This window comes from Scyliorhinus torazame, chromosome 3 (assembly GCF_047496885.1).
Source record: "Scyliorhinus torazame isolate Kashiwa2021f chromosome 3, sScyTor2.1, whole genome shotgun sequence".
Classification (NCBI taxonomy): Eukaryota; Metazoa; Chordata; class Chondrichthyes; order Carcharhiniformes; family Scyliorhinidae; genus Scyliorhinus; species Scyliorhinus torazame.
Window position 1 is genome coordinate 37127844 of NC_092709.1, and position 72089 is coordinate 37199932.

The 72089-nt window shown below is 47.7% G+C and overlaps 1 long non-coding RNA gene across 2 annotated transcripts; it reads left to right on the forward strand.

Moving 5' to 3' along the window:
• The first annotated feature begins 15538 nt into the window (after positions 1-15538).
• LOC140408410 (uncharacterized) lies at positions 15539-42812 on the forward strand. Of its 2 annotated transcripts, none has more exons than XR_011940103.1 (3): positions 15539-15640; positions 22030-22083; positions 40566-42812. It is a non-coding gene; the product is annotated as an uncharacterized lncRNA (long non-coding RNA). The 2 variants fall into 2 exon arrangements; XR_011940102.1 differs by lacking the exon at positions 40566-42812 and adding an exon at positions 24933-25247.
• The last annotated feature ends 29277 nt before the right edge of the window (positions 42813-72089 follow it).

Here is a 72089-nt window from a genome sequence, read left to right on the forward strand (position 1 = left end):
CACGCCAGCCTGGTCGCCGACGCATTACGGCCAAAAGTCGATGCCGTAAGTACGCTCAAGCATTTAGGGATCATCTGCCCCCTACAGTTTGGCGATTGGGCCGCCACGGTCATGCCAGTACTCAAATCAGACCAGTCCATGCATCCCTGTGGGGACTATAAGATGACGGTGAACTGTATTACCCATTTGGACCGATACCCTGTACCCCGCATTGAGGACCTCTATGCAAGCTGAGCGGAGGACGAACATTCACAAAACTGGACATAAGTCATGCATATCTACAGTTAGTATTGGACCCCTCGGGCAGCACGACGGCACAGTGGGTAGCACTGCCGCCGAGGTCCCAGGTTCGATCCCGGCTCTGGGTCACTGTCCGTGCGGAGTTTTCACATTCTCCCGTGTTTGCGTGGGTTTCACCCCCACAACCGAAAGATGTGCATGGTAGGTGAATTGGCCACGCTAAATTGCCCCTTAATTGGAAAAAATGAATTTGGCACTCTAAATTAAAAAAAAAAAATATTGGACCCGGACTCCCGCCAGTTCGTCACCGTGAACACCCACAGGGGTTTATACGAATATACCCAGTTGCCGTTTAGGGTATCGTCCGCATGCGCTACTTTCCAGCGGTGATGGAGAACATCCTGTGGGGCTACCCAGGGTGGCCGTCTATTTGGACAATGTCCTCATCACTGGGGAGTCCGACCAGGAACACCTGACGAACCTGGCCGAGGTCATCTGGCATTTTGAGCAGGCAGGCATCTGTATCCAGCGAGAGAAAATGCATTTTCATGCCCCCAAGGTCACTTATTTGGGGGACTGAGTGGGCCAGAATGGGTGGTACCCTGTCGAGGACAAGGTGGGGAAGATAAAACAGACCCCCATCCCAGCGGCCAGACAGAACTACGCTCTTTCCTTGAATGCGTAAATTATTACTGAACATTCAGCCCGAACCTGGCAACTCTCCTCAGTCCCCCCCCACCTCCAGTTCCACGGGTCACCATCTCAACAGTGGGCATTCAACGCAATAACTGGCAGCTGTTTTCCTCAAAACTACTAGCACACTTTGACCCCGGCAAGCGACTGCTATTGACATGTGACGCGTCCTCTTATGGGGTGTGCGCTGTCCTCGTCCACCACATGGCCGATGGATCAGAACGATGATCGCATTCGCATCCCGTTCGTTCACTGAAGTTGAGTGCAATTATGCACAGATCGAAAAGGAAGGGTAAGTTCCATCAATACATTTGCGGGCACACTTTCACGGTCTACACTGACCATAAACCGTTATTGGGCCTATTTAAAGAAGACCGCGCAATTCCCCAATGGCTTCCGCCAGGATCCAATGTTGGGCCCTTCACTGGGTGCCTGTGAGTACAGTTTGGAACACCGCCCCAGCGCTAAGGTCCCGCACGTGGATGCTTTAAGCCATCTCCCCCTCTCTACACAACTGCCGTACCCCCCCGATGGAGCAGGTGGTGGCTGTGCTCCACTTTATGGACTTATCGCCGATGACGGCAGTCTGAATAACGGTTGGACCCAGACGGACCCACAGTTGTTCCGGGTCCGCCATATGGTGCTGTATGGGGCCTACCACTGGGCGTTATCTGATGATTTGAAGGTCGACACCGCCACAATTCCAGAGCTCAGCATGGAGGACAGCATTCTCCTTCTGGAGACAAGGGCAGTCGTCCTGGAATGCGGGCGAACAATACTACTACAGGACCTCCAGAACGGACACCCGGGGGTGTCAAAGATGAAGATGCTCGCCCGCAGTTAGTCTGGTGACCGGGCATCGACATGGATATTGAGAAACTGGGCCGATGATGCGGGCCATGCCAGGAGCTCCAGAAAGCTCCACCAGGGGTGCCATCACACCAATCGGAATGGCCGGGACAACCATGATCCCACCTTCACAGAGCCTTTGCCGGTCCTTTTCAGGTATCGATGTTCCTGCTCATTGTGGAATCACACTCAAAGTGGCTCGACGTCCACAGGATGCAGGCAATGACTGCAAGAGCGACTGTGGACTGCCTGCGCTACACCTTCAGCAGACAGGGTATTGTGGAGGTACTGGTCTCCGCCAACAGAGCCGCTTTCACTCGTGCAGAGTTCGAGACATTTGTGGCCACGAATGGGATCCGCCGCATGCAGACCGCCCCATATCACCCGGCCTCAAACAGACTGGCTGAACGGGCCGTCCAAATATTTAAGAGCGGGATTAAGAAACTGACCAACTGAGTCAACTAGGAAACCCGACTGGTCTGTTTTATGTTAAGTTACGGGACCACATCGCATGCAACCACGGGGGTGGCACCAGCTGAGCTATTCACGTGTCGGCCTCTCTGGACACAGTTTAGCTTGGTTATTCCAGATATCGGGAAGAAGGTCCAGCAGTCTCAAGGGTGGTCCAAAGCCATCATTGGACATTGGAGGCCGCTCTGTGGTTTCACTCCTGGGACGCCATCTACGACTGTACTTCGGCGACTGAGCCACGTTGGTACTGGGGATCGTGCTACGGCAAACAGGGCCGGTATCTTACTCTGTACAGGCAGTGGGCCGGGAATCTAGCCCTCATGTGGATCACATCCACAGCTGCCTGAGATGACAGAAATGTCATGGTTCTTAAGATGATGTGTTGAAGGGCCACAGTTTTGAGTGAAACATAAATATTATGAGTTTACAGGCATGCGTCCTGAGCTTGCAATCTACTAGATGCACAACCATATAGTATATTCGTAATTGAATTCATTAGGAACCAAAGACATCGCATTGACACGACTTTTCATTAGGTTTCATGAATGTCAAAAAGTTTCATGTGACTTGGAGGCTATTGGATGGATAGTTTAAGATGTGAGAAAATATGCAGATAAATATATGTTGGCAATTAAGGAATGGGGAGTTTGATGCATTTAATTACATAATGGGAACCGTAAGATGACTGCAGAGCTACAGTTCAATCGAAGGGCTCAGTGAATGATGAAAGAATCTCAAAATAGCACACAGGATGGAAATCAGCTAAGAACTTCCTCCTTGTTCTCTACAAAGGTCAATTAAGCCTTTTCACTGTTGCTTATGTCCAACTAACAGGACAACTGGAGCACATGCCGTTTAATTGGATGATTTTGTCATTATTGTTGTTATTTACAGCACTGAAGGAGGCCGTTCGGCCCATCGTGTCTGCACCAGCTCCCTAAAGAGCAAACTAGCTAGTCCCATTCCCCAGCCCTAGCTCCCATTCCCCAGCCCTCTAAATTAATCACTTTCAAATATATATGCAGCTCTCTTTTGAAACCTCCCATGGAACCCACCTCCACCACACTCTCAGGCAGCACATTGCAAACGCCAACAACTCTCTGAGTAAAGAAGTTTCTCCTCATCCCACTCCAAGCTCTCTTGTGACCATTTCGAAATTGTGACCCCAAGTCACTTACATACCAACTAGTGGAAACAGACTAGCCTTCTTTACCCTGTGAAAGTTGTACAGAATTTTAAACACCTCAATAAGGTGGCCTATTAATCTTCCCTGCTCCAAGGAGAACAAGCCCAATTTTTCCAGTCTTTCTTTGTATCTATAATTCGTCATTCCTGGTATCATTCTAGTAAATCTCCTCTGCACTCTCTCCAGGGTTGTAACATCTTTCCTTAAATAAGGTGCCCAGAATTGAACACAATACTCCAAATGTGGTCAGGCCAATGATTTGTTGAGGTGTAGTTTAACTTCCTTGTTTTTATACTCTATGCCTATTAAATCCAAGGATTGAATGAGCCTTCTGAACAACTATTTCAACTGATTTGCTGGAATATGGGGTTGGATTCTCCATTTTGGAGACTATGTCCCCATGCCTGTGTGAAAACGGTTGTCTTTTACGCCAGGAAAACTGGCGTTAAAAGGCCACCAATTCCCCGTTTTGCTGGGGACTAGCAGGGGGGCACCGAAGAGCTCACAGTTCTAGCTGCCGATACGGCCCCCAGCTCTTCTGATTCAGAGGCCGCACATACGCATAGCGGCTGTTGTGTTATGTACTCTGGGATAACACAGGCTGCAACTGGATGCAGCTTTAACCAAAAGATACTCCAGACCTTGAACAAAGAACAAAGAACAAAGAAATGTACAGCACAGGAACAGGCCCTTCGGCCCTCCAAGCCCGTGCCGACCATGATGCCCGACTAAACTACAATCTTCTACACTTCCTGGGTCCGTATCCCTCTATTCCCATCCTATTCATGTAAACTTGCCTCGTACATCTACTCTGAACCTTGCCCCTCTCACCTTAAACCTATGCCCCCTAGTAATTGACCCCTCTACCCCGGGGAAAAGCTTCTGACTATCCACTCTGTCTATGCCCATCATAATTTTGTAGATCTCTTTCAGGTCGCCCCTCAACCTCCTTCGTTCCAGTGAGAACAAACCGAGTTTATTCAACCGCTCCTCATAGCTAATGCCCTTCATACCAGGCAACATTCTGGTAAATCTCTTCTGCACCCTCTCTAAAGCCTCCACATCCTTCTGGTAGTGTGGCGACCAGAATTGAACACTATACTCCAAGTGTGGCCTAACTAAGGTTCTATACAGCTGCAACATGACTTGCCAATTCTTATACTCAATGCCCCGGCCAATGAAGGCAAGCATGCCGTATGCCTTCTTGACTACCTTCTCCACCTGTGTTGCCCCTTTCAATGACCTGTGGACCTGTACTCCTAGATCTCTTTGACTTTCAATACTCTTGAGGGTTCTACCATTCACTGCATATTCCCTACCTGCATTAGACCTTCCAAAATGCATTACCTCACAATTGTCCGGATTAATCTCCATCTGCCATCTCTCCGCCCAAGTCTCCAAACAATCTAAATCCTGCTGTATCCTCTGACAGTCCTCATCGCTATCCGCAATTCCATCAACCTTTGTGTTGTCTGCAAACTTACTAATCAGACCAGTTACATTTTCCTCCAAATCATTTATATATACTACAAAGAGCAAAGGTCCCAGCACTGATCCCTGTGGAACACCACTGGTCACAGCCCTCCAATTAGAAAAGCATCCTTCCATTGCTACTCTCTGCCTTCTATGACCTAGCCAGTTCTGTATCCACCTTGCCAGCTCACCCCTGATCCCGTGTGACTTCACCTTTTGTACTAGTCTACCATGAGGGACCTTGTCAAAGGCCTTACTGAAGTCCATATAGACAACATCCACTGCCCTGCCTGCATCAATCATCTTAGTGACCTCCTCGAAAAACTCTTATCAAATTAGTGAGACACGACCTCCCCTTCACAAAACCATGCTGCCTCTCACTAATACGTCCATTTGCTTCCAAATGGGAGTAGATCCTGTCTCGAAGAATTCTCTCCAGTAATTTCCCCACCACTGAAGTAAGGCTCACCGGCCTGTAGTTCCCTGGATTATCCTTGCTACCCTTCTTAAACAGAGGAACAACATTGGCTATTCTCCAGTCGTCCGGGACATCACCTGAAGACAGTGAGGATCCAAAGATTTCTGTCAAGGCCTCAGCAATTTCCTCTCCAGCCTCCTTCAGTATTCTGAGGTAGATCCCATCAGGCCCTGGGGACTTATCTACCTTAATATTTTTTAAGACACCCAACACCTCGTCTTTTTGGATCTCAATGTGACCCAGGCTATCTACACACCCTTCTCCAGACTCAACATCTACCAATTTCTTCTCTTTGGTGAATACTGATGCAAAGTATTCATTTAGTACCTCGCCCATTTCCTCTGGCTCCACACATAGATTCCCTTGCCTATCCTTCAGTGGGCCAACCCTTTCCCTGGCTACCCTCTTGCTTTTTATGTACGTGTAAAAACCCTTGGGATTTTTCTTAACCCTATTTGCCAATGACTTTTCGTGACCCCTTCTAGCCCTCCTGACTCCTTGCTTAAGTTCCTTCCTACTTTCCTTATATTCCACACAGGCTTTGTCTGTTCCCAGCCTTTTAGCCCTGACAAATGCCTCCTTTTTCTTTTTGACGAGGCCTACAATATCCCTCGTTATCCAAGGTTCCCGAAAATTGCCGTATTTATCCTTCTTCCTCACAGGAACATGCCGGTCCTGAATTCCTTTCAACTGACACTTGAAAGCCTCCCACATGTCAGATGTTGATTTGCCCTCAAACATCCACCCCCAATCTATGTTCTTCAGTTCCCGCCTAATATTGTTATAATTAGCCTTCCCCCAATTTAGCACATTCATCCTAGGACCACTCTTATCCTTATCTACCAGCACTTTAAAACTTACTGAATTGTGGTCACTGTACCCGAAATGTTCCCCTACTGAAACATCTACCACCTGGCCGGGCTCATTCCCCAATACCAGGTCCAGTACCGCCCCTTCCCTAGTTGGACTGTCCACATATTGTTTTAAGAAGCCCTCCTGGATGTTCCTTACAAACTCCGCCCCGTCTAAGCCCCTGGTACTAAGTGAGTCCCAGTCAATATTGGGGAAGTTGAAGTCTCCCATCACCACAACCCTGTTGTTTTTACTCTTTTCCAAAATCTGTCTACCTATCTGCTCCTCTGTCTCCCGCTGGCTGTTGGGAGGCCTGTAGTAAACCCCCAACATTGTGACTGCACCCTTCTTATTCCTGATCTCTACCCCTATAGCCTCACTGCCCTCTGAGGTGTCCTCCCATTGTACAGCTGTGATATCCTCCCTAACCAGTCGCGCAACTCCGCCACCCCTTTTACATCCCCCTCTATCCCGCCTGAAACATCTAAATCCTGGAACGTTTAGCTGCCAATCCTGCCCTTCCCTCAACCAGGTCTCTGTAATGGCAACAACATCATAGTTCCAAGTACTAATCCAAGCTCTAAATTCATCTGCCCAACCCGTAATACTTCTTGCATTAAAACATATGCACTTCAGGCCACCAGACCCGCTGTGTTCAGCAACTTCTCCCTGTCTGCTCTGCCTCAGAGCCCCACTGTACCTATTCCCTAGTTCTCCCTCAATGCTCTCACCTTCTGACCTATTGCTCCCATGCCCACCACCCTGCCATACTAGTTTGAACCCTCCCGTGTGACACTAGCAAACCTCGCGGCCAGGATATTTATGCCTCTCCAGTTTAGATGCAACCCGTCCTTATATAGGTCATACCTGCCCCGGACAAGTTCCCAGTGGTCCAGATAACGGAAACCCTCCCTCCTACACCAGCTGTTTAGCCACGTGTTTAGCTGCTCTATCTTCCTATTTCTAGCCTCACTGGCACGTGGCACAGGGAGCAATCCCGAGATTACAACCCTAGAGGTCCTGTCTTTTAACTTTCTGCCTAGCTCCCTGAACTCCTGCTGCAGGACCTCATGCCCCTTCCTGCCTATGTCGTTAGTACCAATATGTACAACGACCTCTGCCTGTTTGCCCTCCCCCTTCAGGATGCCCTCTACCCGTTCGGAGACATCCTGGACCCTGGCACTAGGGAGGCAACATACCATCCTGGAGTCTCTTTCATGTCCACAGAAGCGCCTATCTGTGCCCCTGACTATAGAGTCCCCTAGTTAGTTCAATCTGAGTTATTGAACCAGTTGCACAGTTAGCACAGCTTTCTATGAGTTCGACTCTCTGCTAACCTAAGTGTAGTTACTCCGTCTGACTGAACCAGACTAGCGCTTAGCCACGTGCTGGTGGTGTGACACTGTAAATACACCCTGACTCACTCTGTAGATGTTCATCAGTGGAAAGAGGCAGAGTGTGAGTGCCTTGTGCCTTTTATGGTGAGATACCACCCCTGAGTGTCCTGCTTGCTCACTGGTCATGTTCTGTTCTCTGTGTTCATTAGTTGCCTGTCTGTGCCTGTCTGCATATAATTATCTGCATGTCTGCATATCATGACAGTGGTGCTCCATGGTGGACACAGCCTGCGGACCTGGATCGGAAAGGTAGTGCCCCCCATCGGCCGCTCGTGCACCCCGGACCGCCCGCCCACATTGCCCCCAGCCCCGAATTAAGCCCCCACTGCCCGCATATTGGCCCTCCCCCGACTATGGCAGCCCCGGACTGAGTCCGCAGCCACCACGCGACCTTCCCGGACGGTGTGAGCACACGTAACCCACGCCATCGGAATTCGGCCAGTCGGGGACGGAGCATCGCGGGGTGGGCCTCAGGCAATAGCCTGAGCCAGTGGATAATTGGTGCAGCGTACTCCTAGAGTACGCCGCTTTTCAGGCGGTGGAGAATTCAGAAACCGGCACCACTCCCGATTTCGCCGCCAAAATGGATTCTCCGCCCCATCGCCGAACGTGATTTTGGCGTCAGGCAGCGGAGAATCCAACCCATAATTCCTTTTACAGGAATGGGATTCCGTATTCAGCAGATACTGTGACATCCAAAGTGAACAGGGTTTTTGGATTTCTGAGGAGGAATCTATGGTATATTGCAATAAAAATATCAAAACAAGTATTTGTTTGTTCAATCTTAATGTACACAAGTTGTGTGTGAGATCCTTATATGGTAAGAGATATAGTCTGAAGCACTCCAAAGACATGCCGCATGATTCTACAACAAATCTGCATGAGAAATACATTGGTGTCACATCCTCAATCAAAGGTTATCAATGGAAATCACAACAGCAAAGCAAGGAACAAAATAGGCAGACCATGTTCTCTAAGGTATGGAATGGACTGGTGCAAACTGACAAGACCAAGTGCCTGGTGTCTTCTGGCAATGACAAAACATAAGGTAGTCAGCCAAACAAACCACCAAAATGATTTGTTTCCAAGGCAGTTCATCAACAATCTTTCTTCCCAAGGTGTGCTGATTGTCCTTTCGGCAACATAGCAAAGTAAGGGTCAAATGGCCTGAGTGACCAAAGTGTGGAATCACCACATGGTGACAGAGGCTCCCAAGCAAAGAGACATTTTGAGAGCTGGCTACAGCCATGAGGTTGTTGTATACAATTCTTATTAATAAATACCATTTGTGTTCATTTATTAAGTCTGTAAAAGTGCATCTTTACACCTGGTGAGAAGGGCAAATTATCCTGACACTGCCTCTGGGCTGGCACCTGTGAGTATCCTGTTTTAATGTTTTTTTCCAATTAAGGGGCAATTTAGCGTGGCCAATCCACCTACCCTGCACATCTTTGGGTTGTGGGGGTGAGACCTACACAGACACGGGGAGAATTTGCGAACTCCACTCAGACAGTGACCCGGGGCCGGGATCGAACCCGGATCCTCAGTGCCATGGGTCAGCAGTGCTAACCACTCTGTCACCGTGCCACCCAAATATCTTGTTTTCATTAAAGTCTGAGAGAAAAAAAAGGTTCTGACCAGAATGCCTCTCTTTGGCGAATTGATCCATTTGACTCCTCCACTGAGGACTGGACACAATACATCGAGCACCTTGGGTATTATTTCCAAGCCAGCAAAATAGGGAAGGAGATGAAGTGCAAAGCAATTCTCCTAAGTGTTTGTGGAAGTCAGACCTATAACCTTATTTGCAGTCTTACAGCCCCAGGTGTGCCCAACTCCAATCATTTAGTGGGCTCATGGATTTAGTGAAGCCTCAATTGCAATATCAGCCCTCAGTCAAACTCCAAAAATACAAATTTAATTTGAGAATGAGAGACTCAGGCAGATTGACCACTATGTACTTTGTTAAACTGAAGCAATTGTTAGACTATTGTCATCATGAAGCCACCCTGTACAACATGTTATGGGATAGGTTTGTCTGTGGTGTGAATAACGATGCTATTCTACACAGATTACTTTCAGAAATTGACATTAATTTTAAACGTGCAATGGAGATAGTGCTGTCTATGGAAAGTGCTGAAAATAGTGCAAAAGAGCTTCAGAGCACATAAAATGGTGCCACTCACCAGTTAGGGCAGGAACCTGCAGCCAGCTGTTAAGCCAAAACCACTAAAGCAGTCACAAAGCAGGAAACAATTTCAACCATCAACAAAACAGAAAGGGAACCAGTCAGTAATGCTCAAAGTGGAATGTTACCGATGGGGAGGGATCCACACTCCTGAATCATGTTGGCTTCAGGATGCTGCGCGTTTTTATTGTCACAAGAGAGCAGCAGTGCAGAGCTTCATAAGGTCATAAGAAATGGGAGAAGAGGTCAACCATCCGGCCCAATGAGCTTGCTCCAATATATTTTTTAAATTAATTTTTACAGGATGTCGGCTTTGCTGGCTAGGCCAGCATTTGTTGCCTATCTCTAATTACCCTTGATAAGGTCATGGTGGCCTGTCTTCTGAAACCGCTGCAATCTATGTGCTGCAGGTAAACCCACTGTGCTAATAGAGAGGGAATTCCAGGCTTTTGGCCCAGCGACAGTGAAGGAGAGGCGATATATTTACAAGTCAGTGTGGTGAGTGACTTGAAGGGAAAATTCCAGGTGGTAATGATCCCATGTACCTGTTGCCCTTGTCTCACTCGAATGTATCTGCCGTATGCCGGCATGGGTGGGCATTCAAATTGTACCGGAAAGGCCATTGGCGTATCATTAATGGGCCCGACCCGGCATCTTCCAGGCCTCCTGCCAGGAGGAATTACTGACGGCGAGGTTCACTTGTGGTATTTCAAATTGGGAAACAGGTGGCGTGGCTGCTGAGGGGGTGCGGGAGGCGGTACAAACAATGTCCAACATCGCTATAGTGCGCTGCAGTTGTGCCGCTGACCGAGAGTGTTTTCCAGGGCTGGGGGGGGGAGTAGCGCCGGTGGGGGGGGGGGGGGGGGGGGGGGGGGGCGGCCAGAAGTTGGGCAGTGCAGTCAGGGTGGCGGTGCGGTCAGCAAGGCAGCTATACGGCATGACCCAGAATTCACTCCATATCATGCAAATTTTAGACAGCAGTCACAAAGTGAACAAGGGCCTGAATTTTCCGCCAGTCTGGCCCGCGCACTTGGCGGGCCCGGAAGCGGGTGCAAAGTGTGCTTCCGGCTGTGATTGGTCCTAGAATGCGATTTCATGCTCACTGGCCAATTCATGGGTAGCCAAAGCGAAGCACACCGTGGGGTGGCGGGAAGAGGACAGGCACCGAGAAAAGGGAGGATATGGGCGGGTGCTTCCATTGTGGCACCTCAGGGGGGGAAACAACTGCTGGGGAGCTGTATCAGGTAGCTGTCGACCTGAGAAAAATAGCAAAGGAAAAACAGTGTCCAGGCAGCACATTCAAACACAAACCTCAGTCTTCAGACAACTTCCTGAAATTTTATTTCAACCCGGACATTTCATTCCGCCCTGGATCGAGGTTGAAGCTAAAATGTAAAGGCCGCCTGGCCAATCTGCCTGCCCGCCAACAGTAAGGAGCAGACGGGACACGTACAATTGCGTTCAATTGACCCCTCGATGGGCTAGATTGCCTGTTTGACTGTTGGTGTACACGTTTCCACTCTCACATGTGCCCGCTATCCGAAATATTGCTCGAGTGCGTGATGCTGTGGGGATGCATTTCTTGAACCACAAAATACACAGGCGTTATCACAAAGAATGGAACGTATCCTGAAAGTGTTCAGAACAAAGCTTGTTCAACATTAATGAACCAGGTTCAGGAGGCAAAACCTAATATTAAGGAAGCAGTTGTGAGAGCTCCTTATTCTTTATTCATTTGCATTAAAAACAAATCACCTTCCAGGATGTTGCTCTTGATCCAATCAGGGTGGCATTGAAAAAAAATTGTAAAATGCAATGTGTTGCAACCAGGGAGAGAGGATGCACTGGTTCCCCTCTATTCAACCTCCTCAGTGAGTCTCAACAAATGTTGAGTTTCTGTTTGACGAGAGTAGGCCTTTTCCAAATCAGAATGTGTTTGGCTATTTAAGCAGTGAGATATTAGGCGCCAATCCAGCAAAATTTTCCTGCATCAAAGAAAGAGAAAATTTTTCAACCACTAAATCCGAACTTATTCCTATTTTCTCTAAGACTTTCTTGGCACCGTCCATGTCACTTGTAGGGCGAGGGCAAGCACGGCGACACAGTGGTTAGCACTGCTGCCTCACGGCGCCAAGGTACCAGGTCCGATCCTGGCTCTGGGTCACCGTCCGTGTTGAGTTTACACATTCACCCCGTGTTTGCGTGGGTTTCGTCCCCACAACCCACAAACCCAAAGATGTGCAGGGCAGGTAGATTGGCTATGCTAAATTGCCCCTTAATTAGAAAAAATTAATTGGGTACTCTAAATTTATAAAAAAGAAAAACAAATGTCACTTGTTGACTGAAGTTGAAGTCCGTTGAACGGTGCATTTATAGGGTGTTTCTCATCGACTGCAGTGCCGAGGAAACATCCCTCTATCCAATGGCACTTTGCCCTTTTTTTGTCACTGGGAGTTTCCACGTTTAGAGCGAGGGCGAGATCCAGATCGTGCGGAGCAAGTTGGGTGCAAAAATGCACTTCATTCATAAAATATCTCAAAGAACATCACAAAACATTTCAAAATGGCCATCACAGGAAGTACAAAGGTATTTAAGTTGTCTCCATGGATCATGTTGCACTCTGAGATGCTTCAATACAGTTGTGATACATGTAATATTCACTGTATACATTGAATGTCAGCCATACAGCCCGAGGTGGTGCTCTACAATTCCCCATCCCTCGGTTCACTATGGATGGAACAACTGAAACAGTAAACTTCCTACATTGCACCTCAGTGGTGGCTGCCCCAAGCTTTAATGTCTCCCTCAGTATATAGCCTGGGTTATGGATTTTGCCAGTCTGCGGCACTCAGTTTGGCTCAATTCTTCGCACCTGAAGACCAGCAAGTTTCGGACAGACTAAAGAGTATCTTGTCATAATATACACCAGTATATTATGGTGCAGCCACACACACACACACACACACACACACTGATGGACATGCAGTGGGACCAATCAGCATACACAACACCGCAGCCAATCACCAGTGAGCACAGTACGAAGTCTTACAACACCAGGTTAAAGTCCAACAGGTTTGTTTCGATGTCACTAGCTTTCGGAGCGCTGTTCCTTCCTCAGGTGAACTTCGTACTTGTAAGACTTCGTACTGTGCTCACCCCAGTCCAACGTCGGCATCTCCACATCACAATCACCAGTGAGAGCACACGCACTATAAAGACAGGGGACAGGAGAGTTCCCGCTCATTCTAGTAGCAGCCAGCTCGGAGCACAGAGCTCACAGCCTGCAACACATGTACTTAGTGCATCACCTGGTTAGGACTAGGCAAGGGTCAACAGTTGAAGCTGGTATTGCATTTACCCACAGTTCAAGAATGTTAATATAGTTAACCTTATAATAAAATAGAGTTGCACCACTTCCAGTGTTGGTGACCTGTTTGTGATCCATTCTGGCATCCTGAAGTATGGAGAACATCAACCCGCCGCCGTCGCTCTGCATCGCCGGCAATCTTGGGGTCAATTGGAAGATTTTTAAACAGCGCTTCCAGCTCTTCCTCGAAGCCACGGACAGGGAGAATGCCTCGAACACCAGGAAGATTGCTCTGCTCCTCTCCACGGCCGGGCAACACATCTTCAACTCCCTCACATTCGCAGACGACGAGGACGAGACAAAGTACAAGATGGTTCTCCTCAAATTCGATACCCACTTCAGCATAGAGGTCAATGGAAGCTTCGAAAGATACCTGTTCCAGCAGTGCTTGCAGGGTAAGGACGAACCTTTCCAATCCTTTTTAACACACCTCCGCATCCTTGCGCAGTCCTGTGGCTATGTGCCCACCTCCGACTCCATGATACGCAACCAGATCGGATTTGATGTTCTGTCGGACCCCCTGCATCAGCAGCTCCTCAAAATTAAGCAACTCACCCTAGCGACTGCCATCAAGACCTGTGTCCTGCATGAAAATGCCACCAGCTGGTATTCCCATATACAGGCGGCTGAAACGACGCAGCAAGGTCCCCACGAGGCGGAACGGGTCCAAACAATTGAACACCTCCAAGGCTGCAGCCTGGATGAGGGCAGCCATTTTGCGCGCTTTTCGCAGCCTCCCGCGCTTGTACATGCCAAATGAGGGGACGGTGACGTAGAGGAACGTGATGCGCAGGCGCGCACCATGCAGGACTGCACCGCGCATGCGCGGTGGCGCAACGAGCGTACTGACGTCACGACGTGCGGCAACTGTGGCTCCGCCCATTTAAAGCGGCAATGTCCTGCAAAATCGCGACAATGCCTACGATGTGGCAGACTTGGCCACTATGCTGCCTGCTGTCGAGCAGCTCAGCGTGCCAATTCGCATCACTTCAGCCAGCCTCGCAGGAACGTTCGGGCAATTCAACCCATGTTCACCGAGTCCGATTCCGACTTCCCGCAGGTCAGTGACACCGAGGACCCGAGGGAGCCTATTCGACTCGCTCTTATAACAAAGAACAGGCTGTCCCCGAATCAAAACCACCAGTCGCTGTCGTTGCACAGCATTGATCCAGACGACAAGTGATGTGCCACCCTGACGGTCAACCAGAATTCGTCGCCCACCTCAGAGACTTGACTTATGAGTTTTACAATGTTGGACTCTTTGATCTGTTCTGTTATCCTGTTTCATCGTTCCAGTAGTTTGTATGTAATGTTCATTTCATTGTTGGTGTGACACCCTATTTCTCTGCACCAGGCACCTTCCCGTGTAAATAGATTAGCCTCATGTACATAGTCATGTAAATAACACGCACACTCATAGTCAGGTACATTTACTACACGATATTTATTGTCACGCAGGCATACGTTCTTTACATAAAAGGGGGAATGTCATAATATACACCAGTATATTATGGTGCAGACACACACACTGATGGACATGCAGTGGGACCAACCAGCATACACAACACCACAGCCAATCACCAGTGAGAGCACACGCACTATAAAGACAGGGGATAGAAGAGTTCCCGCTCATTCTAGTAGCAGCAAGCTCGGAGCACAGAGTTCACAGCCTGCAACACAGACATTCACCATGTGCTGAGTGCATCACCTGGTTAGGACTAGGCAAGGGTCAACAGTTAAAACTGGTATTGCATTTACCCACAGTTCAAGTCTGTTAATATAGTTAACCTTATAATAAAATAGAGTTGCACCACTTCCAGTGTTGGTGAACTGTTTGTGATCCAGAACACACAGCACATCATATCTTTCACAGAGTTGACGATCTTCCAGCAACAGCTGACGTTAGTCTCAGTGTGTGTTCCTGGAAACAGCCCCTGGAGCCACAGAGGTCTGCACCATGGAACTGCTTGGGATGAACATCGACAAAAACCCTGCATTTCTCTCCAGACTTCTTTGTAATGACACATTCTACTAGGAAGTGGACAACAGTCTCTTCCCCACCACTGCCGCCATGACGGGAACGTGCGGATGGGCGAGCCTCTGGGCATTCAGGAAGGCTCTGACGTGGAGAATCGTTTTGTTCTCAAAAGTTTCCAAGTCCTGAGGACTCCAAGAGCCTCTGAAAAAACTAAACTTTGGTTAAAAAACAGCTGCTCCCCTGAGTTAATCGATTCCTGCAGGTTCTTTAAAAATTGCCCTCCGATCTCTGAGGAGCACGACCTGTCAGAGAAATTAGGTCCCGCCCCTCTAAGGTCCAGCAAGAACGCCTGTGTGTCATTGAATAGCACCCAAAACCCGATTGAGGGTAAATTTGAATGGCACATCGAGGTTACTCCTCACGCCAATGGGAAACACCCTGCTTTTACCGCTGGTGGGAGCACTGAAGGTACGATCTACTCGACCGGAAACAAAGTCTCGTAGCGCACACACGCGATTAGCTGGGTGTTTCATGGCGCTTGGAGCACCGATAAACTTATGCTATCCAACGGCCATTCAGGTAGATTGGGGGCCTCAGCCGGGAGCATGTGGCCGAATCCACACTTAGTCCTCCCGTTTCCGGCACAAAAGAGCTCCACTCGCTGGAACTGCTCAGTGCAGGATGAGATCGGGACACCATTTTTAAATGGCATTCCAATCTCTCAACCCCTCGGGACACGACCCCCAACTCACCTATAAGGGGATCCTCAGACTCCCCTGCACAGTACCCCTGGGCCCAATTCCTGTCACAGGAAAAATGCCAGTCTGTCACCTTGGCAATGCCCACATGGCATCCTTGCAGTGCACCTTGGTAGTATCAGGCTGGCACCCAGGTAGCACTGCCAGGGTGCCAGGCTGGAAGTGCCAAGGTGCTCAGATACAACAGCAGTGCCGTGGTGCCACCCTGTCCAGAGCAAAAGCACCTGGGGGCCTCCAATCCTCTGGGAGACCCCTACGAGTGCCATTCTGTCTGGTCTCCGTTTGTGGAGACCAGCACTGAATGTCACTTGCCTGAAATCGCCAAGGCTAGATGGCTAGATGCCATGCTTGGGTGGATCGTGGGAGTGCATATTAGAGTGAGACTAGCCGTCTCTAATATGCAGATTTGCTAAAAATGATTCTGCCCACAACAGGCGGGATTCACAGCGCAGCATCCCGCGAGATTGTGGTTGATCTCATGAGTGTGGTGAGACGGTAGGTCCCAGAATAGCGATCACCTGGCATCTAACGGCCATGCCACACCGCGCCATGCTGCTTTTCGGGTGTAGCCCGGCCGGTAGATCTTGCATTGTCTCCGATCGGGAGAATAGCGCCCTTGGATGTTACCGTTCCCATGGTGGGCACCAAACATTTAAGTGACCCGCTCCCATTTGAAGTGCTATGCCTGTGGAAAAGTCAGTAATAGCCAGATGACATGCAGGGGTAGAGGAACCAGTAATGCTCCAGGTCGCAATCAAACACCCACAGCAATGCACGAGATCGAGGTTGTGGTAGGTTGAAAGCTAGTTCAGGAGCCTGGCAGTTCTCCAATGTGCATGTGGCAGATGTAGAAACAGAAGTTTCGAGCAGAAAGATCAACAGTTGCACTCAGTCAGGGAGCAAAAAGAGCCCATGGAAGATCAGACTAATAGAGTTGAAGATGCAATTTCAGCACCCACGGTTGAGATGTAAGTCGAAGATCCACAAATTATCATCCTCATTTTTAGGGCTGCAGCCATGTCAACTATGTTAGGAGAGTATAAGAAGTCCCTAAGTAACATTCCCATCCAGAAAACTGGTGTGAAAGTGACTAGTTATTCCAATAACAGTATTACAATAATAGGTGAAGTTAGTGTCAGAGTGGGATATGATGATGCATCCTGTTATTAGTCATTGGTAGTAGTAGGAGGAATCAAAGGGCAGCACGTTAGTACAATGGTTAGCACAGTTGCTTCCCAGCTCCAGGGTCCCAGGTTCGATTCCCGGCTTGGGTCACTGTCTATGCGAAATCTGCATGTTCTCCCCGTCTCTCCATGGGTCTCCTCTGGGTTCTCCGGTTTCCTCCCACAGTCCAAAGATGTGCAGGTTAGGTAGATTTGCTGTACTAAATTGCCCTTAGTGTCAAAAAAAGGTTAGGTGGGATTACGGGGATAGGGTGAAGGTGTGGGCTGAGGGTGGAGGTGTGGGCTTAGGTGGGGTGCTCCTTCCAAGGGCTGGTGCAGACTCGATGGGCCGAATGGCCTCCTTCTGCACTGTAAATTCTATGATTCTATGACGAGAATGGCTGAAGAAAATATTATTAAACCGGCCGGAGTTATTTATAGTAGGGGTCAGGAAAAATATGTCTGACATTGAGATAATGCTGAAAGCACAAAGTGCTCTTTGAGCGATGAAGTCAAATGACAAAATTAGGCATCACAAGGTGGAAGTTGTTCTGTTATGCTTCTTCATGTAGCATAAGCTGCTTCCTTGATGTATACTCTGACAAAGGAAGGTTCAGACTTGCAGATAGGTTTAACACATTTATTGAACAGTTAACAATTCTCCTACTTGAGTTTGACTCTCCTGCTGATCGTGCTATCGTAACTCAATCTAACTAACCAGTCTGCTCTAATCCATGCGGTGGGTGTGATGCTCTGATCTGCCCCTGTCTCTCTGAGTGTTGCCTATGGAAAGAGAAAGAGTATGTGTGTCCTGTACTTTTATATGGGTAGCCCCCTTGTGGTAGTGTCACCTCTGGGTGTGTCTTGGCTGCCCATTGGTCGTGTCCTATCTTACTGACCTATTGTTTGATTGTCTGTGTGTCATGATGTCTCTGGTGCTCTGTCTAGTGTTTAGTCAGTCCTAGTGTGTCTACATTAACCTCCTCGTGTATTTACAGTGATGCATATTGCCACATCCCACCTTTTTTGTGTTACATATTTTCTGTACTACGTTGAAGAAAATTGATCAAAATAGGTAGATAAGTGATGACATATACAAATCATGGTGACAGTGATGATTATACAATACCAAATAATATATATGAGTCCAAAGTTCATGAATTAATATGGTCAAGTGGCTTTCTTGTTTTGTGATGGAAGTGTCGATTTTGATGTTGTCATTCCCTTGCGAACACCGTCAGTGTTCCTGTGCTTAAGGAACCAAGAAGTGATCAGGATGTGTGCAAATGGTCAAAACACTTCATTGTCTGATTTGGTCTCTTTTTTTTTCTATGCTTGTGGTAGAATGTCAGCTGCCTTGAAAGCTGGTTTGCTTGATGGTAGTGGAGCAAACTTGAATCAGTGAGATTTGCTGTCATTCCAAGGTATGGCTGTACTCATGCCAGTGTTAGGAACTGTGCTGTTACGTTGTCCTGCATTTGCAGAGTTGTACCATGTCGTACCAGTCGTTGTTCCAGTGTTGTAATTTTTGTCATGCTTGTTGTTGACATTGGTGCCTTTGGTTCGCTTCTTGTTGTTGTCTTCATTCATTGTTGTGTTTGTAGGTTTTGTTGTTGCGTTTGTTGCGCTCAATGACCACACCAAGTGGAGAATTCGAGTCCTTCACAAAGTTACTTGTGTCAGTGTCCTTTGTGGCATCTGCTGTTTCATTGAGTGTGCCAACTCTGATTCCTCGGCACTCCCTGTCTGGAGTCATGTCCTGTTCACTGGAATCATCTTTGGCTTGTAGATGCTCCCTGTCTGGAGTCCTTTCTGGTTCACCTGAATCAGCTTTGGGTTCTTGACACTCCCGTCCGGAGTCATTTCAGGTTCACTTGGTTCACCTGAGGTGTCACTTGAATCATCTGAGGTGTCTTGATGCTCCTCATCCGGAGTCAAAACGTCCAGGAATGCATTTTCTTGTGGAGAGGCTCGGGTGGATGAGGTTTGAATTAATGTGGTGTCACTGGAGTCACTAGTAACCTCACTCTGATCGTCGAGTGCCTCTGTACATACTAGCTGAGGTCTGTCAGTCTCGCTGTCATGTTGCACATCTTGTATGGGAATTGTGAAGCCGTTGTCAATTGTCGCACATACAGTGGGTAGACATTCAGTGTCTTCTTGTCGGTTAAATGAGCTGGGTAGACTGTCAGAGTCTTCTTCTGGTGGCTCAAATAATCTGGGTGGACTGTCATAGTCACTTTGTTTTTCACGTGAGCGCGGTCGACTGTCATAGTCTTCTTGCTGTTCACTTGAGCATGGTAGACTGTCATAGTCTTTTTGCTCTTCACTTGAGTGTGGCCATCACGGATTTGTTGAGTTGAACTATAGAGATTCAACAAGTACTCACTGGTACCATGTTGTCTAATGCTTCTTCATGTAGCATCAGTTGCTTCCTTGATGTATGCTCTGACAAAGGAAGGTTCAGACTTGAAGATTGGTTTAACACATTTATTGAACAGTTAACAATTCTCCTGCTTGAGTTCGACTCTCCTGCTGATCGTGCTATAGTAACTCAATCTAACTAACCAGTCTGCTCTAATCCATGTGGTGGGTGTGATGCTCTGATCTGCCCCTGTCTCTCTTGAGTGTTGCCAATGGAAAGAGAAAGAGCATGTGTGCCCTGTCCTTTAATATGGGTAGCCCCCTTGTGGTAGTGTCATCCCTGGATGTGTCTTGACTGCCCATTGGTCGTGTCCTATCTTACTGACCTATTGGTTGAATGTCTGTGTGTCATGATGTCTCTGGTGCTCCCTCTAGTGTTTACTCCATTCTAGTGTATCTACATTAACCCCTTGTGTATTTACAGTGATGCATATCATCACAGAAGTCAAGATAAAGAGCAATGTACAGTCAACATTTTGCAAAACTAGACCTGTGCCTTGTGCCCAGTTAGAAGCAATAAGTAAAGAGCTGGATGGACTGGAAAGACTCAGGGTAATTAAGGAGGTGAAGAGCAGTGAATGGGCTGCACACATTGTGGGAGTTCAAATGCAGACGGATCTGTTGGAGATTATAAACAAATGGTAAATAATGAGATGGAGAATGATACTTATTCATTGCCTAAAGATTTGGGCCAGGATTTTCCAGTCCCGTCACGGTGGGTCCCGCTGAAGTGGATGCAGTGAGTCAGCCAAAAGTCCATGAACTTTGACCTTGTTCCAGCCTTGTTTTCTAATTTAGACAATGGAAAGGTGCTCCGTAAGATAGATTTGTCAAAATCATATTTGCAATTAGAAGTAAACTGAAAAGAGCAAGGAATGTCTTACAAGCAAGGAATGCTTGTCCCAGTACGAAAGGGTGTCATTTGGGATGTCTATGGGCAAAATTCTCTATTTAGGAGACTATGGGCGGGACTCTCCCTCAGCCGAAATCGAGAAAGGCAATTGGGCAGAGAATTGGTTCCAAGGCCGAAATCGCGGCAGGCGCCGATTTGACGCCAAATCGCAATTCTCCAGCACCTCGACAACACGTCAATGCATTCTGGAACGCATGAACAATACACACCGTTTACATATTATTAGTGGGCCCAACCCAGTATTCCCCGGGGCCTCCGCGATTCTCTGCTTACAATGGGCCGAGTTTCCGATGGCGCGGTTCACTTGTGCTTTTAAAAATCATGAAACAGGCATGGCGGCTGCTGAGTGAGAGAGTGGGGGTATGGAAAGTGTCCAACATCGCCATAATTTTCTGACAGTTGTGCCGCTGGCCAAAGGGCTTATTCAAGGGCCGGAGGGAGTAGTGGGGGGTGGCCAGGAGGTGGGCTGTGGGATCTCGATGGACGGGCATGGAACACCATTGCCGCAGCGGGCAAGGCAGCTATGCAGCTGCGCACACCGCTAACAGCCCACTTTGAACCTAATGCCACAGGTTGTATATGTCTCCCCCCCTAGGTACCCTCTGGCCCCAGCCTACCCATCAGCAGGATGGGTGTGCTCCAGCACAACTAGTGCCATCTTCTTGGCTTGGATGATGTGCGTAGGGATTGTAATGTGTACATGTGGCTGCAGTTTGTCAGCGTCCCGATTGTTGATCACAGACCCGTCGAATCCCGCACCATTTTTCATTAGAGTCGATTGTGTTCCACGATGGGACTGGTGCTAGCCCCTCCACAGTAGCGGAATCGGTCCAACTGCGGCTCCAGTTTGTCTGTCGTAAAATCCACGGATTCTGCGTTGGGGTCAACACTAGTATCAGAAACGGAGAATCCCGCCCTGTGTTGTCCCACCGGAGAGGAATTGCACCTGATTCGCATTGAGAGCGCCGCTCAGGAAAGGATTCCCAGACCTTCGCCCCCTGTAAATTTATGCATGGCGAGGATGGCACGCTATCAGACCTCCTTTTTGAGCAGCCAGCCCAATAGTGAGCTCCTGCGGCTGGCCATCTCCCCTCCCAACCCCACCCCCCACATCGCAATCCAGCCCCCCACCCCTGGATTTTCTGGGTGCCTCCCTTCAACTTCCATCAAATATGGAGGTGACACAACCTGCCCCCAACCCCCACAGAGACTCCAAAATAAGTAGACCCCCAGAGACCCCATAAATTTAGAAGCCCCCCCCCCCCGACCCGTTACGTAAAGAGAACCTCCACAGAGTTAAGTACTGTCAATTTCCAGCTGACCACTTCAAAATCACTCAAGCCTGAAGGGAAGTGATTGGAAAGCACTTAGTTCTGTTTGAAGTGAGCCAGGACCTGTCAATCAAAGATTAATGTTCATAAACATTGCAGTTTGAGCACTTGAGAGTTACTCTACAGTGCAGGAAGATGAATGAGGCAAAGCTGACAGCTGTGTGTGTGCGGACGCTGTCAGGCAAAGCTTAGTAAAGGAAATGACTGAATGCCTTGCAGCTCAAGGATTTGAGGGGTTTAAACACAGCTGATTGGTTTCTATTTCCAGGAATGGACAAGTGGTGCTTCCTGTTTTAGAGCCAACAGCAGGAGTATTGCTCAGGTGAGTGTTACAACAGTAATTTTTTTCACTGCCTCTGTCTCGATTGTTGTCTAGCTTCCGGACAGGGGTCTGTGTTCTGGGGGGCTTCCAAACAGGAGTCTCTTTACTGGGGCGTCTGTGAGGGTCTCTTTATTTAGGGGGTCTCTGGATGGACTTTGGGGGCAACTCCCTTCAGCAGTGACCCCCTTGGCCCCCCCACGAGGTCTACCACGTCAGGACCATGCTTGTCCTCACCTGTAGTAAGTGGTTTCAGAACAGAGCATTGACTTTGATGGCCCAACAGTATGATCTTACATATTGTAAATCAGCAGATCATATTTAAGGAAAAGGAAATGGAGGGAGATACCCACAAAAAGAAAGAGAAATTTCAGATCGGTCATTTAGAAATATGTAGGAAAGAAGAAGGAGATAGGTGTTTTCATTATTTCTTGACAAATTATATTTTTGTTATGGCATAGTGGTAAAACATCTTTTAGAATGTAAATTATTTTAGAAATATTGGCCATATACTTGAACTACAGTAACAATAGATTTTCAACCCAATTTGTTATATTTCAGGCATTTGTGATGTTGGTTTGGTCATATTGGGCTGGATTCTTTGTTTTTGGGACTATGTTCCCACGCCGTTGTGAAAACTGTGGTCTTTTACGCCATGAAAACTGGCGTCAAAAGGCCACAGATTCACCGTCTTGCAGAGGGCTAGCAGGCAGCTGTCATAGAGCTCGCAACTCTAGCTGCCGATGCGGCCCCCCGCACCTCCAGGTCAGACGCCGTGCATGAGCACTGCGGCGGCCTCCAGAGGCCATGCCGTGCTCCATGGCGGGCTCAGCCCGTGGACCTGGACCGGCAAAATAGTGCCCCGCATTGGTCGCTCACGCGCCCCGGGCCGCCCGCCCACACTGCCTCCATTCCAGAATGAAGCCTTCCGATCGGCCTTACCCTGCATGTGGCGGCCCCGGCCTGAGTACGCAGCAGTCACGCGAGGATCCCGGACGGTGGGACCATGAGAGGTCAGGAATTCGGCCGGTCGGCAATGCAGCATCGTGGGGTGGGCCTCAGGCAATGGCCTGAGGTGGTGGATACTTGGCCGATTTTCGGGGGCAATTTTGTGCGCCAAAACGGATTCTCCGCCCCGTTGCCGAACGCGATCTCGGCATCGGGGTGTGGAGAATCCAGTCCATTATATTTTGGCAAATTATGCACATTTATCATTTCATCTTTCAGTGTGTCAGTTGCTTTTTTAAGTGGGGAGGGAGTGCAATATATTGTAAGAGCTGAGAAACTTGACATACTGACTCTCTGCTGGGCAGGTGTAAATAAAATTAGTTCAACAATGGCTGCTAGCAGCGAGCCCTCATCCTTTCTCAGTGCAGTACACAAACCCACCCTCAGCCTTCTCTTTTATAGAGAAAAGACTCCCAGTCTGTCAGACCATAAGACATAGGAACAGAAGTTGCCTGTCAGCCCATCGAGTCTGCTGCGAATCTGTTCAGTTTCCTCATAGTTATAACCTCTCAGCTCAAGTATTGTCCATGTAAATCTTTTTTTACACTTTCACTGAAGCCTCTATATCATTTTTTATAATATGGAGGATGAACTGTGCACTGTATTCCCAACGATTTTATTCAATCTTTCGTTCCTTTTCAAGTATATACCTCAAGAAATGAACTTCAGTGCTTGGTTTGCTTATTTATGGCCTTATGAGCCTGTATCGCTACTTTAAGTGATTTGTGGTACCTGCACTCCTAAGTCGCTTTGCTCCTTTGCTATGTCATGTTCATTTTGATAGCTTCTTTGGTAAATACTGAGGCAACGTATTTATTGTGAATTCCTGTTACTTTACTGCCAACCTGTGAGTCTGGTTTTTGTCATGATATTCAAAAACACACCAACAGATAGACAGACCAACAAACCAATTAGCACACATAACACGACAGCCAATCACAGACAAGGGCAGAGACAGTATAAGACAAGAAACACGACACCTGGTGGTCAGACCATCTGGAGACAAGGACAAGGACAGGACCTGATTAACAAGACACTCAGAGAGTCACCGCGTGCTGAGTACCAAGACAGATCTGTAAATAACAAGTTGGAATAAAACTGCGTTGTACCAATCGCAACCGTGTTGGTTCATCTGTACCTCAGAGCACCCAACACCACAGTTTTCACATCCCCTCAATCTCTATTCAGATGTTTTGTTGATTATGTACCCGAAGCATAATTTACTTTTTCTTTTTACTTCGTGTCACCCTTTCCTAAGTTCATTGTACGTGTCTTCATTTGCCTGGGTATTATCTAATTTTACTATTTAAAATCATTTTTCTTTCTGTCTTATTAGACCTTGTACATACACTGTTTCTAGTGGCCTCTGCAACCACACCTCTCGGCAGCACAGTATTTACAGTGGTTTGCTGCCACTGAAGGATCCCACAGGGAGGCTGTGCTCTATGCACTATGACCTCTGACCCAGAAAATTGGATGGTGTCTTATTGGGCATGGATTGGGGGGGGGGGGGGGGAAGCAATCATACGTCAACCTACCCAAAGCAGGAAAAGGAACATTTAAGCCGTAAATTACCAAAGGAAATATATTTTTTTAAAAGAGCACGCTTTTATATAAAGCCATTCACATTCGCAGAATGTTCCAAAAGAACTTTACAAACAGTAGATTTATTCCGAACAACATCAAAATACTGCATTTCCTGCAACACTGAATTTAGTACAGAGAACTCTGGAAGCATTCAACCAGTCAGGTAGCATCTGTGGAGCGGGAAACAGAGCTAGCGTTTCAGGTCAATGATTTTTCATCAGATTAATTCTGCAATATATTTGATTGTTTTTATGTAGGCAACTGAAGAAGCCAATTGTACAAAGATCAGAACATTGCATTCCTCACGCTATGGGCATGCCTGGTTGATGCGAACTCCCTCTATGGTCCATGAATTAGCATAATAACTTGCAATAGCATAATGCTGCAACCTGGATGACCTGCAAATACTCCGAAGGGAAAATGTCCTCTGGATGCTTCGTGAAGAATTGCCCAGTCGACACATGTACCAAAATGGATAATGCATTCTTTTTGAATGCTTCTGCAAATCTGCATAATCTCCCTAGATGTTGTCGTGTTGGGTGTTCCGATACACAAACGAACCAACACGGTTGTAGATGGTACAACTCTGTTTTATTATTCTGTACAATAATAACTATTAACTTCTGGCTGTGGTTCGTACTTCACCAGCTAACCTGTGGACCCAGCCCGAGCACTATCTTAGTGAGGCACTCAGCACATGGTGTATGTCTGAGTGGCGCGCTGTGAGCTCTGTGCTCTGAGCTATCTCCTGTTAGAATGAGCGGGAACTGTGGTGTTCCCTGTTTTATAGTGCGTGTGCTCTCACTGGTGATTGGCTGTGATGTGTGTGTTGGTTGGTCCATCTACCCGTCCATCAGTGTGTGTGTGTGATTGCACCATGATATGTTAATATGGATATCATGACAGATGTCACACCCAAAGGAGTTCATCACACCCATGTTTTCAGATTTTGTTTATAATTTAATCAGACCAGCTTCTCATCTCTGTTATGCTTCAGTTTGATCGCACAAGAACACAAGATTTGGAGCACATCTAAAAAAGGTCAAACACAAGATTTGGATCCATATTGCTGCCAGAGATGATGCTACAGAAGCGAATCACCCTCCTGGATCTGTGTGCATGCTGCACACGTGGAGCATCACCTTAAGAAGGGCACAGGCTCACGCCCGCCCTGGAAGTTGCTATGGCTCCGCCAAATGATGCAAGTGTATTTTGCAGGGCAGTAATGCGCACAGCATCCTGATATGCATGTCCATCAACATTTTCATGCGTGCCTCGCCATTGAGATCCTCATCTGAACCGTTATTTGCAGAATTAATCTGTGACATTTCCCTCAAGAAAGCTGACACATGAACCACCTTTCCTTCTGGTGTAACTGCAGTCCATTTGCATCCAATGCCTCACCAGATGCAGCTCCCAACTGTATGCCACCTTCTCAGATATGTGCAATACCATCATCTGAAAAATAGTGGCTGTTAGGGCAGTACAGTGGCACAGTAGTTCGCATTGCTGCCTCACAGCACCAGGGACCCGGGTTCAATTCTGACCTTTGTTGACTCTCTGTGTGGAGTTTGCACTTTCTCACTTTGTCTGTGTGGGTGTCCTCCGGGTGCTCCGGTTTCCTCCCACAGTCCAAAGATGTGCATGTTAGGTGGATTGGCCATGCTAAATTACCCTTTAGTGTCCAGTAGATTGAGTGGGGATACTGAGTTACGGGGTGGAGGTGTAGGGTTATGTAAGGTGCTCTTTTCAAGGGCCGGTGCAGACTCGATGTGTCGAATGGTCACCTTCTGCACTGTAAATTCTATGAAATCTATGAAATGAGGTCGAAGGAGTAGGAGGTTTTCTGCACCATGGCGTGGCCCATGGCATCAAGCGTCACTGAAAATATTTAAGATGACAAACTGTTCCAAGGGCATCATGGTGGCGTAGTGGTTAGCATTGCTGCCTCACGGCGCCGAGGGCGCGGGTTCGATCCCGACCCGGGGCCATTGTCCATGTGGAGTTTTCACATTCTCCCCATGTACTGTTCCAATGGATAAAGTACCTTAATGCAGTGTAAAAGTTTACAAAATGTCCTTTCAACCTGTGCTGTTATCTTTGTAGTGTGTCTGCACTGTAAATTCTATGATCTATGATAATGGTATCACTGATAGTGTGTTTGATGGAGGTAATTATATGCTGAGAGGTTTATTTCTTTCCCCAAGGTGTATAAAATATTTTCCATCAGTATTGCGTAGAATATGAGGCGTGTACGTAATGGATACTGTTTGAGTGGCTATGAAGAATGCATAGGGATGCATGAAATTAAATGGAAGGGGTAAGTGATGGCAGAGGTGGGTGATTGGGGTGAGTGAGAGGTGGTGAGGGGCGAGATTTTTGTGGCCTTCAAACAATGTTAGGAGCTGTTCTGCTGTCACCGAGAATTGTGGTGCGCCTTCTCACCAGTCCATTGTGGAGCCAAAATCCTCTCACAAGGGTTCGCAACTCGCAAATGCGTTCCAAATCCAACCCATGTGGCAAAAGGTGAAGGTCCAGGGCCAAGCCACACAGCAGCCTGGAGTGCAGTTTGTGACATACAATATGGTTCAACTTGCAAAACGTCCTGCCAAGACAAAAATCCAACCCTTAGTCTCACTGTCAAAACCCTTGATAAAGTTATATTTGTTGAATTAAGTGTTTTAATGACATACTCATTTCTTAATTACTTTTAGACACCCTCACTGGCAACGAAAGAGTAATTTAACATTTGTCGAGCATAAAATTTCACCATTATGCTCAGAAATTGCACGTGCTTTTGAAATTTTTTGACAGTCGTTTACAGTATTTTAGCTTCTGCCTTAATCCCATGTGTGCGTTCCCATTGCTTATTTCATGATCTGTAAAAAGTGGTTTTTACTTCCTGGTTTGCTGCCGATGTGCCAAATGGCCTCCTTCTGCACTGTAGGGATTCTATGAGATCAACATCAAACACTATTGTTTCTCTGCTGAATGCCAAATACAGCGCTTTATACCAATCTGAGAGGACGGCATCTCGGACAGTGCAGCTCTTCCTCTGAAATGTCAGTTGTGATTATGTGCTGACATTTCCAGAGTAGGACTTGGAACTCATCACCTTCATAGACGTAATTTCATAGAATTTACAGTGCAGAAGGAGGCCCTTCGGCCCATCGAGTCTGCACCGGCTCTTGGAAAGAGCACCCTACCCAAGGTCCACACCTCCACCCTATCCCCACAACCCAACAACCCCACCCAACACTAAGGGCAATTTTGGACACTAAGGGCAATTTATCATGGCCAATCCACCTAACCTGCACATCTTTGGATTGTGGGAGGAAACCGGAGCACCCGGAGGAAACCCACGCACACACGGGGAGGATGTGCAGACTCCGCACAGACAGTGACCCAAGCCGGAATCGAACCTGGGACCCTGGAGCTGTGAAGCAATTGTGCTACCCACAATGCTACTGTGCTGCCCTTGTAACTCAGAGGTGAGAAAGGCAGAGAGCGCTACCATTGAACAGAGCATTTTCCTGCCCATTATTCAACGCTGTGCTGCAAATATTATTTTAGTTGAAAAAAATTACTCCTTTTTCCCTATAATACTGTATGTTAATCCAGTGTGTAAATGAACCACACGGATCTAAATTTTCACAGATTGATCCCCAATTTGTGCTGCACTTCGTGGGTTAGGAAGGGGAGAATAAATCAGATTTTATGCTCCTATTTGCTCCTATTTGCAATCTAGCAAGGTCTTGCTGACAAGCATGCATGTAAATGCGTGTAAGGTCAGGATCACACGCAGTTATAAGGCCTGCAGCTAACTCCCTGCTGGAATTGTACGTGCGGGTGAGGGTAGGATTAAGCTCAAATGTGCAGCACCCAGTCAAACAACCTGCCAGCAGCTTACTGTCAGGCAGAGATGGCCACTTGGGGAAAACTCCTGGCAGCATCGGGCATCCATCAAACCGCAACCCAGCATGGGTTCTGTGTTCTGACGAGAGATAAGAGTGGGAAAATATTGTGAAGAAAGTTGTTCGCAAAACAAAAACTATGTTCCTGCTTCTTTCCCTCAACTAAAACTGAACTTTAACAGAAGGAGGGTGTTATGTATCAGAGAATACATCTCTGCTAGTAGAACACCATGGGCGGGATTCTTTGACCCCCCCCGCCGGGTCAGAGAATCGCCGTGGGGCGACGTGAATCCCGCCTCCGCCAGCCGCCAAATTCTCCGGCACCAAAAATTCGGCCCGCAATGGGCTGAAGTCCCGCTGCTGTCATGCCAGTCCCGCCGACGTGAATCAAACCACCTACCTTATCGGCGGGACCGCACATGTGGCGAAGTGAAATGGGTAGAGTCTATGCTGCAGGGACCGCACATGTGGCGAAGTGAACCACGCTGCGGGAACAGGGATTCGGAAGGCATCTCACCCTGTACAGGCCACTATTCGGGAAAGGTAAAACCAGTCAGGTAAAAAGAAAATTTCTAAGTTGCATAGTGGAGAAAGGGATCGTTTGATCCATACAAAAAAAGTGAAAGGGAGGAAGTTGGGTGAAGTCTATATCCTAGGAGCCAGTATCTGGAATGGCGGGAAAACAGGGGCCATGGATGCATTTGATGAGGCTTGGAACTCAATGAAGAGAAATTTCTACTACATCTGATAGCGAATCAAACACCACAGTACCTAAAGGTTGCAATATTTCTTAATTCGGTAGTGCATGAAACTTTTATGCTGCTGCAAACCTTAGTTCATCCAGAAAAACCAGGAGATAAGGGCCGGGATTCTCCGAACCCCCACCGGGTCGGACAATCCCCGGGGGGATACACGAATCCCGCCCCGCCGCCCCAATGCCGGCTGCCCTATTCTCCGGCGCCGTTTTTCGAGGGGCGGCGGGAATCCTGCCGTGCCGGTTGGAGGCCGTTGACAGCGGCGCCCCCGGAAATTCTCCGGGCCCCGATCGTCCGAGTGGCCGTCCAGTTTTGGCCAGTCCCGCCAGCGTGAATTACTCACCTCACGCATGGTGGGACCTGGCAGGTAAGTGTGCGGGGGCGGTCCTGAGGGGGGGCGGCGGGTGGCGCGGGGGGATCTGACCCTAGGGAGGGGCCCCACAGTGGCCGGGCCCGCGATTGGGGCCTACCAATCCTGAGGGCGGGCTGTTTCTGTAAGGGCCTTCTTTCCTCCGCGTCGGGCCCCTGTAGGGCTCCGCCACATTTCCCGGGGCCGGCGCGGAGATGAGAACTCCCGCGCATACGTGGAAATATGCCGGACGGTCTGCACATGTGCGGAAATACACCGGCCAGTCCATGCATGTGCAAGATCACGCCAGTCGTTGCGCGCATGCGCAAACTCGGGCCGGCCCTTCAGCGCCGACTGGAGCGGCGCCAATGAGAATTCCTCACTTTCGGCGGCTGTTGACGCCGGAGTGGTTGGTGCCGGTTTTCCCGCCAGGGTGGGGACTTAGTCCTCAGAAGAGAATCCCGCCCAAGACCTATACCAAATTCATTAAAATTCTAGAAGGGCATTTATCACCGAGATGTTATTGATTGTAGAAAAGATTTGGTTCCATAGTCAGGAAGAAGGTGAGAGCATTTTACAATTCTTAATTACTGTTCGAAGGTGAGCAAAATACGACGAGTTTTGTGCAACATTAGATGACACTCTTTGTGACAGGCTGGTATGTGGATTCTGCAGTGAAGTTAGTCAGAGGAAACCGCTTACTGTATGCTGTTGAACTCTCATATCTGCTGTGGAAGTTGCCACATCTATGGAGCTAGCAACAAAAGAGGCTTCTCAGATATGGGCTTTAGTCCAGATCCACAAGGCGGAGACCATTAGAAACAAGGCTGCAATGGTACAAACATGTCATCAATGTACACAGGTTGGACACTTAGTGGGGAACACTGGAGTAAAGAAAATAAGTGCAAGAACTGTGACAAGAAGGGCCAATCCTGCATTTGTGCAGTGACTAATGTGTGAGGTTAATTCAACAACCCAGTATAATATGTGAACTGACCAACCACTGGCCTAATGGCTTGATAAATTGTTTTCAGCAAAGTTTAGTGAGGCCATTTAAACTCATGCTATTGATAGATTGAAAGAAAGTACATTAATTCACTTTGGAGACTAATACTTCTGTGCAAATTTGAAGAGACAAAAGATAGAACATAGAGAACATAGAACAGTACAGCACAGAACAGGCCCTTCGGTCCTCGATGTTGTGCCGAGCATTGTCCGAAACCAGGATCAAGGGAGAATGACACTCCCTGTCATTCTGCTGTGCTCCATGTGCCTATCCAATAACCGCTTGAAAATTCCTAAAGTGTCCGACTCCACTATCACAGCAGGCAGTCCATTCCACACCCTAACCATTCTCTGAGTAAAGAACCTACCTCGGACATCCCTCCTATATCTCCCACCCTGAACCTTATAGTTATGCCCCCTTGTAACAGCTACATCCACCCAAGGAAATAGTCTCTGAACGTCCACTCTATCTATCCCCCTCATCATCTTATAAACCTCTATTAAGTCGCCTCTCATCCTCCTCCGCTCCAAAGAGAAAAGCCCTAGCTCCCTCAACCTTTCCTCATAAGACCTATCCAGCAAACCAGGCTCGCCCGCTCCACTGCCAGGGAACGTGCTGGTCACTGCAAGATCCCGCTGCCGGGAATGGCCAGGAACAGGTGGTGGATGGGTTGCCAATCAAATAGATAATTTTGGCCCGGATGGTGTCAAGTTTCTTGCGTGTTGTCAGAGCTGCACTCATCCAGGCAAACGGAGAGTAAAAATAATAATAATCTTTATTAGTGTCACAAGTAGTCTTACATTAACACTGCAATGAAGTTACTGTGAAAATCCCCTAGTCGCCACACAGTCCGATGTTTGTTCGGGTACGCTGAGGGAGAATTGATAATGTCTAAGTCACCTAACAAGCATGTCTTTCGGGAATTGCGAGAGGAAACCGGGAATCGAACCTGGGTCCCTGGTGCTGTGAAGCAACAGTACTAACCACTGTGCTATCATTCCTGGGTTTGATTCCCGGCTTGGGTCACTGTCTGTGCGGAGTCTGCACATTTTCCTCCTGTCTGCATGGATTTTCTCCGGGTGCTCCAACACACAGTCAAAAGATGTGCAGGTTAGATGGATTGACTAAATTGCCCTTCGTGTCCAAAAAGGTTAGGTGGAGCTGCTCGGTTACGGGGATAGGGTGGAGGTGTGGGTTTAAGTCGGGTGCTCTTTCCAAGGGCCGAATGGCCTCCATCTGCACTGTAAAGTCTATGACTCTATGATCCATCAAACTCCTGACTTATGCCTTGTAGATGGTGGACATGCTTTGAGGAGTCGGGAGGAGTGAGTTACTCCTCACAGAACTCCGAGCTCCTGACCTGCTCTTGTAGCCACAGTATTTATATGGCTAGTCCAGTTCATTTTCTCATTGAAGCTAACCCTCAGGAATTTGATAGTGGGGGAATTAGAGATGGTGGGTTTGATCTAACGGAAAAGGTTCGAAGTGAGGTAACGAGCGAGAATTGCCGGGTCCTTCCCGAAAGCCGACAAGGTGACACCGCTACTGGTATCTAACACCAATTATCGCTGGTAATGATGCTCACAGGCTTCAAGTCAGAAATGACTGTCTCCCCCCCCCCCCCCCCCCCCCCCCCCCCCAGCTGATTTGCCTGGATTACTCCAGGGATCTCCCCGCTAATGAGAGGGATCAGCACTTAAACCGCTCCTACAGAGCAGCCGTGCCACCGCACAGACACGCTCCACGATTCGGAGATGCCGACTTGGCCAGACTATTGGATGCGGTGAAGCCCAGACAGTATGCCCTATTCCCCCGAGGGGGTCGGATGGTCAGCCACAGGTCAGCCAATGCCGCCTGGGAGGCAGCAGCCATCAGTGCGGAGTGTGTCACCAGAAGGTCCACCACCCAATGCCGCAAGAAGCTAAACAACCTCCGCCAGCCCACATGGGTGAGTTGGCATCGGCCCGCTGGCGCTCGTCTTGCCTGCCACTACCAGCCACTGCCCCCCCCCCCCGACGACCCTGCGGTTGTCACTACACCCCCCCATCCCCCCCATCCGGGGTGGCCTATCACTCCCTGCCATCCAAGAGAACTCCTCAGAGGAGAACTCCGAGGATGTCACCGTTGAGGTGTCACAGCTGTCAGCCCAACCCTCCACTGGAGACACAGAGCCACACACCTCAGTGGATGAAAGAAGTAGACAGGGAACCAAGCCGCAAAAACAGACCTGGGCAATTTCCAGCTTTATGTTAGCAATTAGAATGTGACTGAGATCTATGTTTCAGATGATGTTACAACAAATCAAAATGAGTATATTTGCATCAGAATGCCTTGAAGTTGATGTTGACGATCTCTCCACTTCCTTTGTCTTGCCTTTGTCCACCTTTCTGACCAGTCACAGCCAGTGAGTCTCCCGATGAAGGCAGTTTGACTTAATGTAAAAGTAAAAATCGACATCCAGTAAATGACTTAATCAGCACCCTTGTCGTTCTTCAGCTTTACCATTCGGGCAGCTTGCCTGGAACCGACTTCGATACTGCTGAACCATGGCAGAGCTGAAGCATGGTCAGAAATGGGTGAGGTTTTTTAAAAATTACTTTATGTGGAATTGCTGTGAGGCAAAAGGGCCTGAGTGGGCGTTCAGGTCCTCAGGCACTGATCCCCTCCCAAGTTAAAACCCTAATAAAATCTACATGGTAGAAATTCTGTTATTGATCTATTTCCTTCTCTATCCATTCATTCTGACCTTCTTTTAAATTTTCTCTCCTTCCTTTGTTAGGCCCCTTGCTATAATGTAGACCCCTGGGTGGTCACTCAGACATTGCCTGAGTGGCCATTATTTATGTGTGAATCAAGACAATGCGTGTTGTGGTAGGCCCATGGGGGGAGGTACAATAAAGCTGATCCCAGTGGTGTTCTCACTGAACAACCATGCAGGCTCACTACCAGCTGGGGTCAGTAGTTGGCAATCCAGAGCGGAAGTGTTGACATTTCGTGTCCCTTGAGCTGAGATCAAGTAGCTCAACATGGATCAAGGATTGAACTTACAAACCTTCCTGGCCCGTGGAGCTCAGCTACTCGCTGTCTTAATCAGCTTTAGCGAAGCTCTGTGCTCATATTTTTTTCATGAGATTGAAAATACTGCCCGGGTCAACCAGGCAAAAACTGAAACAGCTCCTTGTATTCAACTAATCCAGGATCAGATGATTGACTTTAGTCAATACTTCAATTCATTTCGATAGCTTTTTGCTGTATTGATGTGGTTGAGAGCTTGGAGAGTTAATGCACTTTTATTCATCGCAATTACACATACTTGGAACTCCACCAAATAGAAGATGAGAGTTAATACAACACATCATTCTGTCCCTGGCATTGCTGAAAGCAGAAAGACTGAAACATTTGAAAATGGTTTATTGAAGGAATTCAGTCCAAAATGTTATCATGATGGATGAGCAGCAGAAAACCTGAGGCATAAATTGTAAAATAACTAAATTCCTTCGTCCAGTATCTATGTCAGCTCCATCCAGAATCTATGACAACAGTAATTCACGACTCTCTCACCCACATTCTCTGCACAAAATCTACAGAAAGAAATATTACTCTTTTCAAATAGGGAGAAAAGAAGTGAGCGCACATTTTCAGGCTCTCTAATCCTCTTATATTCGGCCATAGAAGACAAATCTTCATCCGAGTGTTCTACATGACCAGAGGAAGATTACTGGTCAATTTATAATTGCGAGATCAGTTCAGTCATAAGCGATACAAATGGTGCCAAGTTAATGATGGAACCTCATGCCTCTCAGTGGCTGATTTCTTGATCTGCTGTCACTGCCAAGTCCCATTTACATTAAGAACAGTGTGCTCGCATGAAATGACTATTAATTCCATGTGGCTCTCCTTTTAGGGCCAACTTTAATTGAGTACTTGATGATAGAGAATCTTACCCACTGAATGAAACACATGTAAAGTCCATCCTTTGGAGCAATTGAAGTACTCTGCCTAGCAACAGCTGTTGGCATATCTGAGTTTGAATATTGTGGAACTGCTAAGGATCCCCAGAAACAGCATTGAATCCGGCTTTTCTGCAACATCAGACTGGTGACAATGAGGTTGGGCAACCTGCTCCCTAGAATGTTTTGCCTTCCAATAAATACATACCATGGAGCCTCACATGCCATGTATAAAGTATAAGGCCACCAAGAGCAGTTAATGCGATGGCAGATCCACTAAGTGCCCAATCTCCAGAAAATTTGATGTGGATGTCCGAGTTGTACAATGTGCCGAAGGAAATCAGCATGGGGATTGAGCATTAAGGGTACCAAGACATTAGAAAAGGTGAATCTTGAGGTGATGAAGGCATGGACTATGGTTTTCGTGAGGAGGCTGGATGGGATGCCGGGCTGGATTCTCAGGTCACTGATGCTGAAATCATGTTCGGCGATCGGCCGGAGAATCAATGTTCCTGACCAAATCGGGGCAGCACCACCTTCGCGATGCTCCACCCCCTCCAGAATGGCATCCTCTCCGAGTACAGCGAGTACGCCGCGCCACGTAATCGACGGCCTCAGTACATTGCCTGAGGCCCGCCCCCACGATGCTCCACCCCTGACCGGCCGAGTCCCCGATGGTGTTGGTTGCGTGTGGTCCCATCCGTCGGGATCTCGGCGTGGCGGCAGCGGACTCAGTCCAGTGCTGCCACAGTCACGGGAGGGCCGATCTGCAGGCATGAGGGGGACTTTATTAGGGGCTGGGGGCACTGTGGGAGGGGTGGTCCTCGGCACGCGGGCCAGCCAAAGGGAGGACATTATTTCTCGGTCCGGGTCTGCGCGCGGCCTCCGCCATGTAGCACGGTGCAATTCTCCGGACCGCATCGGCAGCTAGAGCCGCGTGCTCTATGCTGCCGGCATGCTAGCCCTCAGCCAACAAAGGATCGATGGCCATTTTACGCCATTTTCTCTGGTGTAAAACATCACTTTTCCCACACCGGCTTGGGGACATAGCCTCAGAATCGGAGAACCCTGCCCAGTGCTTTTCTTTTGCCACAAAGAGAAAAGATATGGAAGTGCTCACACTCAGGATTCTTTCAAACATGATGAGAGGTTTATTAAGAGTTGTTGCTCAGACAATCTAAGATGGAGAACTGCAAAGCCTGAGCAAACACTCTGCTGATGTCACTGCACATCATGTGATGCTTAACCAGCAGGAATGTATTCTCTGTTACATAACATCCCTCCCCATTTACTTATTGATGCACGATCAATTACAATTAAAGACGAGGTAGTAACATAACTGAAGGCTTTAATAGACTAGAACTGTTCCCCAGCAGCTTTGGTACAGAATGAGGGCTGCTGGGACGGTACCGGTTCTTATACCCCGCCTGTCAGGGCGGAGCTACATACCAAACAGCCAATGGTAAACTCCTAGGTTTAACCAATGGTCTTCAGCCTCTCGGGTACTGCAATACCTGATAATACCACACTTATTATGTCAATGATTAACATTTATACAACATATCCACTTATGTATTATTTCTATATTATATAGAATTCAATAAGACAGTCTCTGTGGTGGGTGTCTATTCCTTTTTGGTTGAACTTGATGTTCTGGAACTTGGACACTCAAGACCTTGGAAGTGTCTTCATTGCTTCAATCGATGGTATTTCCTGGGTAGTTACTCCAGTATCTGCCACAATAGATATTGGAAAGTCCTCAGAAACAGAATCTGAACTTGTTTATGTCTCTGGTCTCTGTTCTAGAGTATTGCGCTCTAGATTTTCCAAGGGAAGAATCTCTTGAGATGTTTCTGCGAGTTGACTTCATATGAAGCAAGTAGCTGATCAGCATGGTGTATGATATTAGACCCGCCTTTGCTTGGATCACGGCAGGTACCCATTTCTCATTGATAGTGCAGCTCCTGGCTAACACTCTCTCTCCCTAATTGAATACACACTTTTTAGAGTTTTACTCCCTCCTAGCAATCTGTGCTTGTTATTGTCATTTGACAATCTCTGAAACATAAGGTGGAGTTAACAAATCAAACTATGTTCGTAGTTTCCTCTTGCATAACAGCATTGCTGGTGAACTCTGTGTTATAGCATGTATAATACTCCTGTAAGATATTAGGAATATGTTTACTCTTCTTGCCACTGTCACTTGGCCCTTCAACGCTTTGATAGATTGGGTCAATGATTGCACAAAATGTTTCGTCAATCCATTAGTTGCAGGATGATACGAAGATAACTTGATATTGTGTATACCATTTCCTTCAAATAGTCCTCAACCTCCATTGAAGTAAACTGAGTACTGTTGTCACTTGCAATCTGCTCTGGTGTTCCAAATCTTACGAATATTTTGTTTAGTTTCTCAATGTTGTCTTACATCACACGAAGACTGTCGTGACTTTCAGATGTCGTTGACTTCACTATCGTGACTTCTGCCATTTAGAGTGTGCATCCCTAATTACTGAGAACATGTAACCCTTGTGGACACCACAATCGATGAGCATTCTCTGCCATGGTTGTGTCAGCCATCCCCATGGAGATAATGTTTGTAATGGTGGGGTGATCCGTAGTTTTTCACAAGATTGACATTGCTCCACTTACTCTTCAATTTGAGCATTAATCCTGGCCACCAAAAATAACTGCGTACCAGCTCCTTCATCCTCACCACACCAAGATGTCCCTCAAGCAGTCGGTAAAGGACTCTGCTACATAAGCACAAAGGAACAATCAGATGGAATCCCCATAATAGAACTCCATTCTGCACTGTCAACTCAAGCCTTCGTGTGATGCAAGGAGGTCATTTTTCTTACGAACATCTAATGGCATTCCTTTTTGGACAAAGCCCATCACCTTACTCATTACTGGAATGGTTCTTGTGTAGCTTTGAACTTAAGAAGAAGTCACAGGTACATTATCCACGAGTGTGAAATACAGGATATTAACAAAATGTTTGACTTGTAACGGCAATCCTAACAAACCACCAGCACTTGCATGCTGCTCTGACTTGCGATATTGGATATCGTAAGTGTGCGCTAACAATACCAATGACCATCTTTGTAATCTTTGTAATTTGATGCTAAAGAATGTATACCTTTTTACACACCAAATATTGTCATCATGGGTCGATGATCTGTCAAAAGAGTGAAATGGTGCCATAAAGGTAATGGTGGAGCCTTCTTATCCCCAAAATGATGCTCAAAGCTTCTTTTTCTAGGTGCAACAACACTTCAGGTGCAAGCAAGTTGCAACTTCAACTTGGGATTATAATGAATCAACAACTCTGACTTCTGTAAAACCTTATTCACTTCACTGAACGCATTTTTGTATTCTTCTGACCAGTGCCATGTCTGTTTGGCACGTAGAAAAGTGTGTGAAGGCTTTAACCATGTTGCTAAATTCGGCACAAATTGACCATAATAATTGATCAATCCTAAAAACGACTTTAATTCTGTCACATTTTGAAGCTGTGCTGCTTCTAAAATTGTTGACATTCTCTTTGGTTCCTTGTGTTCGCCATCTTTGTCGATGATATGACCAAGGTATTTTATGGATGACTCGAAAAAGTCACACTTTTCCTTTTTAACTCTCAGATTGTGGCTCTGTAAATGCTTCAGGGCAGCTTCCAAATTCTCCAAGTGTTCCTGTTCACTCAAACCGGTGATGAGTATGTCATCGAAATAACACTGCACTCCATTCAACCCACTTAGAATTTGACCCATGGTTCTTTGAAAAAGAGCAGGTGCAAATGTTATTCCAAAATAAAGTTTGCTGTAACCAAACAGATATTTGTGCGTCACAATGGTGAGTTATGGCTGTGATTCGGCCGCCACATTCATCTGCAGATATTCCTGTGAAAGATCAATTTTACTGAATTTCTGCCCTCCAGAATTTCCAGAAAACAAGTCTTCACCAGTGGCAGTGGATAATGATTTACGCACAATTCTGTGTTAATAGTTGTCTTAAAATCTCCACCAATTCTCACTGAGCCATCACCTTTCAATACAGGAACTATTGATGTTGCCCAATCACTTGTAGCAACAGGTTCAATGACTATTGTTCAGACTAGTCTTTCTAGTTCTTCTTCAACTTTTTGCCCGATGGTGTATGGAACGGTTCTAGCTTTGAGACTGTGCTATCTGCCTTTATTTTTAGGTGTACCTCAACTCCAGCCATAGAACCTAATGAATCTTCGAACACCTTCTCGTACTTCATAAGATGTTGTTGCAACCACTAATTGATTGACTGTTTCCCGGTTAAGCCTAATCTTTGCCAACCATACTCTGCCAAATAGAGCTGGAAAATTTCCTCGGACACTGTGAAAAGACAACTTCGGCATCTGCCCATTTTCTCCTACTTTCACCATAATGCATCCTTTTAATGGTACAACCTCTTCAGTTTAGGTCCTTTGGGTCACATTTGATGATTATAAAGGCAGATGCTTCAACTTTTGTTGATGAATTGCCTCAGGTTTTAATGAAGCTGCTGCACCCATTTCCACTTCCATTTTAATTTCATGACCTTCCAGTTTTGGATATGCCCGAAAACATTGTTGATCGCCCCACATTGACAAGACGTCTAGCTTCAGTTCCTGAAGTAGCTCCATTAAGTTGTCTTTTGAGTGATCTGAGCTTCATCTACTAGTTTATAAACACGACTAGTCTGTTTAGATATGGGGTTTTTTCGTGCACATTCTTTTTAGGAAAAGTTTTCTGAGCCCAACATGCCTTCATGATATGGTCCTTATTGCCTCAGTTCCAGCATGTCCCATGCACGGGAATTTTACTCCAACATTCCCACCCCTCTCCCTGCTGAGAGCCCTTTGCATATCAGTGATATGGTTGCCCCCTTTCAGCCTTTCTCCTTGTGGTGTCCATTTCATGGATTTTTGCTCCAGCCCTTCTCTGTGAATTTCTTTAGTTGCTAGCTCCATAGATGTGGCAACTTCCACAGCAGCTTTTAACGCTAAATCACTTACAGTAAGCAGCTTCTTCTGAATAGCAGCACTGTGAAGTCCACAAACAAGCCTCTGATGAAGAGGATCATCGAGTGTTGCACCAAATTTTCAATATTTTAATAATAATAATAATAATAATCGCTTGTTGTCAAAAGTAGGTTTCAATGAAGTTACTGTGAAAAGCCCCAGTCGCCACATTCCGGCGCCTGTTTTGGGGAGGCCTTTACGGGAATTGAACCCACGCTGCTGGCCTTGTTCTGCATTACAATCCAGCTGTCTAGCCCACTGTGCTAAACCAGCCCCTAACCTTTGCTAACCTTCCTAAAGTCGCTATGAATGCTTCACTTTCATCCTGACTATGACAGTGGAAACAAAACCATCCTTCAATCAATAACAGTCTCGGAGAGTTTCCATGAATTCAATGTAGAACTTATCTCCTGGTTTCGCTGGGTGAACTAGATTTTATAGCAGCACTACTGAGCTGAGAAATGTGATGATCTTTAGGTACTCTTGTATCGTATTTGCCATGCGATATAATTGAAATCTTTCCTCATCTGAGTTCCAAGTCTCACAGTCTTCATCAAATGCATCCATGGCGGATGTTTTTCCTGCCAATTTGAATCCCGGCTTCTAGGGTCTAACTTCAACCAATTTCCTCCCTTCTGGTTTTGTATGGGAAGCATGGCACAAATGACCCCCTTTATTACAAGCAATTAGACATTTTTTTCTGTTTTTCCTGACTGTAGTTCGACTTTCTCCTCGCGTATTGATCCGCAGAATCAGCAGACTTTGAAACCCCATGTTCCCTGCAGCCTGCTCAGCTTCGCCAAGTGCGCGGTCCCTGCAGCCCAGACCATTCTCAATTTAACGGCAAGAAAGTTTCCCCTGACTGTCGTTTCTTTTACTCACAGTTGCAGTCGAATCGGGGGCAGTGCTTCACCTGTTGAGCGTGTGAGAGAGCCTGGTCCCGAGAATCTTCCTTTGCTCCCGATGCCGTCTCCGCTGTTTCGTCAACAAATTTCTTCTTCCAGCGATTCTTCCTGTGTCAATCCACGTCGCCAGTTTTCTCTTCTGTATTTCTTTGTTGCAGCAAAGAGAAAAGGTACGGAGGTGTCCACGCTCTGGATTCTTTCAAAACGCGGTGAGAGGTTTATTGAGAGGTACTGCTCATGCAATCTAAGATGGGGAACACAAAGCCTGCACAAACACTCTGTTGATGTCGCTACACATCACGTGCTGCTTAACCAGCAGGGACCAATTCTCTGGTACATAACAGATAGGGACAGAGGGAGAAAATGTTGCAGAGGTATAGGTGTACCCAGTACCATGTGTGTACCTACATCACATGATATGCAGCAGTTCAAGAAGGCAGCACACCACCACCTTCTCAAAGGCAACGAGGGATGGACAATAAATGCTGGTCTAGCCAATGAGGCACACACCCAAAGAAATAATTTTTAAAATGTGGTACAAAGCAGCCTCGGCAATAGAATAAATCTGAGAGAGAAATTTAGCAACTTTTTTGGAACCAAGCAACCTTCCAGAACATACTCCCCCGGAGATATCAGCAGGGAGAGTTGAGTCATGGCCGGTGAGATTCGAGAGTCCATTTTTCCTGCAATAGCTGAGAACATGGAATAAAAACAAACTACAGCGGATGCTGAAAATCTGGAAAAAAAAAACAGAAAATGCTGGAAAAAGCTCAGCTGCTCTGGCAGCATCTGTGGAGAGAGAAACAGAGTTAATGTTTTGGGTCTAAATGATCTTTCTACAGAAGGATCTGAAATGTTGGGTGTGATCTATGGGATTCCCCCATTATTTGGAAAATTTGCCTATTGACCTGAGCAGCTAACCTCATTTTAATACACACTTGCCGGACTTATGCCAAGACATTGAGATCTAGGGCAGCACAGTGGTGCAGTGGGTTAGCCCTGCTGCCTCACGGCGCCGAGGTCCCAGGTTCGATCCCGGCTCTGGGTCACTGTCTATGTGGAGTTTGCACATTCTCCCCGTGTTTGCGTGGGATTCGCCCCCACAACCCAAGGATGTGCAAGGTAGGTGGATTGAACACACTAAATTGCCCCTTAATTGGAAAAAAATTAATTGGGTACACTAAATTTATACAAAAAAGACATTGAGATCTAATCCCTTTGCCTTCGAGACCCCAGGCGGACATCATTTAGCACGGGGAGCAGGTGAAACAGCACTTGTGGGGGTTCTCCCAGGGTATGGGGACCCTGGGTGGCTGGGCTTTGGGCCGGGTGGGGCCCTGGCACCCCCAATGTCATCTAGTCACCCTGGCACTGCCAGCCTGGCACCCAGTCAGTGCCATCTGGGCAGCCTGGCAGAGCAACCTTTGGAAACCACACTGGCACTGCCAGGGTGCACAGGTCGCACTACCAGGCTGGGAGCAGCACTGTCAGAGTGCTAGGCTGGCTGTGTCAAGGTGTCTGGGTGGCTTTCTGCCAGGGATCTGGCCCGGGTTTGCCCTGCCCTTATTAGGTGGGGTGTGGGCAGTTGATGACTCCCTTACAGGTGAGTTGGAGCATTGGGGGTTCTCAGATTGGGGCGCCATTTGATCTTTTCCAGCATTGGCGAGTGGAGCTCCTCAGTGGAGGAAATTAGACTAAGTGCGGCCTTGGTGAGGCGTTCCCCACTAAGGCCCCAAAATAAAACAGAGTCCCGTTAGATGGCGGGGTCTTTCTCAGTGCTGCAAGCACTGGGAAATGCCTGGCTAAGTGCGCTCGACAGAGGACAATCTTTCATTTCCGTCAGATCGCACCCGTTATCTCTGTTTCTCTCCACAGATATTGCCAGAGTTCAAACTGCTGAGTTTATCCAGCATTTTCTGTTAGAATATGGAATGCCGTAGTTCAAGTTCCAATTTGGTGAGTAAAAGGATTTGACTGTTTGTGTGTGCAGGTACACAAACTAATCACAAAGGCTAATGGAATGTTGAGCTTTATCTCCCTGGGGGTATGAATACAAAAGTGACAAAATTATGGTTTGGTTACCCAAAATCTCGGTCACATCCCATGTGGGATGTTGTTCTCAGTTCTGGGCACTGCACCTCAGGGTGAATATCTTCTTCCCTGCTGCATTTTATCAGCTAGTGTTTTTTTTAATTAAGCTTGATAGTTCTAAAAAAAAACCCTAACAATCCATGTAATGTAGGTCTTAAGACAAAAATGATTTAATAAAAATTATAATTAAACTTTCCATTTTGTTGCTTTCCTCCATCAGATATGTTGCACTCAGTGCTAATGATAGGCTCCCTGGCAATGTCAAGATATGTTGCATAAATGGATAGCTTCAAACAAAAGCATTCCAGTGTCAACAAATGACAGGATTTATACAGTGTATAATCCATCAAATACGAATTTAATATAGATATTGGTAGTAACAGATGAAAAGGCTTTTTGCAGGGGACTTATCTTAGCAGAACAATTGCGCATTGCAATCTAATGAACATAAAATTATTATCGAGGACATTCATTGTGGCCCTCTCCCACCACTGCCACTATTCCCATTTGTAAACTGTGTAGGATTGCTCTGCTATGCTGCCAATGTGAAAAGCAATTAGAAAATTCCATTGTAGCTGGTTCCTTCTTTGTTATGGGTTTAAATCTAATCATCACTCAGCTGCTTTAAGTAGGAATGAATGAGATACATCAGTTACTTTGGGAAATTAATGAGATTGGCTGACGTAAATGATGGCTCTGATCAGAACTGAAACTCTGCCCATGTTTAGCAGTTGTTCTCTTTCGCACCAACCTAACTTGTTTCTTTGCCATTGAAAGATTTATATCTCACTCATATCTACATTTGAGAGCCGAGATCATTTTGCACTGCAAATGGATGTGTCTCATAGCATGTGACAAAAATAATTCCCCCGTCTCAATTTTATCATTTGGCAAGATGAATGACTACCCTATAGGTACAGGCCAGGATTTGTCTCAATGGCACAATTATGGCTAAAAGGGTGTCATGATCTAAGTATCATCCAATATCATCTGAGTACCTGACCATGATAGTGATAATCCCATCATAGTTTCCAGGTTGAATGAATTTGCATCAATTGGAGGCGCATGTACCCAGCGGTTAGACAATGGCTGGGATTTTGTAGTCAAAGCAAAGAGAGGGTATTCATCAATGATCTTGAAGAAGACTGTCCAGAAAGATACAATGAGTACTCTGGCAAGGATTTCTCCTTTCCCAATGTTAATTATTTTATTTTGGCCTGAACTGTAGGGGCTCTCCGGCATCCAGCAACAGTGTAGCCATCAAGCAGGCTAAGCAGCCAATCATTTTAAGAATTTTCACTAACAACAAGCCAGGAAGTACTAGGCCGGTTTAATCATTCACTTTTTAAAAAACAAATTTCTACAAGAAACAAAATAACGATTCAAACATACATACAGGATTAAGGTAGAAACTGAAATATCATAAGCATATTTAAAACAAAGTAACCTGAGTTGTTTGAAATAATCCATGAACTTTTTATCATGAAAGAGAGAAATTTGGTATTCCACAGAAACAACATATATTTTTTCGAGGCCAGAAGGTTTGGTCTTCAATAATTATTAACTGGTGCACTGTTAAAAATACTGTTTCGCCTCACTCAGCAAGGCAGAACTTGTTCAAAGGTTTCTATAGCAAGTGCAATTGGATAAAAATGGAAGTTCACCTCAATTCAGTGATTTCTAGATGATTTCCATCTGCAAGTCATTCAACAGGCTGCCCTGTGGCAGAGGAAGGGAATCACTGAGAGCAACCTCTCGATTTCCACGTTTAAGTATGCATGTAAAGATGACAGCAATTGCTGTCCTTTTCACAGTGTTATAATGTCAAATGTTGACAGACTCACTGTTAATATAACTGTATTAATCCAGGCTTCTTACTGCTGAAGTGTCGAAACAGCTTAACGGATTGACATCATCGAAAAATGTTTGGCTGCTGTTTGCAAAAATGTCCGACACAGCAGTAGGAGCATGTGAGATGGCGAGCTGCTGTATTTGAATAGGAGCCGCTTAAGATTGAGGTGGTTTTCTTCTCATAGTTACTAAGTCCTCAAGTAGATCTAATGCTGGTGTACCAAGGTTCACTGAATTAGGGTTAATGTTTCACATTTCACACACTGCCACTATAGTAGGAAATACAAAACACAAACAAACACTGTAGATTTTTATTTAAGTTTCTCTGGTTCCTGTTTGTTTCTGGAACTTTACCACCTTGTTTACCCACTGTTATTTTAGTTTTTATATCATGGCTAACACTTCTGTGTATGTCCCAACTCTGTGTACCATCAGAGTGCTATCCTAAGGACAATGACCATTATAACCATCAACATTTATACTTTCCATCCATAATCTCCAAGTATTCTGTAAGTCTATGATGTGTACTAAGCCCCATTTTGAAAAGCTATAGGCACATCTAGTCTTATGGGAGGATCAAGAAGTGTATTGAACGGAACACCCTCAGATTTTCCCTCTGAGAAGGTGAGGGTAATATAGTGACACACCCTATGGCAAAACATTTGGGCCTGATGTGTTAGGCAGGTAGGTTCGATGTGGACTGCACTCGATGCAGGGAAGCTAGAAACAGACGTCTAACACTGGAGAAGATCAAACACTGTTTTATTCAATGATAGAACTGATTTACATATTCAGCTGTGGGTCGACGCTATACTGAACTGACTGGAGACCTTTTAGTAGCCTGACCAGACTTACTAGCTACCGCATGGTGTTTGCACTTGCTAGCTCGTGGACTCTGACTGTCTCAGTGGCTGGGTCCCGAGAGAGTGGGAAACCTAGTGCCCTCTGGCTTTATAGTGGTAGTGTCCTGTCTGGTGATTGGCTGCACTGTGTTGTGTGCTTACTGGCCATCCTGTGTGTCAATCACTGCCTGTCTGCATCTCATTATATACATGAGTGGATATTATGACAGGGTCGTCCTTTGAAAGGGTTTAAGGGAAAATGGCAGTTACAAAGTAAAAGCACAATGAATTAAGGGTGGAATTTAATACAGGCAACTGGCATCTCTTGCACTGGCTGAAGAGCCAGCGAGAGCTCCTCCTCACCTACGTTTGGGAGGACCCACCAAATGGATTGGCAATCGAGCACTTCACTGCGCAGCTTCAAGCCTTTCCTGGAGCTGAGGAACCTGGGGATAGAAATTCAGCCCCTCAAGAGCCGTGGTCAATCAGAGGCCGGCAGCTCTGCGTTGCTTGGCAACGGCTCCAGAGAAACGGCGGCTGCTGCCGGTAATGCCACTACCTAAGGCGAAGGATCATCGAGGGGCCCAGGCTGCAGGTGGGTGACAGCATTAGTGGGGAGGGGAGGGGAGGGGGGTTGTTAACAGGTTTGAGATCGTGAGGAGGGGAAGGGGAGTTAGCAGAAAGGGCAGACGGGTGGCACTAAGCGGGCCCTGCCCTTCCCGGTGTTGGGTCCCTTAATCAGGCACTAAGTGCTTGACAACAAAGAAGCCCCATAGGAGCCTACAAGCAACCCCAAGAGAGTTTCATTTTTGGATCTCCCACATGATGATTCCCTCTTCCTGCCACTGGTTGAATGCCAGAAGCAGCGGGATATGGTCCTTAATAAGTGGACATTAACTTCCAGCTTACGGTCCTCAATCGTTGGTGGGGCAGGAAGGCCATTAATGAGCCTTTGTGACCCAGACTTAATCAGGGAAGAGGAGGGAAGGGGGCAGGGTCCTCACCCTGCATTCTCTTGTCTGATCATACGTCAACATCTGCAATCTCAGCAGTGACACCCATTTCTACATTTCTGAGCTGCAAACCTGAAAGTGATCAAATAAAGATGGTAGCCCAGAATTAAACTGCAGCCCGCAACACCTGACAGCAAATGTGTTTGAGATATAAAGCAGACACTGAGATTATGGGCAAATGAAGCAAAACTTAACTTAACTAGCAGACAATTTGATACTGCTTGTCAGAGATTCTACTACAACACTATTCCTAAATCTAAACCTGAGAGGATTACTTTTAATTAAGCCAATTTTCATTTCACTTGTGCTCCCGAATTATTTTCCTCCTACCACTTCCATGCCAATCCAAAGTCAAACATCTAATTGGAATTTTCTACAAGCTGTGGAATTTTCTTTCATCCTGGTTTATTGCAGTGCACAAATTAATAATAAACTAAGATGCCGCACCACCTTAAGTGGCCAACATGGCTCAGTTTAGTCCGGTGAAACAGCTTGCGCATATTGAAACTTTAGTCAGGGCTCTGCTGACCCACAAAACAACTGACTAACACATATATATAAACATACAAAATGCAAGGGTAGTGTGATGAATTTCCTTCATCGCCTTCAGTGTCAGCTGTCGTTTAGTTGGCAGCACTCGTCCTTCTATGCCTGAGTGTTGTAGGTTTATGTCCCACTCCAGACACTTCAACACCATCCTGGGCTATCACTCCAATCATGGTGTCATCTTTTATCTCACACATTCAATCTCTGCTCTTGTCTGCTCCCTTAGGTGGATGCAAAAGATCCCGTGACTTTGGACGTAATTCCCCAGAACCGCGACTAAGTGCTCCTGCCAGCGGGAAAGCCAAAGTGATTCCTGCTGGCACTAGGAACGACTCCGATGTGCCATGCTGTGGCTTTTCCGTGCCATTACATGGCACACCGGGGTCCACAGAGCAACTGAGAGGGGAGGGACCTAATCTCCCGACAGATCCCCCATCGCTGAGATCAGACCGCTGCTTTTAAAGGGTGCTCTGATCTCAAATAGATGCTGCAGCCCCCCCCCCCCCCCACCCCCACCCCCTGGATCCCCTAATCACTGTCACAGGCCCTCCCCTCAGTACCACCCACTGCAGCCCCCTCCCCTCAGAACTTCTTCTAACCCCTCAGTTCCCCCCCCCCCCCATCTCCACTCTTCAGCCCCCAGTACCCCCATTTAGGCCACTCTCCTTGGGAGTGCCAACCCAGCACTACAGGTGTGGCAATGTGGTAATTATGTTCCCAATAGTTGCTGCCAGGGTTCTGATGAGGGTCCTTCATAGGAGGTGGGAGTCAGTGGAGCTTGTGTTGGGCTTGAGGGGCTTTGGTCAGGGATGGGGCCTGTTCGGCTGCTCTACCCACCTGCAGCCTTTAAACACTTTAAACCGTCAGTCAGTCTGTAAAAATTAAAGTTTACTCATAGTAAAATGAAAGTGATCCCATTTGTACCCCTAAACCCTTAAAAGGTCTGTCAGTGTGCCAAGTTTAACAGTCTGTGAGATGAAGGTAAAAATAATCCTTTTAAAATGGGGGAAACCTTTGATGTGGTTTTCACACATTTTGTTTCATTGCCCTTTAAAGTAAAAAAATCTGTATATGTGCCTGGAAGTCTGAAAGCTTTGATCTGCATTGTTTACATTCAATTTCATACCCCATTGCCTGCTAAAAGCTTTCTGATTGACAGGTCGAGGCAATTTCAAAGGGGACTCAGATTGTTTATTTGTATAGCAGGGATCCATTAACTCAGGCTAGCAGGTGTTTTCTAAACCACAAATTTTTTTTTGAGTCTACCTCTTTGATCTCAAGTGGTTCCTAGAAAGTGCAGGAGCAGCCCGTACCAGGTCATGTGATATGGAAACAAAATGTTTTCATTTAGCATCACTTGCTCAACATGCTCAGCAAACTTTATCAACATGTGTCAATAAACGGAAAATTAGCTGAAAAGCTTAAAGGCAGCCTATTTCCCTGATGGTTCAAGATAATAGGAGAGAAAACTTGAAGGATAAAAGGTACAATTAGAAAAATTGGGAATTTGCAGCAGTGTGCCAGGAGTGTGGGTGTTGCGAGTGAGGGAGGGGTGGGGCATGGTGTCCAGGCTGTACGCCATAAAGGCTTCTCCTTTTACAGCCCTTGTGGTGATGCTGCTTCTCAGATGTTCAATAATTCTGCTGGTCTTATATTTCTTTGTGATAGGGTTCTCTGTGTTGCATGTTTTTTTCATTTTTCATTTCATTTCATTTTCATTTTCATTTCATTTCATCATTTTCATTTTATTTCATTTTGCTGAATGGCCCAATCATGCTGAAGGAGCAAACATGTATGTGAATCTCAGCATGGTACTTGACTTAGAAGGGATCATGGAGGGGATAGTTTTCAATAATTCTGCTGGTCTTATATTTCTTTGTGATAGGGTTCTCTGTGTTGCATGTTGCTATCAAAATCAGCTCTGTGAGTTGCTGAAATTGACCCTTTCCATAATAAATACTGCGATCACAGTACGTTGGTGGTGGGAGAGATGGATATTGAGTCCAGTTTCAATGACAAGGATCTTACAAACTGCTCTCTCCTAGAGTCAAGCTTTGTGAATGTTCTTCCATCTGGATGCTCCAACACATTCCTGATTCAGCTTTATAAATGGAGGTGAGGCTTTGAGGGTTCAAGAGATGAACTGTTCAGGGCACACAGATACTGCTCTGATTTTCTTGGTGTGACTGGCTCCAAGTCCTAATGGCCAATATTGAACTCCAGGATATGGATGGTGGAGGGGGTGGGGGGCATGTAGGATTTCCATCTGCGATGGCAAGGCTGTCTGTTTCACGCAGAGGCAGAATGCGATAGCCGCGCACTAGGGTTATCTGGTCGATGTGGTTTCACTGCCTACAGGGAAAAACATTGGGAAGCAACTGGGTGGGTGGTTGAACAAAGCTTCTATCAGAAGAGATGGGCCAAAAGTCGAGCAGGAGCTTAAATAAGTAATTCTGGAAAACAATGCATTTCCGTCAAACTTCAATGTTATGGTGTTGGAGCCAAGGGGGAATTCACCTGCAACAACTTACTGGATTTTATTAACCAGATTCAATTTGATCAATTGAGCACTCCCAAAACTCTTGCCCAGGCATACTGCACATTTGCCATTTTACACCCCACAGAATGACAACGTACTTTGCTGCATTTTAAAACTTAACGCAAAGTCTATGATCCTTCAGTTTCGCTTTTTTTTCCATTATAAATTGCATGGTTGGGGGATGATGTGTAGCATTCAGTGAACTTAGAGTGCACTTAGATGGAGTTGAATTTACCCTTGAACAACACTGATATGATCAGGCAACAGCGGCAGGGGCGACCTGCTCACATTAAGAGTCAAAGGTGTATCTGCTACCATGTTGCTTGGTTCAGTATATCGCACAGAGAATTTTCCATGTCCAAGTTTGAACATTGGATTGTGCTGCCACTTCGATAGCTTTCAGCTGCGTACATTTTAACTGAGAACCCAAAAGGTCTAATTAACAAAAAATAAACCTTCCTTTCTTTCCCTGGTGGTTTTTATTTGCAAAACAATAAACCTCCCGATATGTAAAATTGTTACCAGTATTAATTTTAAAAAGTTGTTTCTGTCTCACTGATAGCACTTAACTGAATCCAGCACTTCCCAGCAACACGAGGATTAATATAACAAATATTATAAATGCTTTGGACAAGACAGAAAACGTATCAATTTAGAAACTAAGGTTATAGGCAGCACTTTTTAATAAACTTAAATAGGTTTGTACTGCATTAGTATAATGCCCCAGGGAATTAGATGCCTGCATCTGAGAATGAATGGATCTCTTTTGTAATGCGTTTTTATGGAGGGGGGCAGCATTGCTCTAACTCCAGTTTAATATCTTGTTTGTGCATGGTGGTAGTTTGTTCTTAGCACAATGCATAAATTAGCTATTTCCTGGCACAATTAGCAGTCACTCACTTCATTTTCATTCCACTGCAGTTTGAAGGACAAAAGCATTGACAGTCGAAACAGGCAGCCTGAACAGCCAAGTAAGGGTTTTTCTCTTCAAGCGATTTGTCAAATAAACGGTGTCAGCCTTGTCTTATGAAAATTTGAAAGCAGCTTTCTGCATGATTGAAGCTTTTGTCGGCCCAACTACCTCGGGTACCTGACAAATGTTGCTTATCTTCATGAGACTTCAATAGGATAGTGTCAAATGAATTCGTTTATCCAGCCTTTAGATTGATGTCCTTCTCAGTGCATAAGGATTACGCAGAAAATAGAAGTAGGAGGAAGACATTCGGCCTTCGAGCCTGCTTCCCAATTCATTATGATCATGGCTGATCAACATACCCTGATCCCGTCTTTCCCCCCTCATGTCCCTTGATCCCTGTAGCCCTCAGAGCTATATCTAATGATGTAGCACGGTCACCAAAACTCGGGATTTTTACCCAGTCATCCTAACTTTTCCATCCCAATTATGCGTTTCACAGTTACCCCAGTAAACTTAAAATCAGCAGTAGACCATTCTGTTCCTCGAGCCTGTTCCACCAGTTAAGTAGATTGTGGCCGATTTGTGCCTCAACTCTTGCTTCATACCTTTTGATACTCTTAACTAACAAAAGTTAACTGATTTAAGGATTTAAATTGACTCAACATCGACAGTCTTTTGGATAAGATGGTTCTCCAGTACACCTTTATGTGAAAACGTAGCTAAGTTCACTCTAAAATTATCCATCTCTAATTGTAAGATTCAATACCATTGCTTTGGATTTTATCCAAAGTTCCAAAAAATCCAAAGGATTTTAGCCAAGTTCCGCACACATGAGTGCGGCCTCAACCGGGACCTGGGATTCATGTCGCATTACATTCATCCCCCACCATCTGGCCTGCGAAATCCTACCAACTGTCCTGGCTTGATACAATTCACACCTCTTTAACCTGGGGTTACCCCATCTCTGGATCTGTCAAGATTTAATCACCTGCTAATGGTCGCATTCCTAGCATTGTTTGGCATCTTTGAATTTGTCTATATATGTGTTTCTGGAACAGACCTCTTCATTCACCTGAGGAAGGAGCAGCGCTCCGAAAGCTAGTGACATCGAAACAAACCTGTTGGACTTTAACCTGGTGTTGTAAGACTTCGTACTTGGATTTTATTGCCACCCATCAGGGAAAGTAGTTTTTCTGTAATTACCCTGTCAAAACTTTTACATTTTAAACACATTGATTAGATCACCTCTAAACCCAAAGGGCAAGAAATTCATGCAACCTATTTTAGAAATGTAACCTTTTAAAGCTATGTTATCACTTGGGTTAGTTTATGTTACCCTGGCTATCCTGGTGTCATATCAGCCAATTAGGCTGTTCAGTGTCAAAATAGTATCAATTCAAAGCCTTCCAGCGTACATTGAGAGGACACTTTTGTGTGCCCCCTCCTCTTACAATACCGTGCTGGCCACTGAGGAAACAACTGGTACCACGTACAATGTTACAAAAATACTGCTAAACTTCAATGGCACCACTGGGGGTGGCACTAATGATGAATTTTGTGCCCTGTCTGTCTTTCCTTCCCACTAAGTCTAGTGGATTACGAATAATGCCCCACCCCTGCTAGATTAGTAGAATCTAAATAGACGTATAGAAGAGAAGGAAATGAAGAAGAAGAAAGAGATTACATTTATATAGCATCTTTGACACCCTCAAAATATTTGAAGTGTTTCACACACAATTAAATGCTGTTGCAGTGTAGTTACTCTTGAAATGGAGACCAGTGCACCAGCCAATTTGCAAAACAGCAAGGTCTCGTAAATGGCAATCGGATAAAATATCAGAGAACTGTTTTAGATGAGGGATAAGTGTTGGCCAGTACACTGGGAGAACGGCCTGGAACCTTTTATACACAACTGTGCAGCCAACAGGGCCTTGGACCTTCGTCCAAAAGACAATACGTTCAGTCATACCCACCTTTGAACACGTCTTTGGCACAGGGTGCATTTGGAGGGTTAGAACAGGAGACCACGAAGAGGAGGTCAGGGCTATGGTGAGGAGAAAGGAGACCAGGGGTAGGAGATGGGAATGGGAAAACCGGGGACCAGAGGTTGAAAAGGAAAGCCAAGAAGCTCCTCTTAAAAATTAAATGCAAGGAAGGTGCAATGCATATCATACGATAGCACCACAAAGCAATCAGCCTGCATGCATCGCCACCCCCCACCCCCCACCCCCTCTCTCCCAATAGACGGTACAACAAGAGTGACAAACCTCTCACTCTCAACCTCTTTTCTGGGGCCAAAGGAGCAGTAAAGTTACCAGAATGGAAAACATCTGTTGGATACGGAAGACTTTATTCATAGTATCTGAGCCACGTATAGCAGCCAGAGAAACACATCAGGGTGGATTTTCACCTTTGCTGCCTGGGCACGAGACCAGTGCAATGGATCACCCAGCTATTGTAGAAGCTGACTGATTTTCATTCCATTATTTCACGGGCAGCTGGTAGGTTCTGCCAGCTAACTGCCCAGGTGGTGACGCTAAAACTCTCCACCATAATCTCCTTGAGGAATGAAATTACATCTCTTCTCAAAATGACAATCAGCTAGAGAATGCAAGTATGACTCTCAGCTGTACATGCAAATTTTTTGAATAATATATGTACATTATAAATATTAAATTATTGTAAAAAAAAAGGACTTGATGAGGTTGAAAGGAATAGCTCTTTTTCATTAAAATGAAGTATCCAGCAGAGATACAGAGATTCAGTATTAAAATAAAATGAAATTAAAAATTGTATGTGGGCAACAGAGCAAAATTATCAATCAGCTTTTTATGGTACAGTTACCTTTCTCCAACACTCTATTTTTTTCTGCAAGAATAGGACACGTTTTCTTTGTAAGTAGGAAGTTCAATGATCTGGGGCGAAATTCTCCGTTATCGGCGCGAAGTCCGCCGAAAGGCGGCAAAAACGGCACAAATCCCACCTGCATCACGCCGCCAAAAACGTCGCAAAGTCTCCGGCCCGGAATGGGTTAGCAGCGACGTGACGTTATCCGCGCTGGCTCACGCCGTGCGGGACTTCGGCCCATCCGGACGGGAGGATATCGGCAGCCCCAAAATCCATTGCCTTGCGCCCACCCGTGCCATTCTCCGGGGTATGCGGCGCCATTGACGCCCCGCCGACTTTTCTCCCTTCGGAGACTTCGGCGGGCGGCGGGGGCGGATTTCACGGCGGCCAACGGCCATTCTCCGACCCGCTGGGGGGTCGGAGAATCTCGCCCCTGAAATTAAAAGGTTGCCCTGTAGCATAGGATGTTGATGGAAGGATATGCCATTCATTAGCTGAACACCTTTACGCCCGTCAGTCTCCATAGGGTGCATGTGCAATGTCAGCCAGGCAAATAGGGAGGGGACTAAAATGGCCACCCAGAGGCATTCTCATCGAATGCCTAGAATCTGCCTATTTAGGGCAGATGACTTGGAAGCATGTTTGTCGGTTTTGTTGAATAGACAATGGCACACAATTTTTAGGGATTTGAAAAGAAGCAAATTATCTATAGTTTGAAACATGGGATCGAAACAGAAATAAAACAGTATTTTCCAATGGACATGTTGTTCTAGACTTACCAATGAGAATCAAGGATGATTGCTGCCAGTGATTGTATCTGATTTTATCGTCCTCTAACACAGGAAAATAGCAGGAATAAAGTTGTAAATGGCTGAAGGGATTATCATTCAGTGGCTGGTCTACTTGTAATGTTGCAATTTTTCACATTAGAATCGGCCAGGTTGTGCTTCCATCATTTTTCCAAACACATATCGGATTGCATTTTAACATCTGACTTGCCAAAATAATTATTAGGTTAGGGATCTAGCATTGGGCAAACCATTGTTTCACTGCTGTCCATCCCTTGGCGCCCTTGTTCTTCAATTGCTGCATCCAAATGCACTTTGAATGCCCTCATTATTTTGACCTATTCCCCTGAGCTATTATGGCGACATAAAAATAGGCTAGAGGTTTGACACACTGGGATGAACACAAAATGCGAATGCAAACAATTATAGTTTCACTTCAATTTAAACTGCGAAGGTCACAGTCTAAACTGATCTTCGGTCTCTCGCCAAAAGCCCATCTTTACCAGGGAACCTGACAACAGGCATTCTTATTCACAATGACAGAAACCAAGAATATGTGGGGTAGTGCATAATCAATTGGGTGAAGCGATTGAGAAATGGGTTGGTCAGGGCACGATTGTGGAACACGATGGCGATAAGACAGCAACTACTTGTCAAGGGGAGGATGTTATTTCAGTTTAGTTTGCCTGGGTTCAACTGTTTTATTTTAGTTGCCTCTCTTATGACAATTCATTCACTGCAAACCACCTCAGATGATAGCGTCAAGAAATAGCAGGACCTATTGTGATACCCTTAAAGATCCTTAAAGATTTTGATAGCTTCTGACATCTGTAACAAAGGAAATGAAATGTTATTTGCTTCAAATTACAAAACAAAAATCTAACATGGCACTCCACGAAACACCCTGAAGCAGAAAACATGTCTTTACATTGCTAACACGGCACAAAGATCTTTTCCAAACAAATTTTGACATCCACGACGATCACACAATTACAATTTACAATCAATACTTTTTATCTTACTTATTAAATGAGCAAAGTAGAAATCTGAATCAAAAATATTTCAGTATTGGGGCAAGCATTCATAATAGAGAAAAAAATGATGGTTGCCAGTGTGTTTCAAACAATATAAACATACAAAATTGATGGTAATAAAATTAGAACTCCTCCCAACAAGCCTGCAGGTTCAGATCACATCTTCAGACACAATGTGAGGTGAGGGTGGTTCTTATAAGCATTTGAAAGAAAAGAGAAAGTCAGAACTCTCACCAAAGTATTGGGCAGAATTTTCACGAGTTTGCTCCCCCTTGCAGAAGAAAATTGAGACAGTCAGAGATCTGGGCAGCTCTAAGCCCTGAGCACCCAACAGCAACTGCCAGCCACCACCACCCCACCCCCATTCCATTGCACCCACCAGAAACCCACCCGAGTCCACCAGCTCTGAGCAGGGAAGATCACCTTCCTGCTCTGAGCACCCAGCAGAATCTCTCTCTCACACGCACGCTGGGCAAAACATTGCCATCTTTTTGGTAAAGTGTCACCTCTGGTAACAAAACGGAAGGTGGCCCGCCGAGTTTTGCTGCCATATTTTTAGACACTCTGCCAAAAAAAAAATCCAAAGGGCAGGTCCCACAACGTCATGCAGGCTGGGTGGGCCACTGAGTGAACCCATCCCACTCGCAATTTCAGCTTTTAAAATATCGGGGACCTGCTTAAAGGGTGCCCCAATGAAAATGGAAACACTTGTAGGTGCGGACCAGACCTGCCATATGCTTCCCCCTGGCCATCCCTTGGCCACCCCGCCACCAGTCCCCCAAGCGCTTGCCGAAGCCCAACCAGCCAGCAGCATGGCAGCCCCCCCCCCCCCCCCCACCCCTGGCTGTAGCGGCGCTGGACAAAGTCCGTAGCCGCCACGTGAGGCTAACGAAAACTGAGAGCACAAGTGAACTGCGCAGTCGGGAACTCGGCCCATCGGGGGCGGAGCATCGGCGGAGGGCCTTCAGGTCACGGCCTGAGGCCATCCCCACGGCGTGCGGCGTACTCCCCGATGATGCCATTTTGGAGGGGCGGAGCATCCAAAAACAGTTGCCCCCCCCCCCGATTCCAGTCGTAAAAAGGGATTCTCCACCCGATCGCCAATTACAATATCGGTGTCAGGCAATGGAGCGTCACACCCAATCTCTCTCCCACACACACCAGCAGCCTGTTCCTCTTCCCTCCACCAGCAGTCAACTTCTTTTGCCCCATGGCTGCCCACCAAACCAGCAGACTGTATCTACCCCAGCCCAATACTCACTTGTTTCCCACCCCTCCCGAGCAGTGATGCTGGGTGGTAATTGTGGTAGTCACCACTAACTGTATTAGATGTAGTACGGTAAGACTCATATACCAGAGGTACATGGGTAAATCACTGCCTGGAGGCTCCGCCCAGTAGGCGGCGTATAAATGTGTGTCCTCGCCGGTGCGGCTCCCATTCTGGTAGCAGCTACAGGAGGAAACACATCTTTGCTCAATAAAGCCTCGATTATTCACTACTCTCGTCTTTGTAGTAATTGATAGTGCATCAGTAATATGGACCTCTGATGCATTGGGCTTCCCTGACTTACATAAGCCTGGAACAGGTGGGCTGCTGCCTCACGCATCCGTTTTCCCAATATGATTCTGTACTCAAAATGGTAAAAAGCCTCAGCTGATCAACTGCACAATCACCAAAATCTTGTTTTATATGAACTGCTTAACCAGACACTTCAGAATTCCTGGAGGAAATTTTCCATTGAGGTGGTAAACTTAGTTCAGTCGAAAACATTCATTCAAGAAAGGTTACTGTCTGCTTCGACTAGCTTTCAGGGATCAACCGGTCAGACCCAGTTTATTTTGTTGATGAAAAGTGTGCATCTGGCTGACAGCACAGAACCTGTCGTAAAGGAACAATAACAGCCCTGAACATTTCCAAGAACCATTTCAAGCAGGCATGGAAAAAGATATGTTTTTCTTTTCTGTTGCAAAACCATAGGAAATACACAGCAGCTATAAATTGCTACCTTTCAAAGTGGAAAGAGATTTCAAGACAGATAACCTACAGTTTGTTATGGCACCCTTGCTATTTTAATACTGTCTCGGATGGGTCAATGATTTGGATGGAAACTTCATGAGCAAATTGGCCCAAGTTTGTCCAAGTAAGTGACAAGACATTTAATGAGGGCCAAATTTGGAAACATTTAGATTTTATGGGTAATTCAGTGAATGGGTTACAGGTGCTGATTTACCTAAAATCATGAGTATGGGAGCAAGAAAACTGAATAAGGCCCTTTGTGTTAAATAGACTGATGCAGGTGAATGAGGCTCTGAAAATGTGAACCAAGTACTGGGGTTTATTTATGAAAGAGATAGGATGGAATTCTCCCATCCGAGACTAAGTCCCATGGGCAGGGTTGGCGATGAGGAGTGTTTCCCACTGCGGAGGCTGATGGGAAACCATGCGTTATTAATTTACATTTGGTGGTTTTGCGTCACCTTCAGTAGGGGGGTGGGCTTGATGGGGCATGTCCAGCTGTCATACTCTGATGCCATACTGAAAAGGCACCTGACACCACTGACCCTCCACTGAAGGCAGAGGTTGGACCTCCTGAAGAAAGACGATGCATCTCCTCGAAGATACTGAAGCTGGAAGAGCCACCTGATTGATGCTTCCCCCATCCCTTACTGCTTTATTGTTCCAGGGTGCAGGGTCGGCGGTGGCCTCCATCCCAAATTCCGAATGCAGATCCAGGCCTTCTTCAGGTAAGCCCCAGATTTTGCATGCCATGTTGGTCCAAACATGTCCTGGACCAACGTTTTTTCCTGCTTGCATCGTGGAGAATCGGGTGTGGGAGGAAGGTTCATTTGCATCCTAATGTGGGATGCAAAACAGTGCATGCCAGCCACCAGCGGGATTCCCAATCTGTCATGGTGGGCACCATCGGAAGATCCCGTGAAACTGATTTTTGGGCCTCCCCCGAACTCCTCCTGTACCTGCCATTGCTCCTGCCATCAGGGGCATGTGAGAATTCTGCCATTGGGAAATTAAAGTGCAGGGATGCCACCTGAAACATGTATAGAACCTTTGTTAGACCACATTGTGCAAAGTTCTGATTCCAATATTATAGACACAGTGAGGAGGTAATGATAGAGGTGCAAAGAAACTCACAAAAGTGATGCCATAATTGATAAGTTATACATATTCAGAAATTTGAACAGGTTAGGTTTTTTTTTCGAGAAAAGAATGATAGGTGACCATCTTTAAGATGATGGACTGGAGGCCACCACAGGGCTTGATTTTGAAATGGGGGGAGAGGGCAGGAAGGGGTGGCTAGCCCACCGCCTCCCGCCCATTCCTGATCTGATCCTCATAATACAGGTTATAATTAAGGTCCCCATGAGCCTGTCCGGCTTTAGACCTATTGAGTCCCTTGAGTGGCCAATTATTGCCCACTTGATGCCCTCAAATTGCCACCACTGCCACAATATACTGAGCAGTGGAAGGTGGGCGAGAATGGTAAGTCTGATCTTTTATCCAAGTTGGTGCAAATGTGCGAAGGAAGGCAGGGTTACAACTTTTGGGGGATGCTCTGTGCACAACAGGAGCCCCCCTACATCCGTGCCTCCCCGCCTGGCCTATAACCTTCACTCCCCATCATCCTCACCCACACACAGGGTACCCAATTTCTCCCAAAACAAAAAGCCCAAGACCTACCTGTCTCCAACGTCCATAATACTTCATTATGGGACTGCTGCAGTGCCAGCGGGGGCAACCACTGCATTCTGGTCCTGCTGTGACTGCAAGAGCTATTGGTCTTTCAGATTGGCCAACGGCTCTGGAGAGCGGAACGTCCTCCCATCAGGGGCAGAGGTCTGACCCTCTGAGCTTGTTAAGGCCGCCTCCAGTGTGCTACTGCTGCGGGGCAGTCTTTTCTAAAGTTGGACTGACTATTCCTCTGGGGCGGTGAGCATTATGCTCCTCCCATGTAATACAGCTTGATGAAAACTTTCAATCGGGTATACATAGAGAAAATATCTCAAATTGTAGGAGATTCACGATCGTCACTAATAAGTTCACCAGGGAATTCAGGGAAAACTTCTTCACCTGAAGTGTGGTAAGAAGATAGAACTTATGACCACAAGGGCAGTTGAGACAAATAGTATAGATAGGTTTAAAAAGAAGCTAAATAAGCATTGGAAGTCGAAAACAAGAGGAGGTTCTGCTGGGTAGGGTTATAGGAGTGGAGGAGGCTCATATGGAGCAGAGATCAGTTGTCCAAATGGCCTGTTTCTATGCTATAAACCTTCGGTGTAGGACAGAAATGTCTAAAAAATTCAATCGCACCTGTTTTCGGGTGAGAATTTGTGATGTACTGTGGGGGCAGAACGCATGCAAACTTAATGCTGCCTCCTCATTTGAGAAAATGCTGCTGGCTGGCTGGACACACAACAGGGTGCCTACCAATGTGAAAGGTGAGCATGTGTTCCAGCTAGTTCTAGCTCTTAAAGGCAGTCTGTCTCTCTTAAACAAAGACCTGTATTAAAATGGCGGCTTTCAGGTAATAAAATGCCCCAAGGCATTTTGAACCAAAACATTATGGCACCAAGCCAGAAAAGGAGACATGAGGGTGGATGACCAAAGCATGGAACAAGAGATATGTCTTAAGGAGTGCCTTTGCAGAAGAATGCAAGATAGAGAGGCGTTGAGGTTTAGGCTGGGAATTCAAGAGCTTAGAGCCTAGGCAGCTGAAAGTATGGCTACCAATGGTGGAGTAATTAAAATTGGAGATGCTCAGGGGGCCAGAATTAGTTGAGCACAGACATCTCAAAGGTGCAGTGCGGAAGGAGGTTTGACAAATGGAGAGTAGACGGGCCATGGAGAGATATAAAATTATCATTTTAAAACCAAGGCATTGCTTAACCGGAAACCAGAGCACAGGAGTGCCAATCGAACAGCATTTGGTGCAAGTTACAGTATGAGCAACAGAGGTTTGGATGAGCTCAAGTCTAAGGAGGGTAGAATATGGTAGGTCAGCCAGGACTGTGTTAGAATAGCCAAGTCTGAACGAAGTAAAGGCATGGATATGTGTTTCAGTAGCAGATGAGCTGAGGCAGGGGCGAAGTAATGCTTTCTTTGTTGTGGAAATAGCCAGTCTGAATGATGGTGTGGATATGTGATTGAAAGCTCATCTAAGGTTAGATGACATGTCTGCAAAAAAGTCTGGTTCAGCTTCAGATAGTTGTGCGGGGAAGGGATGGAGTCAGGAGTCAGAGAATGGAGTTTGTACCGAGGACCAAAGGGGCGATTTTCCGACCGTTCTCACCAGTGGGATCATCCAGTCCCGCAGACGACGCACCCCCACCCCCATCCCCGATGGCGTGGGATGGATTCAATGCGTAATACTTAACAGCGGCAGGACCAGAAGATCCCGCCACCGGCTGAGAAACACGCCACGGGGGCGCATGGAAAATCCCCCCCCCCACCGATAGCTTCAGTCTTCGGATATCTAATTGAAGGAAATCTCTGCTGATCCAGTACTGGATGACCCTCATTCCTTTGCCTGCCATTTTGGAAGCACTTCCACCTCCTAGCCTGATTCCGATGTGCTGGAAAAGCTCAGCCTAATGTACGTCAATGGCATACTTTATTTAAAATTAATTTACAGAATGTGGGTGTCGCTGGTTAGGGCAGCATTTATTGCCCATGCCTAGATCCCCTTCAGAAGGTGGTGGTAAGTTGCCTTCTTGAACCGCTGCAGTCCTTGAGGTGTAGGTACACCCACAGTGCTGTTAGGGGGGGAGTTCCAGGACTTTGCCCCAGCGACAGTGAAGACAGGGCAATATATTTCCAAGTCAGGGCAGTGAGTGGCTTGAAGGGAACCTCCAAGTGGTGGGGTTCCCAGGTATCTGCTGCTCTTGTCCTTCTCGATGGTCGTGGTCATGGGTTTGGAAGGTGTCGTCTACAGAATCTTGGTGAGTTACTGCAGTGCATCTTGTAGATGGTACACATGGCTGTCACTGTTCGTTAGTGATGGAGGGCACGAATGTTTGTGGAGGGGGGAGCAATCAAGCGGGCTGCTGTGTCCTGGATGGTGTCACACTTCTATTTACAAATGAGAGGGGCGATATTGTTGGAGAGGACAGTGTGAAACAGATTGGTAAGCTCGAGGAAATACTTGTTAGGAAGGAAGATGTGTTGGGCATTTTGAAAAACTTGAGGATAGACAAGTCCCCCGAGCCTGACGGGATATATCCAAGGATTCTATGGGAAGCAAGAGATGAAATTGCAGAGCCGTTGGCAATGATCTTTTTGTCCTCACTGTCAACAGGGGTGGTACCAGGGGATTGGAGAGTGGCGAATGTCGTGCCCCTGTTCAAAAAAGGGACTAGGATAACCCTGGGAATTACAGGCCAGTTAGTCTTACTTCGGTGGTAGGCAAAGTAATGGAAAGGGTACTGAAGGATAGGATTTCTGAGCATCTGGAAAGACACTGCTTGATTAGGGATAGTCAGCACGGATTTGTGAGGGGTAGGTCTTGCCTTACAAGTCTTATTGAATTCTTTGAGGAGATGACCAAGCATGTGGATGAAGGTAAAGCAGTGGATGTTGTGTACATGGATTTTAGTAAGGCATTTGATAAGGTTCCCCATGGTGGGCTTCTGCAGAAAGTAAGGAGGCATGGGATAGTGGGAAATTTGGCCAGTTGGATAATGAACTGGCTAACCGATAGAAGTCAGAGAGTGGTGGTGGATGGCAAATATTCAGCCTGGATCCCAGTTACCAGTGGCGTACCGCAGGGATCAGTTCTGGGTCCTCTGCTGTTTGTGATTTTCATTAATGGCTTGGATGAGGGAGTTGAAGGGTGGGTCAGTAAATTTGCAGACGATACGAAGATTGGCCGAGTTGTGGATAGTGAGGAGGGCTGTTGTCGGCTGCAAAGAGACATAGATAGGATGCAGAGCTGGGCTGAGAAGTGGCAGATGGAGTTTAACCCTGAAAAGTGTGAGGTTGTCCGTTTTGGAAGGATAAATATGAATGCGGAATACAGGGTTAACGGTAGCGTTCTTGGCAATGTGGAGGAGCAGAGAGATCTTGGGGTCTATGTTCATACATCTTTGAAAGTTGCCACTCAAGCGGATAGAGCTGTGAAGAAGGCCTATGGTGGGCTCACGTTCATTAACAGAGGGATTGAATTTAAGAGCCGTGAGGTGATGATGCAGCTGTACAAAACTTTGGTAAGGCCACATTTGGAGTACTGTGTACAGTTCTGGTCGCCTCATTTTAGGAAGGATGTGGAAGCTTTGGAAAAGGTGCAAAGGAGATTTACCAGGATGTTGCCTGGAATGGAGAGTAGGTCTTACGAGGAAAGGTTGAGGGTGCTAGGCCTTTTCTCATTAGAACGGAGAAGGATGAGGGGCGACTTGATAGAGGTTTATAAGATGATCAGGGGAATAGATAGAGTAGACAGTCAGAGACTTTTTCCCCGGGTGGAACAAACCATTACAAGGGGACATAAATTTAAGGTGAAAGGTGGAAGATATAGGAGGGATATCAGAGGTAGGTTCTTTACCCAGAGAGTAGTGGGGGCATGGAATGCATTGCCTGTGGAAGTAGTTGAGACGGAAACATTAGGGACATTCAAGCAGCTATTGGATAGGTACATGGATTACGGTAAAATGATATAGTGTAGATTTATTTGTTCTTAAGGGCAGCACGGTAGCATTGTGGATAGCACAATTGCTTCACAGCTCCAGGGTCCCAGGTTCGATTCCGGCTTGGATCACTGTCTGTGCGGAGTCTGCACATCCTCCCCGTGTCTGCGTGGGTTTCCTCTGGGTGCTCCGGTTTCCTCCCACAGTCCAAAGATGTGCAGGTTAGGTGGATTGGCCATGATAAATTGCCCTTAGTGTCCAAAATTGCCCTTGATGTTAGGTGGAGGTGTTGAGTTTGGGTAGGGTGTTCTTTTTTTTGAGCCGGTGCAGACTCAAAGGGCCAAATGGCCTCCTTCTGCATTGTAAATTCAATGATAATCTATGATTAATCTAGGACAAAGGTTCGGCACAACATCGTGGGCCGAAGGGCCTGTTCTGTGCTGTATTTTCAATGATCTATGTTCTATGTTGTTGGAGCTGCACTCTTTCAGGCAAGTGGAGAGTATTCCAATACACCTTTTAGTTGTGCCTTGTAGATGTGGACAGGCTTTGGAGGGGTCAGGAGATGAGTTACTCGCTGGGTCTTTGACCTACCCTGGTAGCCACAGTATTAATGTGGCTAGTCCAGGTCAGTTCAGTTTCTGATCAATGGTGACCGCCAGGATACAATGAATTAGTTCCAACATTTTCCACAATAAATGGTCAGTGCTTTAGGTATTGGTTAATGGGTATATGTTGACCAGGACACCAGGGGAACTCTCTAGTTTGGCTTTGAATCGAGCCACATGACTTTTATTTTACATCCACTTGATATGACAGAAGCGGCCACAATTCACCGGGAACCTTGACTAAATGAAGGATGCTGTACTGAGCACCAATCAGAGAAAACTACCAGAGAGCAATTAATTATATTGGAATTACTATTTACCTTGAAATGCTATATTAGCAATGAGAAAAGATTATTTCGTAGATCAGGGGTAGGATTCTGCTGGCCGACACTGGAATCGGGAAAAGCGATTGGGCAGAGAATCGGTTCGGACGCCAAAATCGCGGTGGGAGCCAATTTGACACCAAACCGCAATTCTCCATCGCCTCACCTGCGGCGTCAATGCGTTCCAGAACGCATATGCAGTAAATTCCGTTGGCATATCATTAGCGGACCTGACCTGGTATTCTCCGGGGCCTTTGTGATTCTCCACCAACAATGGGCCGAATTCCCAATGACAAGGTTCACTTTGCTTTTAAAAATCATGAAACAGGCGCTGTGGCTGTTGAGGGAGAGGGTGGAGGTGCGGAATGTGTCCAACATCGCCATAGTTTGCTGACAGTTGTGCTGCTGGCCAAGAGGCTTGTGCCAGCGGCGGGTGGAGTAAAAGGGGGTGGCCAGGACGTGGGCTTTGGGGTCGGAGTGAACGGGCACAGAACACCATTGACGCAGCCTGCAAGGCAGCCATGCAGCTGCGTATGCCACTGACTGGCCACTGTGAACTTAGGGCCACGGGTCATATGGGCCCCCCACACCCCTCTGGCTCCAGCCGACTCACCAGCCGAATGAGCATGCTGCAATGCAACCAGCGCCATCTTGTTTGCTGGGATGGTGTGTGTGGGGAGTGGTGTGTGTACGCAGATGCAGCTTGTCGGTCTCCTGAATGTCAATCGTGAACCAGGCGAATCCGGCTCCGGTTCTCATTTGAATCGAGTGTGTTCCATGTAGTGGCAGTTCCAGCCCCTCCACAGTCGCTAAACCGGTCCAGGTTCGGCATCAGTTTTGCTGTCGTGGAAGTCTACATATCCTGCCCCGTCGTTAACACTTAGTCTCAGGAACGGAGAGCCCGCCACAGGAATTTAAGTTCCCAGGAACCATTATGGAATTGCGCTTTGCAATGTGTGAAGAAAAAGATCAATTTAAAGTACTTCTAAGGGACCAGATCCAGTCAAATTGTTTACCATTATAAAGCCCTCACATTCCGGGAGATTCAAGTACACAAATCAGGAATGAGAATGGAAAGTAGATGGAACTATTTCACCAAAGTCAACAATGTTCAGTGACCATGGGCGGGATGCTCCGACAACTGGCGCGATGGCCGGGACCCGGCGCCAAAAACGGAGCGGATCACTCCGGCATCGGGCCCCCCCAAACAACGCAAATTCTTCGGCCCAGTATGGGCTAGCAGCGGCATGACGCCATTCATGATGGTGTCACCCGACTTAGACAGTGACGGCTCAAAAGACGTGCCCCCCCCCCCCCACCCCGGAAGACCCGACAAGGTGGCTGCACGCCGCGCAGCCCCGAGGTTCCAGGACTGCGACATCGAGGCGCTCCTGGATGCAGTGGGAGAGAGGAGGGAGTCCCTGTACCCCGGACACGGCCGCAGGGTCGCCCCACGCCTCAGCCGGCGTCTGCGGAGGGAGGTGGCAGAGGCCGTCAGCGCTGTGGCTCTGACACCACGGTCAGGCACCCAGTGCCACAAGAAGGTGAACGACCTCGTCAGGGCAGCCAGGGTGAGTCCCCCCCTCCTCCCTGCCCGATGTGCGGCACACCCCCAGGTGAAACCAACCCTAGCACTAACCTCTGCACTATACTTGCAACCGATGGCGTGCATTCATATACCTGTCTAACACTGTTGCCCTTTATCCCTGCCACCCACCCGCCCCTCACAGGAAAAGCGCGCACTCAACACTAGGGTGCATGAGAGGACTGGAGGGGGCCCAGCTGATGAGAGGCCACTCACCGTACATGAGGAAAGGGCACTGGAACTGGCTGGCAGACCTGAGGACCGGGAGGTTGCGATGCAGAGGTCGGGAGCCTACCAGCAAGTGAGCCACCGACAGCCCGTCTCCATAACCCCCCTCCCTGTATTCCCTATATCTCCCCTCCCCCATATCCCCCCTCCCCCATATCACCTGATCACCGCCTGCGTGTCTAACCATGCATGCTGCATTGTGTATTGCAGGAGCAAACTTCGAGGCATCCATCCCCCCAGATGCCGACCGCCCACAGGATGCCCCAGGGCGACCACGGGATACGGAGATACCTGGACCCTCGGGCACGCGACGCCCGCAGGATGCCTCAGGGTGACCACGGGATACGGAGATACCCGGACCCTCTGGCACGCGATGCCCGCAGGAGGCCCCAGGGCGACCACGGGATACGGAGAGACACGGACCCTCTGGCAGGTGACGCCCGCAGGATGCCCCACGGCGAGCACGGGAGACGGAGAGACCTGGAGCAATAGGGAGACGACGCCTCCACCATCACAGAGCCTCACCTCGGTTGGGCACTTTAGTGATGAGGCGCCTGGTACACTCACTGGTGCGCACAACACAGCCGTACAGGTACAACAGGTGGAGGTAGGAGCAGCAGAGGCGTCGGGAGGTCGGAGGGCATCCTGGCGCAAGCGAACATCTGCCGCCCAGATGGATCCCGCGTTCCTGGAGTTACCACACCCACCCATAGCCCTGATGCAACCACCGAACCTGGGATGGTCGGCTTGCAGCGGCTGCAGTCGCAGGTGGAGGAGTGCACCCGCGTCCAGGAGCTGGGAGTGGCGCCAGTCATGCGTGCCACCCAGGCCGCCACCACATGGGTGGCGTCCGCGGTGGAGGCAATGGGTGCGGCGGTGTCAGACATGGGGAGTAGTATGCGAGGCCTGGGGCTTTCCATGCAGGCGGCGTCTGTGACCCAGGACATGGCTGCCCTCTCACAGGAGGCCATGCGCCAGCGCCAGCGGCAGATGGCAGAGGCGCTCAACGCCGTGGCCCTGTCTCAGCAGGCCATGGCCCAGTCTCAGCAGGCAATGGACCAATCCCTGCAGGCCATGTCCCAGTCTCAGCAGGCCATCGCTGAGGGCATCGGTCCCATTGCCCATGTGCTTGCCGGCGTCGCACAGTCACAGACAGGGATGGTCAACTCCCTGAGCTCCATGGCTGCAAACCTGCAGACCCTTGTCGATACCAGCATGGGCCTCCAGGACTGGCCGGTCCGTTCGCACCCCCAACCCATGTAGAGGCCTGGGGGCCATTGGGCACCCCGAGGGAGGAGGAGCTGTTGGTGCCCATCCCTGGTCCCCCTGTAGGGGAAGTCCAGGAACATTGCAGCACCTCGGACTCCCCCCTTCCGTCCCAGGTGCATCGGGTGGGCAACGGGCAGGACAGGCTGGCAGCTCGCCATCCCAGTCGCCCGGGCCGCAGCCTGGCCCATCTAGGCCAGGACGCCCCAGGAAACGGCTGCCAAAGGGATCCCGAGTCAGAGGGCAGGAATCACAGGAGTCCACCTCCAGTTCTACTGTACCATCTGGGGAACCACCTAGGCATAGACAAAGGGCCCGTAAGGCCAAACAATTAGACACTGAGTAAGTTGGCATGGATGCAGGGCACAGACGAGTTTTAGGGACTAGGGCACGTGTTGTTGCTAACTTTTGGTTGATTCTTAATTTGGCTCAGACACAGCAGTAAATGTTGCTTGTTGTGTCTTTACTTAATTTGCTCAGTTTTATACCCTTTGCTCTAGAGTCGCCAGGTATCTTTATGATACCACCACGAGGTTCAAATTCAAGTGCTGATCAATAACTCAATACACTAGTTAGTAAGTTTCAAATCGAAACACATTTATTATACACAGTCAATCACTACTCATGCAGAAAACTCTACTTACTAGACTATCTCTAACACTGTAGGCCTATACTTAGCTTTGGAACTGGCCCATCAGGGGAACAAGTGGCCTTTCGTTCAGGTTCTGAGTCTGCAAGCTTCAAAGCTGGTACGAACTGGTAGCTAGATGCACCTATCTCGTAGCGTGCGTTGACTGGAGACTTACTTGGTTGATGCAGCTACTAGGCAGGTCACGTTCAAGGGTGGTTTCGAGCTGCTGAGAGACCCTGCCAAGAAGGACGAATTGAACTGGGGACTCTATTTTATAGTCCCCAGGGGCTTCGCGCCATTCGGGGCAGACCCCGTACCTGGTTCCAAGTGATTGGACTACATTCTGATCACTTGGATCGATTTCGCCAATACTGGAGCTGTTCCCTGATCGCTGGGCGGTCCCTAAGTGTCCGTTGGCCTTCCTTTGTCTTGGCTCCTGCTGGCACCGAGGAGTCTGGCTTGGCCTTGTTTATTTTAACTATTTCCAATTGTTCCCGGGGATCGCTCATTACTATGTAGATGGTTGTTAGTTTCAGTGCTGTCTGGGTTCCTGCAAATTCTGATACACAGGAAACTTTGCACCTGCTTGTTTTTTCCTGTGTTGACTGAAATTCCCTGCATTCTTTGCAGATCTCCATTTTAAAGTCGGGAAGTGGCCAACCCAGGTGGCTACACATCCTCCTTGTGACCCCTAACGCGAAGCGTTAAGGATCACATAACTGCATCGTCTTCACTCCCTGACCCAGCGAGCACTCTTCCATGGTCTCTACACTGACCATAACTATGAAAGAAAAATTTAACTGACAATTCTAAGTGGCGCTTTGTCACAACAGGGGCATGCAGTACAACATAAAAAAACGGTACCTCTAACTATCTTTTATAAACTACACTCACTTGAACATCCAATCAAACTAACTTCCTAACAATACAAAAATAATAGCAGCATTCACATTTTCCTCTGGCTTGGAGGTCAAGCACAGAGTTGTACAATCTTTCTTTATTCACAAATGGCGCAAACAAATGTCCTTTATTGTAGTTCCAAGGGTTTGGGGGCCTGGTGAAAACCGAAAATAGGGGATCTCATCCTGTATACCAGGGTGCGAGAGCAGTAGGCTCTCCTTCGCCATTATCTCATGCGGATAGCCTGCACGATGCTGCAGAATATCGCCAATGCTAAAAGGGATTCAATTACGTATGAAAGGGTGTACCACGTTATAAACCTATCACACCATGATGGTGTGTTGTTACTTGTCACTGTGCTCTGGGTGCTATGGGGAAGTGAATCATTGACGGCCGGGGGGAATTGGGGTCAGGGGGTTCGCGCGTAACCGAATATGAATTATATTGATGTCTTCATTGTTCTCTTTTTTCTTCTCTTCTCTCTTTTTTCGTCTCTTCTCTCTTCCTGGAGCTACTGGAATTCTGTGGATCAAGCATAGTTTCTGTTACTATCTTGTTTAATATCTTGTACGTTAGCATGGCTGTCTTTTAGTGCCAATTTCCCTTTATAATTGGTCACCATGTGTGACTCCCTCATTCTTTTATAAACCGAATATTTGGACACTAGACATCTAAGAAAAGACCTTCGTACTGCGAGCCGTCTCGCAGCCTGTGTGATTTGCCATCCCAGTGCGTGAGGATGCAAATAGCATAGGGAAGCAACCTAAGGGTTGCCAAAACCAAACAAAAGAATTTTGATCGTAACGAGCCAAAATGGGGTGCGTATGGGCCACGGCGGGTAAGATTTGGATGGAAACCCTGGGTAGGACGGTGATCAATGCCGTATGTGCTCTACCCGAGCGTAGCTGACCAGAGGGGGGTCCTCAGGCAGGGCGATGGCCAATGCCGTTTCTCCATTGCCTGAGCAACCGGTAAGAACGAGTAAGAATGTGGTCGTCGTGGGGAGCTGCCTCTCGGATTAGGAGAGCAACTATGAGTCGGGTTCTGTCGACAGACTAGTTCCTCTGAACTACTGTCTGGGACAAACTTGTACCTTTAACAAGGATCTGTCAACAGACTAGTTCCTCAGAACTATTGTCTGGGACAAACTTGTTCCATTAACAATCATTGGGCGTCAAAGGGGTGGTGACGTGGGGCCGTGAAAAACTTTCCAAATATACACACAACACATAACGATAACACAAATCGAACAAACATTCAACAAACATGGTGCATGTTCCATCAGAAAGGACACCGTTTCTCCCAAGTGGTTCCTTTTAAAACATCATCAGGACACCTCAGTTATCAGTTGCGAACAGGGTCGCAAAGGTAGTCTCGTTTTGGGAGTCAGACTCAATGTCATCATCTTCTCCCGGATGCCATACTCTTGAGTGGATGAGGGTTGCTAAAGCTGCATGGTGTGACTTAGGGTCCATCTCGTCGTTTCGGACGAGCCTGTACGAATTGTCACGGTGCCAAATAGTCATGTCTAATTCTGTGGATATGGAGTCGGGGTCGTCATCGCAGGGCGGTGGTCTTTGGTGAGGTTTGTTAAGGAATGTGATCAGGAAGGGATCACTCGAATCGTGTTCAGATTCTCTGGGTGTGGGGCCTGTTGCATGGGGATAGTAGGGAGGCGTGCTGTGGCTATCGTCTGTGTCACAGTCCCTGTCGCTGCTGCTGTTGTCTGTGGGCATACCGGGGCGGAGTCTAGAGTTCGGGGGTGGAGTCGAGGTCGTGTCCGTGGATGGGATGGACATGTTGGGGGAGGGTAGGGATAGGCTGTGGGCGGGGCGTGGTCTGCTGCGTCGAGCATGACGTGGTGTGCGTGGTTAGACTGCGAACCATATGCCTTGAGCTGGTTAATATGAAACCACGTGATCTTCCCGTTGTTGGTACTTAATCTTATAAACGGAGGGGCTTACTTTGTCCGCAACCGAGTACGGACCCGAATGCTTAGGTGACAGGAACGTACTGGGGTTGTAAGTGTGCAGGACGCAGCACACCACAATGATGCGGCCGACCCTATCTGACGGATACTGGAGGGCGCCCCCAGAGAGGTCCAGGCACCTGAAACGCATTTTGAGCACGCCAAAGCACCTCTCTATCACTCCCCTTGTTGCTGCATGGGCATCATTGTAGCGGTTCTCCGTGTCATTCTGTGGCCTCCGTACAGGCGTCATCAGCCATGACCGCAACGGGTAACCCCTGTCGCCCAGCAAACAGCCCCTCAGCCGGGGGTGGCATCCCTCGTACATGCCGGGGATGTCAGACTGGGACAACACATATGAGTCATGTACACTTCCCGGGTACCGGGCGCAGATGTGCAGGATAATCATGCGGTGATCGCAGACCACCTGGGTGTTCATGGAATAGGTACCCTTCCTATTGGTGAACACGGCCTGTTATCTGCAGCTGGCCGCACGGCGCGTGCATCCCATCGATCGCGCCCTGGACCATGGGAAACCCGGCCATAGCAGAGAAGCCCACAGCCCGGGCATCCTGGCTGGCCTGGTCCACAGGGAAGCGGATGTAACGGTCCGCAATGACATGTAGGGCGTCTGTCACTGCTCGGATGCACCGGTGCACTGATGTCTGCGAGATGCCGGACAGGTCCCCACCTGGCGTCTGGAATGACCCCGTGGCATAGAAGTTCAGGGCCACCGTAACCTTGACAGACACGGGGAGAGGGTGCCCCCCCCCCCCAGTGCCATGCGGTGCCAGGTGTGCCAGCAGATGGCAGATGTGTGCCATGGTTTCCCGGCTCATCCTGAGAGTCCTCCTGGATTCCCGGTCCGTGAGGTCCTGGTGCGACAACCGGGGCCAGTCCACATGGGGCCTCCTCGGGTGCCTCCATTGCCATGGCGCCGCGACGTCCTCCTCCCCCTCCTCGTGTTCCTCCTCCACTATGTGCTCCCCCTGCTCCTCCTCCTCGTCCTGTCGGGCGTGTGTCCCTCCAGCCTGGGCGGCCGCCACCTGCCCCTCTGCGGCAGCCTGCGCAGCCTCTCTGGCATACTCCTCTTCCAGGGCAACATGGAGAATAGTGGCTGCCGCCACGGCGCTGGCTGATCGGAAAACATGACGGCCTGCGGGGCGCAGGGGAAACGACGACCTACCCCCAGCCAGGTGGCATGGGCTGCATGGGCACGACTGTTAAAGGATGGCACTTGGCCAGGCGGAGAAACTCCCTTGCCCTCGCACCCCCCCCCGGCACTCATCCCCCCCGTCCCCCTCGCCGGCACTCACCGCCCCCCCCCCCCCCCCCAGCGCTCACCCCTCCCGTCCCCGGCACTCACCCCCCGTCCCCCCGTCCCCAGCGCTCACCCCCCCGTCCCCGGCACTCACCCCCCCGTCCCCGGCACTCACCCCCCCGTCCCCCTCGCCGGCACTCACCGCCTCCCGTCCCCAGCGCTCAGCCCCCCGGTCCCCGGCACTCACCCCCCCCCCGTCCCCCCCCCTGTCCCCAGCGCTCAGCCCCCCCCCCGTCCCCGGCACTCACACCCCGGTTCCCGGCACTCACCTCCCCCGTCCCCAGAGCTCACCCCCCACCGGCACTCACCCCCCCCCCCCCCCGGCACTCACCCCATGCCCCCGGCACTCATCCCCCCATACACGGCACTCATCCCCCCCGTCCCCCTCGCCGACACTCATCCCTCCTGTCCCCGGCACTCAACCCCCCCCCGTCCCCGTCCCCGGCACTCACCCCCCCCCCCCGACACTCACCCCCCGTCCCCGGCACTCACCCGTCCCCGGCACTCACCCCCCCGTCCCCCTCGCCGGCGCTCACACCCCCTTCCCCGGCACTACCCCGAAGCCCCCCC